At 41.8% G+C, this 72,089-nt stretch overlaps 2 protein-coding genes and 1 pseudogene across 4 annotated transcripts in view; 1 reads left to right on the top strand and 2 right to left on the bottom strand.

The window, feature by feature from the left end:
- Positions 1-17,325: 17,325 nt before the first annotated feature.
- YTHDF2 (YTH N6-methyladenosine RNA binding protein F2) lies at positions 17,326-48,520 on the bottom strand (the record flags this gene model as incomplete). Its single annotated transcript, XM_079698516.1, has 5 exons — positions 17,326-18,175; positions 42,791-44,377; positions 47,323-47,402; positions 47,974-47,998; positions 48,494-48,520. The coding sequence occupies 5 exons, from the start codon at positions 48,518-48,520 to the stop codon at positions 18,152-18,154; spliced, it is 1,743 nt and encodes a 580-aa protein (XP_079554642.1). The 3' UTR covers positions 17,326-18,151.
- On the top strand, positions 37,572-38,447 carry LOC307048153 (large ribosomal subunit protein eL6-like; annotated as a pseudogene). Its single transcript has one exon. The product of its transcript is annotated as a large ribosomal subunit protein eL6-like (transcript).
- A 13,851-nt stretch (positions 48,521-62,371) lies between the features above and the next one.
- Positions 62,372-72,089, bottom strand: part of GMEB1 (glucocorticoid modulatory element binding protein 1) — a gene marked incomplete at its 5' end in the record, with an annotated part of 22,017 nt that continues 12,299 nt past the window's right edge. For both annotated transcript variants that reach the window (XM_079727792.1, XM_079727793.1), the window contains 4 exons: positions 62,372-63,141; positions 66,057-66,179; positions 69,480-69,617; positions 70,972-71,103. In XM_079727792.1, coding sequence (XP_079583918.1) covers positions 62,441-63,141; positions 66,057-66,179; positions 69,480-69,617; positions 70,972-71,103 — 1,094 coding nt within the window. In that variant the 3' untranslated portion in view covers positions 62,372-62,440. The remainder of the gene's footprint in view (positions 63,142-66,056; positions 66,180-69,479; positions 69,618-70,971; positions 71,104-72,089) is intronic.

The following is a 72,089-nucleotide window of genomic DNA, read 5'->3' as shown; positions in this document are numbered from 1 at the left end:
ATAAATGAATAAATAAATAAGGCAGTCTTCCACCAAGAAGAAATGAAATCTGGCAGCTTTTTTTTTTTCTCGTTGAATATACATAGGATAAAATTTACCATTTCAGGCAGGTTTTTAATAATAGCAATTTTCCCCATCCCTGCTATGTTATGAATAAAATGGGCAAAGTCTGAGGAGAACGTGAGTGACAGAGGGTGGGAAGGGGGCATCGTTTTGCCAGGCAAGTGGCCCCAAGTGCCCAGCCACAAGTGGCAGGCACTTTTCCCTGGTGCCCCCTGAGTTACTGCTCTGCCTGCCTGGTGGCCTCTCTGCTGGGAGTAACAGGGGATGAGACTGTGAAGGTGGGTTGAGGCCCTGCTATCGAGGCCTGAAATGCTACTTAGTTAATGATGTGTAACATTTCTAATCCATGGGGAGCCACTGAAGGTTTTTGAGCATGATCAGAGCCACGCTTTACTAAGATTCATTCAGGGCGAAGTTGAAGAATAGCAGGGGAAGATTCCCAGGGTAGGGTGACTTCCCTGGTGGTCCAGTGGTTAAGACTGCACATTCCCAGTGCAGGGGGCCCAGGTTTGATCCCTGGTCAGGGAACTAGATCCCGCATGCTGCAACTAAAGGAGCATGCATGCCGCAATGAAGATCCTGCGTGCCACAACTAAGACCTGGAGCAGCCAAATAAATATTAGGAAAAAATAAAAAAAGATTCCCAGGGTGGGGAAATGAGTTAAGAGGTAGCAAGGGATAGCTGGGTCCAGGTTCTAATGATACAGGATAAGGAGGACCCTCCAAGGACTACGCCCTCGGTGGAAGAGGAGATGAGGAAAAATCTCTCCTCTGGCACAGGAAAACAGGGAAATGTGTATGTCTTGGCCTGCGTTAGAGTGGGAAGGTGGGTATTTCCCTTGGAATTTATAATTCAAGCTCAGGTTTGTTTGTTTGGTTTTTGGTTTTTGGTTTTTTTGGACGCACCACGCGACTTGTGGGATCTTAGTTCCCCAAAGAGGGATTGAACCTGGGCCCTCGGCAGTGAAAGCGCAGAGTCCTAATCACTAGACCGCCAGGGAATTCCCCAAACTCATGTTTATAGTTTGACTTTACACTACTCACATGATCTTGGAATCACAAGCTGAAGAATTAACATAAAATGTGTCCTGGGCCCCTAAGGATACTGGGGAGGGACACTCCTTCATCCCAGGCCTGTACAGCCTGGGGGCAGTGCTAGACTTCCCCTGGAGGGTGAAGGGGTCTCTAGAGGGACTTCCAAGGAGCAGCAGGATGGCTCAAGCCTTCCGTCAGGGCCTCCTGCTAGTTTAATGGTCTCACACTGGGCACTGTCTTTGGGGCTCAGACTGAGGGCTGCAGGGTCTGTGCTCAGCAATCTCCCCAGCTTGAGAGGCAGAGAAGGCCTCAACCCCAGGGCCCAGGAGCCCCTCATGAAGAGTCCTGGACTTGTTCTGGAGGAGATGCCAAGGACGAGGAAATAGGCCTCCATAGGGTCTCACTGGAAGACACACGAAATGAGGAGTTTTAAATCACCCACGGAACATGCAATGCAAACTGAATACATGCCACCACGAGGCTATGAAATAACCGAACGACAGGGCTCAGTCAGGGATGGCATCTCAGTAGAGACGGGTCTAGTCAGGGCCCTGCACAGGGCAGAGGGGATGGAGGTTCACTATCGGCTCTGCCTGTTCCTGGCCATGTCTTGGCTAGTCCCTTCTCTTCCCTTCCCCAAGCCTCTGCTTGTCCATCTAAGGTCTCTTCAGATGCTAAGATTCTCTGTCAAGCTGGGGGAACGAAGAGAAGAGCAAAATCCAGAAGGACTCAGCTCTGAGGCAGGGGAAGTTAGGAGGGGTGGGAAGCCCAGCGGAGCCGAGGGCAGTGGTGGGCTGGTACAGGTGGTAGAGAGCTTGGACTTGGGGCCTGTGTTCTCATCCGCCTGAAACCCCACATCCTCACGCTCACTCAGTCCCTAACACTGGCCTGACCACACTCCTGAAACTGCCTTCTCCGTGGTTCCCAGTGACCCAGGTACCAAAGCCCTCTCTGGGTCCTCATCCTCTGTCTCTTGGGAGGAGGTGACAGTGTTACTTACTATGTCAGCTGGCCTAGGTCCAGACTTCCTGCTTCACACGGTCCTCTTGTGGGTACTGGGTTATTCTTCCTAAAGTGAAAATAGAAACTCTTGTTCCCTTGCTCAAAAACCTCCAAGGATCCTTACTGTCCGCTGGTTCAAGTACCAGCTCATCTCCCAGACATGCAAGGCCCTCCACGGCACAGCTTCCACCTCCCTTCCCAGCTTTAACTCACTGCTCCCTTGCAACAAACTGTGTCCCCCAAGCACACCTTCACCCTTCTTTCCTAGTACCCTGCCTTTGCTCGTCCAGTGATTCCCTCCTGGAAACTCCCTTCTCTGCTGGTCAAATTACTTACCATGTCCACACTACCGCTTCCTTGAAAATCTGTCTCAATCATTCCCAAATGTAACTGTGATCGTTAAGCTGCTGAAACACAGACACCCTCAAATACACGGGCTTGAATGAGCTTCCCTTGATTCCCACCTGTTTTCTGACCCTCGTTCTCCAGTTTTCCTTTGATTCTGTGAGCTATTTGATAACCTTCCAATACACTGGTCCTCTGCTTAAGCTGCCCAGAATTGGTTTCTGGTGGTTGCAATCAATAACCGTGACTGATACCCTACCTCCCTCCTAGATTGCTGTCATCAAGTGAGACGCTGTGCACACACGTGCTTTGTGAACAGGGAAGACCAGCAGAGATGTGATTTATCATTCTCCTCCGTGTTCCCCTATCTGCTCCCTCCCATCCTCCAGCCGCCTCTGATAGAAGAGAACCAGCAAAACAACTCTCAATCACATTAGCCAAAGGGAATGAAGGGCCCGAAGAGCTAGCAACGAGGCCAAAAATAGATAGAACACTCATGTTACACTTGATAATGACCTCCCCGACCATGACTTTTGCAATATATAATCCCAAACTTTTCTTTTCAATGTAAACAGAGAGTAGATAATCTCCAAAACCACTTACTGACGATTCCTGACTCCATTTAAGTGCTTTGTTTAGATGCTCTGTTATTGAGCCACCGAAAGAGAAAGTGGCCGTTTCCCCCCTTGCAGTTCCTTCTCCAGGCCATGCAGCCTGCCTTGTCCACTTAGCTGGAAGAAATCGCTCCCTTCTCTAAACTCCTCTGGTGCAATTTTTTTAAAATATAATTTACATACAGTTTACTATATGTAAGATTTCCACAAATCTTGGGACTTCCCTGGTGGTCCAGTGGTTAAGACTCCATGCTCTCAGTGCAGCAGGCCCGGGTTCAATCCCTGGTCAGGGAACTAGATCCCGCATGCCACAGCTGAAGATCCCGTACACGGCAACGAAGAGCCCGCGTGCCTCAGCTAAGACCCGGGACAGCCAAATAAATAAATAAAATAAATAAAGTTTTTTTAAAAAAAGAGATTTCCACAAATCTTAAGTGTACTGTTGGATGAATTTTTACATATTTTGCATACGCCCAGGCATCCACTACCCAGATCAAGACCGAACATTTCCAGAAAGCTCCCTCCCAGCCAGTACCCCAGTGGGAATCATGCTTCTGCTCTCCATCACCAGTTCTAGAACTTCACAAAAATAGAATCATGTGGTATGGACTCTTTTGCTCCTAGCTTCTTTCATTCAACAAGTTTTTGAGTCTCGATTTTTTTTTAATAACTTTTATCACTTTGCACATGAAAGTTTTCCTTCATTTTTTAAGATTTTTTTGACACGGACCATTTTTAAAGTCTTTATTGAATTTGTTACAATAATGCTTCTGTTTTATGTTTTGGTTTTCTGGCCACGAGGCACGTGGGATCTTAGCTCCCCGACCAGAGATCAAACCTGCACCCTCTGCATTGGAAGGTGAAGTCTTTTTTTTTTTTTTTAGTATGTATGTATGTATGTATGCATTTATCTTATTTTTGGCTGCTTTGGGTCTTCGTTGCTGCACACGGGCTTTCTCTAGTTGCGGAGAGCAGAGGCTACACTTCATTGCAGTGCACGGGCTTCTCATTGCAGTGGCTTCTCTTGTTGGGGAGCATGGGCTCCAGAGCGCAGGCTCAGTAGTTGTGGCGCACAGGCTCTGCTTGTGGGATCTTCCCGGACCAGGGATCGAACCCATGTCCCCTACATTGGCAGGTGGATTTTTAACCACTGCGCCACCAGGGAAGTCCCTGGAAGGCAAAGTCTTAACCACTGGACCACCAGGGAAGTCCCATGAAAGCTTTCTTATTTATGTTTTCTGTCCTATTCTAGACTCGGGGTGGTGGGTCCATTTCAAATGGTTCCCCACACAGGACGCTCCACAAATTAGATGCTCGATAAATAGTTCCCAAATGACCTCACCAATGAGGATCAGAATTGTGGACCCACTTTCTCTGTCCCCTTGACCGTCTCCATCATGATGCTGTGCACATCTATTGAGCACCTATGACGTACCAGGCTGAGCCCTTTATACACACGAGCTTCACATAAGCACTTACAACAACCCTGGATGCAGGTACGACTTGTCCCCATTTTCCGCGTAAGCACACTGAGACTCAGAGATGTCACGTGACTTCCCCAATTCAGCTTACTAAGAAGTGACAAAGCCAGGACTCAGACTCTGGTCTATCTGACCCAGAACCCAGACTGCTAACCACTAACTTGCACTGCCTCACGGTTAGGAAGGAAGTTGACATTAATGGCCTGGAGGTCCTCTGTGACAGCTCATGAACTCCTCCCATCAGCCCAGAAGTGCACGTATGATTATGCCCATCTTTCCCGCAGGTGGGAAAGCTGAGGGGCAGAAACGCTGAATGACATGTTCACACAACTAGCAAGTGGCCAAGACTGGAAGCTAGAATCCCAATGGAAAGCCCTTGTTCTTTGTCTGACACCCCTGACCGCCTTTCTGTAGGACAAGCTGACTGCATGAAACGCTATAGCAGCAAATCTCTGTGCAGCCTGGGTGTTTGCTTTCTTGAACCAGGGTGATGTCGGGGTCAATGGCCTCTTTTAAAGTATAGCATTGCAGCCTGGTAGACTGGATTGTGCAAGCCTGCAACTAGGGTGGCCCGGTCTGTGAGCATTTAAGATGTCATCCTCAAATACTCTAAAAGAGCAGATCCAGGGCATTCCCTGGTGGTCCAGTGGTTAGGGCTCCGCACTCTCACTGCCGAGGGCTCAGGTGTGATCCCTGGTCGGGGAACTAAGATTCCACAAGCTGTGCAGCCAATAAATAAGTAAATAAATAAATAATAAAAGAGCAGATCCAAACGAAATGGCCGTGGCCTTTTCTTCATACGAGTTGAGATCATGACATGAGCCAGGCATAGAGCCAGGCATAGCGCCAGGCACTGGTGAACACAGCAGACCTGGTTTTTATTCTCATGGAGCCTCTGGTCTAGCAGGGGAAACAGGCATGCATAAAGAAGGCAAGGTCAGAACCCTGGGGTCTATTTACAGGGGTCCTAACTGAGCCTGGAAGCCCCAGGAGAGCTTCAGAGAGGAAATGATGTTTAATTTTGACCTGAATGATGAACCAGGGTTAGCAGTTGAAGGGAGCAGTGTGAGGGGAGAGTCGTGGCAGAGGGAGCAGCGTGTGAAAAGAGCCTGAAGCAGGAAGAGGAAGCTCGGGAGGAGTCATGAGGGTAGAGACATTCACCTTGTTCACACCCAGTCTCCTAGTACCACTCCTAGCACCAGTGAGACACTCTATAAATACCTGGTTGGTTGCCTGAATGAAGGATTGAATGAATGCTTAAATGAAATTCCTACTGGCTGAAGTAGAGTGGAGGAAAGTCCAGCAAAAGATGGAGCCTGAGAGGTGGGCATCAGCCAGAGCATGCAGGGTCTTGAAGGTCATGGTTAAAGGGCAAGGATTTTATATGAAGGAAATGGAGGAAAAACAACAACGATAAGGACAGCAAAGAAATCTGAGGGTTTGAAGAATGTTGAGTCGTGGCATGATCTATTTGCATTTTTTTTCTTTTTTTTTTTTTTGCGGTACGCGGGCCTCTCACTGTTGTGGCCTCTCCCGGAGGCGCAGACTCAGCGGTCATGGCTCACGGGCCCATCCACTCCGCGGCATGTGGGATCTTCCCGGACCGGGGCACAAACCCGTGTCCCCTGCATCAGCAGGCGGACTCTTAACCACTGCGCCACCAGGGAAGCCCTATTTGCATTTTTAAAATGTCACTTTGGCTACTGAGGAGAGAATGGCCTGCAGAGGGGGCAGCTGGAGGTGACGGTAGTGATGTGAATGGAAGGCAGTGGAAAGATTCAGGAGAGAGTGAGGGGGCGGAATGATCAGGACTTGAGTCAAGGATGACACACACACACACACACACACACACACACACACACAGGCTTCTGGCTGACTCGACAGGCTGGGTGATGCGGCCATTCACCATGATAGAGGAATAGGTGGGGAAGATGAGGAGTTTTTATACATGCTGAGATTAAGATGCCCAAGAAACATCCAAACGAAAAAGGCAAGTAGGCTGTTGGATGTGTGGGCTAGAGCTCAGAGGAGGGCTACGACGACAACTCTGAGGCCGGTTGACATCTAGATGGTAGTTTGAAACCACGGGGAAGAATGAGATCACCCAGGGAGAGGATGAAGCAAGAGGAGGCTAGGGCCTAGAACTCAACCTTAAATGGCCACAGAGAGGAATGGAAGAAGCTGGCAGAAGAAACCAAGAAGAGGTGAGAGGCATGTGGTAAACTGGAGAGGATGGGGTGGCACAAGTAGGAAGAAGACTGTTTCGAGAGAGAAGTCCTCTGAACTAAGAATGAGGACTGAAATTCAGTGGGTTTATCAATATGGATGTGATGGATGACATCAGCTGCTATAAAAATATAAGTGATGATTACTGTTTTCTCATCCCTAAGGAAGGAGACTATGTTCCAGGGACAAGACTTGGGAATCCTCTAATAAGGAAGGCTCTGGACACCAGGGACCTCACAGGTTAATTGCAATCCTTTCCCCTTTCGGGTCAGGCTTTTCTTGTCTTTGAGGGAAAGAAAAGCTGTCTGTGAAGAGCTTCAGACACAGGAGGAAAGAATCTTAGCAAACACAGTCTTAAAGCATCAGCAAGGACATGTGATTTAGCAAAGAAATCACCACAGTCCCATGATTCATTCATTCAACAACATATTTATTGAGCCTCTACTACTTACCTGACACATAAATCTCAATCCATTGACTATTTCTTGAGCTGCTATGCATTGCATTAACTCCATAAGTCTTTTTTCCTTTCACCAAAAATGTAAACTCTCAGAGCAGAATGTTTTCTTTACCCCTTTATCTCCCACCGAACTGGGATAACCCAGCCATTCTTGTCAATTCACCAGTCTCCCAATTTCCCATGAATCCATTCCCTCTACCTAGAATGTCCTCCAACTGCATAAATCCTCCTCATTCTCAAGGCCCAGTTCAGATGTCACTTCCTCCGTGAACTTTTCCTAAATGACTCAAACTTAATCTTCCCTTCTCAGGGCTCCTAAGAGCCAGAATAGCACTTGTCTTCCTGTACAGTGTTGATCTCTGTGTGAGGCTTCTGTCTCCCTGGCCCAGCTATATCTCTTCTTAAAACCCTTAGTGCCTAGTAGAGCTGCTTAGTAAATTTGTCAAAAATCAGCTACCCCCTCCCCTGGTCAAAATAGGGCTCTGCCCGCCAGACTGTAGACTTGGGCAGAACTAACATCTCAGAAAATGCTCCTTTGGTGCCACCTCCTGGCTAGATGGGGTATGACAGTGCCTGATTTCAGGCTTTCAACTCAAATTTTGTCTTTCAGTTCATTCTTTTGTCACTTCTATGCCAGGCTCTAAGTATACTGGTGAGCAAGACAGATGCAGTTCCTGGCCTCAAAAAATTTACAATCTAGTGAAGAAGACAATCTTAGAAATAGAATGTGGTAGGAGCTGTCATCCTGAACGTTTTGAGGACTCAGGAAAGGGGCCTTCTTTGCCTGTCCCTCAGGCTGCCATCCACAGAGGCCAAGATTGGGTCATGGTCTAAGCAGGACATTGTCCTCTTCTGGCACTTGGGCTCTCGCTTGGGAAGCATGTCTGTGGCAGGCAGGTCCTCCATATTTCACCCGCCACACACTACCCCTCACGTTTTTTTTTTTTAAAGCTTATTGATAACAACAAAGAAAAACAGTATACCACACTGCAAAACAATTCTCTTCTGGTGCCTCTAAATGGCCAGTCCTAGAATCTCTCTCTTTTTTTAAAATTTTATTTATTTTTTAAACATCTTTATTGGAGTATAATTGCTTTACAATGGTGTGTTAGTTTCTGCTTTATAACAAGGTGAATCAGCTATACATATACCTACATCCCCATATCATGTCTTATATTCTTGAGGCCCTAAGATTAGAATCACAGTGTTAGAGCAGGAAGAGGCCTTCATTCATTCATCCCATAATTACTTATTGAGCACTATTAGGTGCCAGGCATTGTGTTAAGTGCTGAGGACATAATAGGGAACAAGAAAGGACATGGTATACACTCTCATGATGTTTATGTTCTCTTTGAGGAGATAGGAAACAAAGCAAGTACACAACTTTTAATATTTACTTATTTATTTTTAATTGGTGGTACACTATATGATTCAAAATACAAAAAGGTGCACAGTGAAAAGCCCCCCACTCCTGCCCCTAGCCCCCTAGTCCCCTCCATAGAGGCCAGCAATGTTATCGGTTTCTTCTGTACCCATCCAGAGATAACATATGAATATACAAGCAAATATATTCTCCTGCCCACCCCCCAGCCTTATTATACAGATGGTGGTATTCTATACACTCTGCACTGCACCTTGGGATCTTTTTCACTTAACAATATATCTTAAGAAATCATTCTATATCAATACATAGATTTCTATCTTTTTTTTACAGTTGTATGGTATTCCATTGTGTGAATATTGCATGGTTTAAAATAATGTTATATTGTGATAAATGTTATGATGAAAACAGAAAATAAGTAGGGAGCTGAATTTTAAAATAACAAGGGAGAACTGGCTTTAGATAAGGTGACCAGGAAAGGAAGCTCACACTCAGGAAATGACACTGAAGCTGAGTCCTAAAAAAATGAGAGGAAATCCACCAGGAGAACACAGGAGGAAGAACGTGCAAGCAAAACAAAGGACTGCCAAGGCAGGAATGAGCTTGGCATATTTGAGGGGTTGGAAACCACTGTGGATGAAACCAGGTGAGGTGGAGGGAGCACAGAGCCCGATGGCGAGGGGCCCTGTAGACCAGGGTAAGGAGCACAGGGGTGGTTCTAAGTGCAGCAGGAAGCTGCTGGAGGGCTCAAGAGAGAAATGGGCATGCCCTGATTCATACTTGTACATTCACTTAGGCAGCTATGTGGAAGGTGGATTAAAGGACAAGAGTGAAAGGAGGAGATGAGAAAGGAGGCTGATGCAGTAGCCCAGGCAGGAAATAAAAACAGCATGGGGAGGAGGTGGTGGCAGTGGGGATGAGAAACACTGACAGTGTTGGGATGTATCTTGGAAGTAGGGTTGACAGGATTGGAGGGTCAACCTCATAGATCATTTAGTCCCAGTTCCCTCACTTCCTGGGCTGAGCAAGCCTAATGACTTGCTTGCCACAGGTCACAGAGCTCCTTAGTGACAGAGCCAGGCCTAGGATTGATCCAAGGCTTCTGACTCCCAGGTCAGTGTTCTATCACTCTAGGGAAGCAGGAGTTGGAATTGGAGAATAGAAACTATATCTTTAAAATTCTGTTAACCACGAATTGCCAATTCATTCAATTTTTAAAAATTGTGTGCCAGCTTTTTATTAGCTTTCTTGACTGCCCACCTCAGAGTAGAGAGAGACAGATGTGCGGTGAGTGGAATCTCAGGTCCACCGCTGCCTACTCCAAGAGCAAGGGAGGCAGGCAGCGCAGGAGATGGGAGAACGAATGGGAATAGGAGAGTCGGGGGAGACCACTGTTAAGGTAACCCCTGCTGAAACAGGTGTGAGCGGGCCTTGCAGACATATGAGGGAAGAGTGTTCCAGGTGGAAGAGCCAGCTAGGGTGCAGACCCTCTGACAGGAACCTGGCTCATTTGAAGGGTAGTAAGGAGGACAAGGTGAGTGGAGCAGATAAGAACAGTGAGATGAAAGTGGAAATGGGAGGGTCAGATGGCATAATGACTGGTGTGGCCTTTACTCTGAGTGAGATGGGAGCCAGGAGAAAGTCTGAGCTCAGAAATGACATGATCTGATGTACATTTTCACAGGATCCCTTTATTGCTGTGTGGAGGATTGACCGTAAGAAGCAAAAGTGCAAGTAGAGACCAGCTAAGAGATTGGTGCAGTCATCTAGGTGAGAAAGGATGGTGACTTGACCATAGATACGGTGAGAAGTGGTCAACCAGTAAGATTTGTTGCCAAATATGATATGAGATAGGGAATCAAACATTACTCTCAGGATTTGGCCTGAGAAATGGGAGAGATGAATTTATTACATGAGATGGGGCAGATGAGGAAGGAAGGAGTTTAGTTAGGTTTGTAAGTGTTGGGTTTGAGATGTTGGTGAGCCATTAGTGGAGAGGCTGAGCTGGCAACTGAATATACCAGAGTTCAGGAGACAGACCTGGACTGACTCTACACTTGGGAGTTGTTGGCACATGGATGGTGTTTAAAGCCACAGGACTGGATGAAATTTAGTGAGTGTAGAGGGTCGAGGACAAAGCCCTGGATCACTCTGGCATCAAGAGGACAAAAAGCGGAGGAGGAACCAACCAAGGAGACTAAGCAGGAACAACCAGTAAAATAGGAGGAAAATCAGGAGGTATGCTGTGCTTGAATCCAAGTGAAGAAAGTATATCAAGGAGATCACATGCCATTTATAGGTTAAATAAAGGCTGAGAATTAACAATGTGAGGTCACTAGTGACCTTGACAAGATCAGTTCCACCGGAATGCAGAGGATGAAAGCCTGATTGGAGTGGTTTAGAGAGAATGAAGAAATGGAGCCAGTGAGTAACAGCTTCCTCTTTGGGGTCTTGCTACAAAGAGGAATAGAGAAATGGGTGGTAACTGAAAGAAGAAATGGGAGAAACAGCAGCACATTTTTACGCTGATGGGAATGATCCAATAGAGGTAAAATTGGGATGTGGAAGAGGGAGATTTGATGGAGCCATGTTCCTGAGTTGCTGAGAGACGAAGGTCTGGTGCACAAATGAAGGGACTCTTTCTAGACAGAAACATGCATGGTCCCAAGGGCATTAGTTCGCAAACTAAGCTTCATCAGAATCACCTGGAGCACTTATTAAAGCACAGATTGCTGGGCCCCACCCTCAGAATTTGATTCAGTAGGTCTTAAGTGGGACCCAAGAATTTGCATTTCTGACAAGTTCTCCGGTGGTGCTGATACAGCTGGCCCAGAGACCAGGCTTTAAGGAACATCGATCTACAATTATGTGAGGTAAGTACATGTAATGTGGAAGGAGTAGGTGATGTCTCGTTCTGATTGCTTTATTTTTTCTCAGTCAAGTAAAGTCATTGAGAGTAAAGGTGGAATACAAGGTGCTGGAGGTTTGAGGAAAGAGGGTATGAAATGGTTGTCTTGTGAGGAGGAAAGTGAACAAATGGGGCAAATGTTGATGATCCCCCTCCTGAGGTTGCTGATCATGAATTTAAGACACTGGTTGAATGTTTTCTCCAACCACTCTAAACTGCAGAGGTGCGGGTAGGTGCGGAGTTATATGTAACCAGGATTGTGGTTTGTCAATTAAAATAGATGAAGAGAAAGGGGCGAGGGGATGATGGTGAAGACAAGGTGGGAGGGGGATTATGATGGACCATGGATTTAATCTGGGAAAGAAGACAGGTGCGGTAAGGTGAGGTAAAAAGAAAAGGTGATGATACACTTTTCTCAGAAGTGAGTGCTTCCCTCTCAAAGCCTTACCCAGCTTGTCTTCATCACTCACCTCTCTGAATTTGTTAGCGTGACTCTTCCAGCCTCATTTATCGTGTGTTACTTTTCTCTGTAATACTCATCACACCTGACAAATGTGTCTGTCTCTCCACGAGAATTCAAGTCCCATTGAAGGCAGGAGCTCTTAGCTTTCTGCTATGGCCGCAGTGCCTAGAATTCTGCCTGGCATTTAGCAGCGCTCCCTATCCACGCCTGGCCAACTTACTCTTCCCGCACGCCCAGGACATGTCCTATACTTCTGCAGCAAAATGCCTTGATTTGGAATGACATGCCTCGAAAAACAGAGTGCCTAACGCTTCACATCGAAAGGCTTTGGGGAAACAGAAGTCTGGAAAAGTTTGGGTCCCAGTGCTTAAGAAGAACAAGATGAAAAGGTCAGGGTTCTGCCAGGTAGCTGTTGATGACAGAGACCTAGGCCCTTGGGGCACTGCTCACTCCAGGATCCTAGAAGGCCAGCCATGTTAAGTTGTTAGAGAAGACCTGGGTCCTTCTCAAGCAGACCAAAATAGAAATTCACGGAATTGTGATGGGGGGAGGAGGGGACACTGTAGATGGTCTTGTATTATTCCATTTTTGTAAAATAACTTAAAATTATATGGGCTACATTCAGGAATACACACATGCTATATACTATATACTGAATTTACATGTATCATAAAGCAATTTTTTAAAAGGTTTAGAAGGATATATAGCAAAGTGTTATACCAAGATATATATATTGTTTTATTCTACATGTAACCGTTTGGACTGGTGGTTTTAATTAGAAAAGCACTAGTAGTTAAAGTGAATTTAAATCCCTGCAAAAATCATACGTCAAGTGGCTTCAGAGGTCATTTCCTCTTTCCAGTGAGGAAGTATGTGCACAGAGCAATTCCCTGACTTGCCCAATCAGACATCTCGGTGATGGAGCAGAGTACCTAGGAGGGAGAGCGGAAACTGCGAAGGAAGATAAAGAGGCAAAAGGAGCTCGTGGTGTCCACGGAGTAAGAAAAAGCTAGGAAGGAAGATCCAATAGTGAAATAGCAATCTGCTGGGGAGATGCCCCTCTTCTCTTCCTACCCTGTATTTCCCCAACTCTAAACCGTACTACAGTGTAATCCTTAAACTAAATTCTGAGGACAAGAATATTATTCAGTTCCCTTTCCCCCAGTGCCCAATAGCACCAACAGGGGCTCACAAAATACAGACTGAATGAATAGATGGGAAAAGCAGATGAATACACTACCACGAAAAACTGGACAAAGCAGCAAAATTGGGAGTTTCTTCAGGGAGCTTCCCCTTAAAAGGCAACTCCAAAGTAACTTTCTTTTTTGAGCACGTGAACGTTGCCTATGGCCAGCAGGTGGGGCCACAGTAACAGTTTTACAAACTTTAGCCAACCACGCGGTCGATCATTACTTTAAAAGGTAGAAGAAAGCAACAAGCCATGCATGGCACTAATGTCATCTTTGCCCTGCGAGCAGGATAGCGTGAAATTCCAGTCCTCGTCCCTTAGGAGACCTAGCTCACCTATGCAGGTAAAGGGTTTGGCACTGGGAGAGGCTTTTGCGCAGGTGCAAAGGCACTGGCGACACCGTCTTAAACCCACATTTCTCGCGGTAAAATAGGGCAGGGGAAAAGCACACAAAATGAACGGGTATACTGAGCGGCCCCCCCAAGCTACAGCGGGCTAGAGTTGGCGGGGTCGCGGGAGTATGGAATCAGGTTAGCAGGAGAGGTTTGCATCCCTGCGGGTCACGATGCAGTGGCCACCATGCATGGCCGCCGACGTGCTTGGGCCGTCCAGTCACCGAGCCCAGCTGCTGGACGGAGCAGGGCAGGCGGGGCCGCCCTAAACTCTCCAGTAGGCGGGGCTACGAGCCAGATCAGGAAACCTGGAAGCAGGTTTGTGGGACCTTCTCCAACCCACTTATTCTCGCTATGGATGGCTTACCCCACAGCCATGTCAGCTTTCCACGTGCAAAAAACCCTGCAGCTGAAATAAGTATTAGTTTCAAAGAATGGCTTCTCAGGGGTAAGGAGTTCCACCAGCTGCCCAGAAACCACTAGCAGTGAGTGATACAGTCGTAAGTAGCAATACTACCCAAGGCAAAAAACCAAAAATGATCGTAAACTGGCTTTATCATATCTGAATCCTAGGGACACTTTTAGTCTCACTTTCATTTTCAGAGGGAAGGGTCCTACATTCATGACACAAGATTACTTCTCCAAAAAAAAAATGTTTTTCAAATATAAGCGGCAATATTCAAGTGCTATCTGCTCCCTAATGAAAAACAGAAAACTTCAGTATATGACCATTTATTTTTTCACAGGTAGAAAAAGCTCTGAACCCCTAAAACAGTTTAGATGCGTTGGAAACCAGGACTTCCAACATTTTGGGTCTCTATTTACAAGGCTAAAGATAGAAATTATGGAAGGGTGCAAACCAACCTACATTCATTGGACCTCACTCTAGGTGAAGTATTATGCCAGGTGAAAAGCCCTCTCCACAACTCCAGAAGACTGGTATAAAAGCTCTACAAAAGTGGAGGAAGAGATGAAGTGGTTAGGTGTTTTGATTAGGCTAAATAATTCTTCACCTACAGGAGTAATAAAAACTCCACTTTAATAATCTGTTGCAATTTAAAATGTTGCTTTAAAAAAAATCAACGATTGGTTTCTAAATATTCTCCAATAAAAGGAACCTCTGTTCCTTTGGGAAAATGGGGCTGGGGCACTGAAAATACAAGACTAGCCAAGAACATCTTATAGAAGAAGGGCTCCAAAAAACATTGGGGGCATGTCAAAAAGACACAGGAGCCAACTTGAAGGAGGTCCCAATGGTCAAAGCTGGGACAATCTGAGCAAGAAATTAAATGACAGCATTGACCTATGGAATAAAATACAAAGTCCATACTGATATTACTGAATAAATAAAATGGGGAGAAGGGACAGCTCCTCCTTATAGCAGAATTCTAATTAGTATGAATGTAGAAGAAATAATAGACATAATGAATTAACACTAGGCAAACGCCACAGCAGTACTTGTTCCGGGGAATAACAATTCAAAGACATCAAAATTAGTGAACCAAAGATTGATAGTTTAAAATTATATCCCTCCACAAGTTACTTATTCATTACAAAGGGAAACAATAACTTTACAGTGGAGAAATACAGCAAATACTACCTTAATGTGATCAAAGTTAACATCACCAGTAATAATACATATGGACATCATGTACCCTGATATAATGCACTAAGAAGGCCATAAGATTTTTGCAGTATTCTTACAAAAAAATAATTTCAATCTAATAGTGAGAAAGTATTAGACAAATTCAACTCGAGGGGCACTCCATAAACAACTGGTCAGTACTCTCCAGAAGTGTCAAAATCATAAAAGATGAAGACTGAAGAACTTGCAGTTTACAGACTAGAGACAACTAACCATACTGTGGGATCCTGGACTGGATGCTGAGCTAGAAAAGAGACATTCCTTGAACAACTGGCACAATCCAAATATGGTCTATAGATTAGTTAATAGTACTGTATCAATATTTACTGTTTTTGAAAATCACTCCATGGTATGTAAAATGTTAACATTTGGGGGAAGCTGAGTGAATGGTGAGTGAGAACTCTTAACACCATTTCTGCAAAATAAGTTTTTTTTTAAATGGAACATGTTGGGGGAAGGTAGCCAATCAAGTGTAACTAAGATTAAATCTAGTGAATATGAGACTTATACATTTTGTTGATATTAAAGGTTTAAAAAATGCTTTGAATTTAACATTGATGGCACGTTGTGAGATTGTTCAGTTTCCCCTTATATTCAATAAAGGAGAACAGTAAACAAGCATGGCTGTCCAAAGTCTTACATTCACAAATGACAGAACAAAGCATTAAGGGCAAATAGTCAAAAGTCAACAATTTCCACTGGCAAAGTTGTTGTTAGCAAATAAGAGAAGTAGTTGAGTTGCATTTTGGGATCTTCACCAAACCAACTTCTGGACCAACTCTTTAAGAGTGAATATAATCTAATTTTTTGTACTACATTACAAGGCCAATATGGTTTTTAAAAAAATACACAAATTCAACACCCTGCCTCCCTCAACACTCACTCAGAGACAGCTGGGTGAGCAGCCTTGTTAAGGGCTCCAAATTCCTTTCAGCTTGTCCTCAAAGCCATACCAGTATTTTCTATGTGATGTAAAAATAAAGACTGGGAAGGACTGGCTTAAATACTGAGGCACTAACATTTCAAACTGTAAAAAAGCATATTGAGTAATCTCATATCCAACTTGAATACAAGGTAGGAAAATCTAGGTTAAAATTATTTTGAATTTGCTTCTCTCCGGATAGTTTTTTCTCTTTCAAAGATGAAATACTAAACCTCCATTAAGCCCATGGGAGTCCTGTAGAAATCACAGAAGTTTCAGCTAAAATTAAAAGCAATAAATGCTACATTTCCAATCCAAAATTGGGCATCTTCAAACCGATGAAAGCACAAAGGACTCCCCAATCTGGGGGGAATATACTTCAAAAAGCTTAGCAAATAGGAATATCTAGGTATATTGTGCGGTGCTTCAGATAGGCAGAGAAAAGTTCTCAACTCAGTGTCAACAATAATGCTAATTACAAAATCAACATATATTAATTTTATCGCACCCTTAATTTAGTAGCCTGGGCTGTGTAAAATAGGATGAATAAGTAATCTGTGGGCAAAACAGGGTCCAACAGTATTATAATCCATTTTCAGAACCCTTTCTTACTACAGAAGGTTTTACACATTTAACTAAATCTCCAAAATTGGGACATTTTAAGGGCTAAAAATCTTTAAGGCAGAGAAGCTCCAAACCTTAGGAAATAAACAAGGATGAATCAATTACCATTATGGTTATATGGTTCACAAAGATTCAAGCCCATTGGAATTTCTTGCTCTTGGACCACATGGAATCCTGCCTAAATAAGTCGTATTTCAGATTAAACACTTAAAACCTTGATACTGGGCTCTACCTACTCGGCACGTAAGATATGTGGCCAGGTTTCCTCAAGGTTACTAGCACAGTGCCTGGCACCTAATAAGCACTCACGATCAAGTATTTGTTGAACAATTTAGCATAGCAGTGGCTCCACCTTCTCAGGGAAATATCCAGAAATAAAGCATTATGAATATTGGCCCATCTTGCTTTGCAGAGGTCATGGTTATCCAACCCTGGGTACAAAAGCAAGCCTGAACTATTCCATCTCAGTGAACTTTCTAAAAATGGTTGCTGTCTCACCTCTTAAAACTCCTTATACTCCAAAGCTTTCATAAAATATAGCAGATTCAAATAATACTAATAAATGGTACTAGAAGTGATGCTCAACAGGATCTCACGTTTATTGAGAAGTGATTAATGGTAAAAAGAAAGGCAATGCCCTTTCCTCATTGGCTGAACAAGAAACTGAAGAAACATTCACTACACGTTTTACAATATTTTTCTCTTCCAAAATGCATTTCTGTAAACAAGTTTTTACCACTGTTCTTAGCTTTGAAATCAAATTAATCCTGACTTAATCAGTATAATGTACAAGAACAGAACATTTCTTAGGACTCCTAGTATTTTACTTTGAATAACAAAGGGTCAGAGAAAATGAACCACCCTTAAAGACACAACCTTGGGTAACACTGTTAAATTCTCCAAGACAAAAATTCTTCATAAAAATGTTCTTCCAGTTCGGAAGGGAAAAAACAAATTCCCACTTTCTGGGGTGGATGCCCAAAACCTTCAAAACTCAAGTGTTCTCCAAGTGCAAATGTCAAAATGGGGGGAGGAAAGGGTTTAAAAATTAGAGAAAACTGTATGCACTTACGGACTTTAAAATCCGGAAAACATAGTAAAAAGACAAAAAAACAAAGCATTATGCTCTGAAATCACAACCAAAGCCAAAATAAAAGGGACATTTTTCACCTAAACTACCTAGAGGGATTTTTTGTTTAGTTTTTTCTTTTTCTCTTTTTTTTTCATTTTCCAGTTAAGTCCTATGTCTTTTGTGAAATTCCAATACTTAAACTGCAAGTCTGCAATCGTCTCTGAAGTCAATGAAATTAAGAAAAAAGTCCTAATTCTCTTGAAGGTCAATTTTTTTCCTCTTAGGATATGCAGATGCAACCGTTGCTGCAGTCTGTGCAGAACTGCCTCTTATTTCCCACGACCTTGACGTTCCTATAAGTTAAAAAAAAAAAAAGAAATGGTTAGTTAAAACTTATCTGAACATGTTTAAGAATTACAACTTCATAGAATAACTCAACAGAAATTTATTTGTGCTAAATAGAATATTCCCCACAAATAAAAACTGACTTTTACTTCTTATATTTTAAACCGAAGTACTTGCACTCAAGCACCCCAATTAATACAAAATTATTTTTCTTTGACTTTAAAATTCTTAACTGACTAAACACATTTGTTTTCCTATTATAGTTGGTTTACGCTAATATGTGTCAGTCCCCCCAAAATATGGGCCTAGGTAACTCAGACATGTATCTATCAATGGCCTGCATCAGGGAAGCAGCATAAGCCCTAACAGTACTAGAGTCGTCCCATATTAGTCCCAAGGCCTTAAACATATTCATAGGCCTTAATTTCCTTTTTTTTAAATAAAGTGAGGATATGTATCTGGGCTGTGGGAGAATTAATGAGTCGACATATAGAAAGCTCTTAGTCCATAGCAGGCAAGAAAATCATCCTTTTCCCCTAGGGAGAGTTTAAAATCCACTCAGAAGTGGATTTTGAAAACTGAATGCAATACTTACATTTTCCCTGAAATAGATCTAAATGCTCCTTCCTTATTAAGAATCATTCTTTATGAGCGTTTCCTAAATGTACCCCAAACAGCATTCCATTTCACACACTACCTCACTTATTGGGATTTTTAAAAATATGACTCAATCCACATGCCTTTTAAAAGCAAAAGCAAAAACAAAAAAAGCAAAAACAAAAAAAGCAAAAGCATTAAGTGGTCAGGAGCAAGCACACAGACCTGAACTTAGACTCGATTCATCAAGCTACATGAGTAGAGTCATTTGCTCCCATTCACGTTATGGTAACTATAGTTCTGAAGTTAAACATGATTCCTATTTAAAAAGAACAGCAACTACTACTTATGGGCTTCCATGTTCCAGGCACTGTACATAATGATCTTCATAACCACCCTACAAGGACTATACTATTCCTGCTTTAGAGATAAGAAAACTAAAGCTCAAAAAAGTTACCTGACCAAGGTTACCTAAAAACCAAGATTCAAATCTATGGCTATATGGCTCTTTACCTACACCATGTCATTACAAATATTTACGTAAAAGTCAACAAAGTTAAGTGAGGCTTTGTGATGAACTGACTACCACCACTAAACTACTCCAAGGATAAAAACAGTAAATTATTCAGAAGGAACAGTTATCTTTTTGTGATGTCCCACTTCACATATCTGGAATTCAGAGATAAACTCACCAACATACAAGGATCTGGGATATTTTCAAAATAAGTCATTTTGAAACTTCAACCTTTATAAAATTAATTTAATAAAACAATTCACCCACACACTGTTTCTGGAAATCAAACTCAATTCAAGAATAAGAAAAAGAAATTCAATCCAACATAAAAGGGACCTCAAAAGTTTTGATGTTCCTGGGCTGCAGTACTGACCCTCCCTTTCTATAACTCTCCCAAAGTTTTGATAATTAATATAGTTTATAATAGGAAAATCACAACTAAAAAAAAACCCCAAAACCCTCTGGCATTGACCAAAATGAAACTTTCAAAAGCACCTAGATTCTCATATCAATCTTTTTTTTTAATTGAAGTATAGTTGATTTACAATGTTGTGTTAGTTTCAGGTATACAGCAAAGTGATTCAGTTATACATACATATACATATTCTTTTTCAGATTCCTTTCCGTTATAGGTTATTACAAGATACTGAATATACAGTTCCCCCTGTGCTGTGATAGGAGTAGGTTCTCCTATCAATCATAAACTCATCTACCTCATTCAGTCTTTCTTAATTTGGATGGATACTATTTATTTAACCTCTCTTCTACTGCTAATCAAAATCTACCTTTAGTTTCAGGAAATATGGACTCTTTTCTTCGTGTTTCTTGATTAAATCTCATTCCTATGCTTTTAAAAGCCAAGAATGCCTGGCCTTCTGGCCCTGGGGTACAGTTCAAAACCTCTTCCTTCTCTGAGACTTCCTCAACCACTGCCGTTTTCAATGTGCTTCTAAATCTGCATCCACAATTGAAAATCAAATTGTATTGACTTATTTCATATAAAATTAGTCCCAACTCAACCAAAAGCTCCTAGAAAGCAAAGAACAGTTCTTTAGCTAAGCTCACTCACAAACTTATTTATGAGTTTAGCAGTGGATAACAGGCTACAGTTGACTTTTATGTAAAATTCTGGTTCTCATCACAAGAAAAAAAATGGTGATGGATGTTAACTAAACTTATTGTGGTAATAAGCATTTCTCAATAAACACATATATCAAATCATTATGTTTTAGTACACCTTTAACAATGTTGTATGCCAATTATATCTCAATAAAAATGGGAGAAGTCCCTAGAGGCAACTTCTGTTACCAGTTTCTTACGTCCTTCTTGAGTTATTTTAAGCATATAAAAGCTTATTACATCTTTTGTTTTTTCTTTTCATAAGTAGCATACAAAACACACTTCACTTTGCTTTTTTTCCCCCTCACTTAATACGTCTTGCAGATTATTAAATTCTAGCACATACAGATCTGGTTTTTTCATGGGTCTGGGAGAACCCTCCTTGCTCTGAATTCAAGAATTGAAGATCTAGGGCTTCCCTGGTGGCTCAGTGGTTAAGAATCCGCCTGTCAATGCAGGGGACGCAGGTTCGAGCCCTGGTCCGGGAAGATCCCACATGCCGTGGAGCAACTAAGCCCGTGCGCCACAACTACTGAAGCTCGTGAGCCTAGAGCCCATGCTCCGCAACAAGAGAAGCCACCGAAATGAGAAGCCCACGCACCGCAATGAAGAGTAGCCCCCGCTTGCCAGACTAGAGAAAGCCCATGTGGGGCTTCCCTGGTGGCGCAGTGGTTGAGAGTCTGCCTGCCGATGCAGGGGACATGGGTTCATGCCCCGGTCTGGGAAGATCCCACATGCCACAGAGCGGCTGGGCCTGTGAGCCATGGCCGCTGAGCCTGCGCGTCCGGAGCCTGTGCTCCGCAAAGGGAGAGGCCACAACAGTGAGAGGCCCGTGTACCGCAAAAAAAAAAAAAAGAAAGCCCAGGTGCAGCAACAAAGACGGACGGACAGAAGGAAGGAAGGAAGGAAGGAATTGAAGATCTAAAAGAGAAGCAGTTCTCAAAGACATTATGATGAATGAAAGAAGCCTTAGACAAAAGAATACACACTGTATGATTCCAATTATGTGAAGTCTTATAACAGGGAAAATGAATCTACGGTGGGGACAAAATTAGAACAGTAGTTGTCTGTGGTGGGGTGGGGTGGGGGTGGAAATTTCTAGGATGGTAATGTTCTATATCTTCATTGGGGTTTGGGTTACACAGATGGGTACATTCGTCAGCACTCAGCAAATATACACTTAAAATTTGTGCATTTTATTTAACTCAAAAAATATGTAAAACAAATACTAAGCTCTAGTTAATGATACGCATGCTGAAGTGTTTAGGGGTGAAGTATACTGATAATGACAATTTCTTTGAAATATATCAAAAAAAAAAAACAGACTGGCAGAAAAACAAAAAACAAAAAAATGGAGAAAAAATTCTGCCTATTATCTCATTTTAATGTAATGTAACCCCAGGAATACAAGTAAACTTACATGCTCCAAACTGTACCATTAAATTAGAAAATCTAGACTTTGCCAAATCCATTTTTCCCTAAGAAACACACTTAAGGGAATTCCCTGGCGGTCCGGTGGTTAGGACTCCACGCTTCCACTGCAGGGGGGCACTGGTTCTATTCCTGATCAGGGGACCTTAGTTCCCCACATGCCGCGCAGCTCGTCAAAACAAACAAACAGAAATACACACTTGTAAGTTCATCACAATGCTTAATAACAGCATTTAAAATATTTAGTCAAAAGAAATTCAAAACAGCACTGTGAAATTGCACTTAAGTCATCTCATTTTTTAAACACAAAGTTTGTTCCTCTATAATGTGATACTAAATCCACCTGTGTTCAATTTTGCCTCAAACGTAACATAAAACTATTCCTGGGGCTTCCCTGGTGGCGAGTGGTTAAGAATCCACCTGCCAGTGCAGGGGACACAGGTTTGGGCCCTGGTCTGGGAAGATCCCACATGCCGCGGAGCAACTAAGCTGGTGCATCACGGCTACTGAGCCTGCGCTCTAGAGCTCCCGAGCCACAACTACCGAAGCCCACGCGCCTAGAGCCTGTGCTCCGCAACAAGAGAAGCCACCGCAATGAGAAGCCCGTGCACCACAACGAAGAGTAGCCCCCGCTCGCCGCAACTAGAGAAAGCCCTCGCGCAGCAGCGAAGACCCAATGCAGCCAAAATTTAAATAAATGAATAAATTCATAAAAAAAAACTATTCCTGAATCTTAACTACACAATTATACCAAGAGGGCAAGTACCACCTGTGCCCTAATGTAAACCTGTGTGACAGAAGCTTAATTTATGGAAATTACATGCAAACAACAAATGGCATTAGCTGCCTTAATCTCCTGATCAACATCAAGAAAATACCACATTGATACAATTCAGCAAGCTGATTAAATTGCTCTTCTAACTAGAGAATGGACTTGAGGATATGGGGAGGGGGAAAGGGTAAGCTGTGGCAAAGGGAGAGAGAGGCATGGACATATATACACTACCAAACGTAAGGTAGATAGCTAGTGGGAAGCAGCCGCATAGCACAGGGAGATCAGCTCGGTGCTTTGTGACCACCTGGAGGGGTGGGATAGGGAGGGAGATGCAAGAGGGAAGAGATATGGGAACATATGTATATGTATAACTGATTCACCTTGTTATAAAGCAGAAACTAACACACCATTGTAAAGCAATTATACTCCAATAAAGATGTAAAAGTAAATAAATAAACAATAAAAAATAAACTGCTCTTCTATTTCCAGATACAATTTTGATGTGTACACAAAAAATAAGTTTATATATTTATAAATAATAACGATAATATCCATCTTCTCAGAGATTATAAAGATACTTAAGCATTCACATCATACCATCTTGAAAAGTAAAATGAATTTGGCACCAATAATAAAACTGTAAACGATTCACAAGATTTTAAATACTAGCTATTTTAAACATTTTTTTTAAAAAAGGAAAAAAAAAAAAAAAAAAGGGACTTCCCTGGTGATGCAGTAGATAAGACTCCACGCTCCCAATGCAGGGGGCCCAGGTTCGATCCCTGGTCAAGAACTAAATCCCACATGCATGCCACAACTAAGGAACCCACAAGCCTCAACTAAGGAGCCCACGTGCCAAAACTAAGACCCGGCACAACCAAATAAATAAATATTAAAAAAAAATAAAAACCAAACAAAAAAAACACTTGGGGGAATTCTCCAGAGGTCCAGTGGTTATGACTCTGAGCTTCCACTGCAGGGGGCGCAAGTTCAACCCCTGGTCAGGGAACTAAGATCCCAAAAGCCACGCAGCACAGCCAAAAAAAAAAAAAAAAAAAAAAAAAATTGGTTGAAAATGGGAATGAATCAGAGGATCCTGATTGAAAGGCCTGCCATTGCCCAATTTGAGCATTACACAGCCTTAATGATAAGTAAACAACTATCGCAGTAATATCTTAATTGCGCAAGAACTGGCAATGGATGCTAAATCTAAAGGGTGAAAATTTGATGAGGATAACTGATTCACTTTGTTAAAAAGGAGAAACTAACACACCATTGTAAAGCAATTATACTGCAATAAAGATGTTTAAAAAATATGATAAGGAACAAGATATTTATATAGAGTCTCAAACTATTTTCCCACTTATTAAAAGGAAAATAGTACCTTTAAGCGGAGAAGCAGGATACCTTAAATAAGTGATCAAAGTAAACATTACTAGTAACAGCATAAACAGACCATCTTATACTTCCTACTGTGATGCACTGAGGACACAAAGTCACTTATGTAGTATTCCTGCCAGAAAGGCATCATCTGAATGTACACAACGAGGAAAGGAAACCTCAAACAGCGACATCTACAAAAATAAATAGCATATACTCTTCAGAAATGTCATATCATAAACAAACAAAACGGGTGAATGGGTGGGATGTTGGTGCATGAGTATGTGTGTATAACTGCAGATTAAGAGACTAAAAAGACATAAAACTGAAAGATCCTGGAGTGGACCCTGGACCCCCCCGCCCCCCAAAAATTGCTACCAAGGACATTAAGACAACTGGCATAAATATGAATAATATCTGTAGATTAGATAATCGTATTGTGTCAATGTTAAATTTCCTGATTTTGAAAACTGCATCGTGCTCATAAATGCATGTTCTTGTTCTTAGGAACTACACAGCAAAATATTTAGGAGAAAAGGTCATGATGTCTTGGAACTTACTCTCAAATGGTTCAGAAAAAAATTTCACACACATCTCCGAAGAGAAGATACAGCAAATGTAGCAAAATATTACACTGGTAAATCTGGGTGAAGAGTATGTGGGAGTCCTTTGCACTATTCTTTAAATTTCTCCAAGTTTGAAATTATTTCAAAGTAAAAAGTTAATAAATTGGGGGATAATTCATTTAATTCTTCTGCAAAAATTGGCTGCATTATATTTGGGACTTCCCTGGTGGCGCAATGGTTAAGAATCCACCTGCCAATGCAGAAGACACAGGTTCGATCCCTGGTTCGGGAAGATCCCACATGCCGTGGAGCAACTAGGCCCATGTGCCACAACTACTGAGCCTGCGCTCTAGAACTCACAAGCCAGAACTACTGAGCCCGCACACCACAACTACTGAAGCCCAAGCGCTCTAAGGCCCGTGTGCTGTAACTACTAAGCCCGCATGCTGCAACCACCGAAGCCTGCGTGCCTAGAGCCCATGCTCCGCAAGAAGAGAAGCCACCGCAATGAGAAGCCCGCACACCACAACAAAGAGTAGCCCCTGCTTGCCACAACTAGAGAAAGCCCGCTTGCAGCAACGAAGACCCAACGCAGCCAAAAATAAAAATAAAAAGTTATGTTTAACAACTCATGAAACTTTGAAATGTGTTTAATTTCCTCATACCTACACTAAAATCATCAAACATGAGGGTATTCTAGCAAAAGAAAAAATCTGCCTATCAGCTTTTTACAAGTCTTTTAAAATGAGAAAAAAAAATGACACAGAGAAAAAAAAATGACACAGAGAAGATTCTAACACAAGGACCGTTATTTTAACCACTTTGGGACATTAAAACCTTTTAAGTTTCCATAAAAGACTTCTCTTACAGCAGGTCTTTTCTTTCACTTTTGTGACTATTTCCTATTACCACTGGGAATTCCACTAAACTGCTTTGACAATTTATGGTCGAAAGACTTCACTTGTCAGATGTATTTATTAACATTTCTAATTAACCAGTCCTACCTTGGTAATATTTAATTTTAAAAAAGCTGGGGTTGGGAGGGTGGGGGACAGAAGAATGATGACAAGATAAACAATAAAAGGAAAGAGCAGCAGAACGCATAAAAGCAAGCTGGGACCTCCAATGGGTCCAAGTCCCAGCTGGAACTGCCATAAACACAACATGCATTTGTGTCTTGTTGGACACTCCAGCTTTTATACACGAAGATGCTACTAACCCCCCGTAGCAGGGGAAGTGGTACAGCATACTGGCTTTCCCCGTGGTGGTGGTGTCATGTTGCAGCCTACCTACTACCTTTTTTAACCTAGTGCCATGTGCAAGGCAGCTACACTGAGATCTGTGGTAGGAACAGGCTGGACTGGCTAGTCTAGGTTAAGCTCCTGCATAAGATCCTCAAGCACAAACACACAGTTAATCATAAAGTCCCAGTTAACCAAAAAACAGACCAAATGCTAAAAGGAAGGGAAGAAGGATTCCTAAAGCTTGAGGATACTGTGATGGTAATAAAGAAAAAAAGGAAAATAGCAGAGCAAGATTTTACTGAATTCATACCTCATCACAAAATTCTCACTAGGACATTCATCCTAATCTTTAAATCAGTTCACAATCTCATTGTTCATTGTTCAATTAAGAGACTAAAAAAAATTTTTACAAAATAAAAATAAATTTAAAGATATAAACTAAGAATGTATAAACCAGGGGAAGAAGTTTCTAGGCCCCAATATCTGGTCTGTCACTTAAACAACTGGAGGTTAATACTCACACCATTCACCCATCACATCTTAGTCCCTCCTCACCTTACATCTATGCAAAAGTTCATCTCTAGAGGAAATATTCTAAAAGCCACAAGGTGGCAATGTTACTTAAAGTCTGCACATTTGAAATCTCTTCCTACGATATTATAAATCTGCTTAATTTTTCCTCTATTTAGCTTAATATCCTTTCTCATTTCTACTACCACCCCTCTCCCCACTTTGAAGTGGGCCATAAAACACAAGAGGCACACATATATTTATTTGTCGGATATATATTAACTTTAAAATCTGATGTCTACCCCTCAAATAAAATTCACTTAATAATAGCCCTCAAAGAAAGTTTTCTTATATCCCCATGGTCCCTGATAGAAAAGAACACAAATTTCAGGGTCCCTGGCTGAAAATAAGACAATGCTTACATAGGTTAACATAAAAAAATAGGATTATACTAATATGACTTTCAATGCTTTATATGGCTTATGAAATCAATCTTTTTTTGGGGGGGGGGGCTGTGCTGCGAGGCCTGTGAGATCTTAGTTCCCTGACCAAGGACTGAACCCGGAGCCACGTCAGTGAAAGCGCGGAGTCCTAATCACTGAACTGCCAGGGAACTCCCGGATCAATCATAATAGTCTCTGATGCTATGAATATATGAGTTATACACACACACACACACACACACACACACACATTCCCTCCCTTTTAAGATTTTCTAGGTGCAGAAATGGACATTTACTTGAAATAAATTTCTGAGAACTGGCATAGGAGCACCAGGATGAAGTAAATGCATTTAACTAATAACCTTTCCTAACATCAAATTCTTTTCCAAGATTGTTAGTTAGTAGCTGAACTCCTATATACATTTCACTAACAAGGTCAGAAGTAAAAGCCTGGATAATCTACTGTTTTCAGGCCCTGAATCGTAAGTCTTAACTAGTAACAGAGCAAACGGTAAGACAGATACATTAAAATTTTTTCAGTTATTTTTTCAGTTATTCTTTGAATCACTCCTTGGCTCTCCAGGAAGAACTACATTTGAACAAAAACTGATTTCACAATAAAATCAATTTCTGAAAACACTTCAGAATACAATTAAACAAATAAGGTTTTTTAATAGCTTATCAGTCAAATCCCCCCCACTCCCAGCATTTGACAGTAAGTTCAGAAAGAATGAAGCAATCACTGAATATGCTTTCCAGCTATCTGATAAATGATACAACCTCCAGTTCCACCTTCAAAAATTTCCAGTCGAACCATCCTCAACACCTCCATTAATACCTCTCTAGTCCAAGCTACTGTACCCTCTCAATAGGACTTTGCCACAGATTCCTTTTAACTGATCTCCCTTTCAGTCTTGTGCCCTCCTCAGTCTATTCCAAGGCTGGGACCCCAAAATGGAAACTCAGTAGCATTATTAAGTACCATGCCAAAAGTTACTGAAGAATGTGATGACTGATCCAAAATAAACGAAGGTGTATTTATGTGCATATATACATTTATATGCCTGAGATTATGGATCACAATAATCATAAAATACTGAGGCTCAGAGTTTACTTGCTCAAATCACTGATAGTGGCAGATATGACACCATCTTCTGAGCTCCTAGCCTTTTCAATACTATGCTAACAAGAAAACAGAATCTAGGATTCATGCTTAATAATAATATCTACCTAATGTATATATACCTAAATTTTTTTAAAGGCCCATCATACGTAATATACTTAATAGAATAATAGAATCTCTTCCCACATGCCAAAAAAACTGATTACCTTTAAAAATCAGTTAACAGGCTTCCCTGGTGGCACAGTGGTTAAAAATCCACGTGCCAATGCAGGGGACACGGGTTCGAGCCCTAATCCCAGAAGATCCCACATGCCACGGAGCAACTAAGCCCGTGAGCCGCAACTACTGAGCCTGCACTCTAGAGCTCGCACGCCACAACAACTGAAGTCCACGCGCCTAGAGCCTGTGCTCCACAAGAGAAGCCACTGCAATGAGAGGCCCGCGCACCGCAACGAAGAGTAGCCCCCACTCGCCACAACTAGAGAAAACCCGCACACCGCAACAGAGATCCAATGCAGCCAAAAATAAATAAAATAAAATATATAAATTCTTTTAAAAACTCAGTTAACATCTTCAGGCAACTTCAGGATGGATAGTGGCCACTAAATCTTATTGCTTAAAATTATCTAACAACTCTAAACAATTAATGTGCTCACAAAAAGGAAGATACAATAAAATAATGTAAAACTTAAAACATTAAAGCCTCTTAGAAGTAGCCATAATGTCTCTGAGGAGCAGATTATAACAAGTAACACGGAGGATATTCAGCCAAAGACATCTGCACCTTTTAATGAACAAACAATACAGGCAATTCACTAGAGGCTCATAATATTGATAGCTGATGAAAAATACTACTCAAAAGACCCTTTCAGCCTTAAGGTAGGCCACAGTATAAAAAGGTACAGCCAGACTTATCAGACACATGTGAATTCTAACATTGCTTCTAAAGATGAAGTCTTTTTTGACCCAGAAATATGGCAGTTTCATATGGTTCTGATTAATATTTAATAAAAATGAACTCAACATCTCAAAAAAAAAAAAAGATGAAGTCTTGAGACTAGCAGGCAGAGACTGGAAGGACTACAGAGCAAAGGAAGAAACTTACACAAAAAATAAGCATGAGGAATTTGAGGTGGGGGACATACAAAACACTACCTAATGACATTTATAATTTAAATACAAGAGAATCACCTACAGGGCTGATAAAATGCAGATTCCAAAGCCTCAATTCCAAAGGTGCCCACTCAGTAGGTGAGGAAGCACAAGAATCTGCAATGTAAGTAACTCTCAGATGGTAACCTGTACAAACTGGAAAACTTCTCTTCAACTGCTTCTAATCCTTTTAAGAAATACCTAGGGAGCTTACTAAATAAAATTTCAGTTTAGTAAATCTGGGGTAAACCCAGTTATCAGTATTTTTGTAAATACTTTCCAGGTGACTCAAAGTTTGCTTTAAATTGTTGTTACCATTTTTTTGGAATTTATACTCTGAAGCTCTCACACAACGTCCACCCTGCTCCCCTCGCCACCCCTTTGCAGGCTTATGGACTGCAAGTAAGGTAACATTTGTCATAAATGATTTTGAATTACCCAAGAACTTGTCTAGGGTTCTAGTTCTGCCACTAAAATGAGGTAATCTTGCAGTCTGTGTACAAGAAGAGGTAGCCTAAAACCTTCCCATTCAATTTTATAACCTTAACCTTCCAGAGTAATTATTCAGAACCATTTGTGTTCTCCCTTACTCTTGCTGCCTGTCATTAGCAACAACTCTCTCACAAGGTTAGGTAGAGTAGATCTAATCTGCTCCCTTTTGATGCTTGTGATGAGGGAGTTTTAAACCTAAGTGCTTAAATAAAGGTTTAAGTTTCAACCAATTATGCTCTCCTCATATAGCCAACGAAGAGTTGACTGACTACAGGCATTAGTAGATAATAGAACATTGCAGTTAGTTATTTTAAATGATAAATGTAAAGATGCAGCAAGGCCTAAGAACAGAAAAGCTTTGGGGCAAAACGAATTCCAGCTGTTCTACAACCTAGCTAGTGATCTTAACAAAATTATTCCTTTCTGAATCTCAGTTCCCTAACTGTAAAATGAAGATAATCTTGGGAACTCCCTGGCGGTCCCGTGGTTAGGACTTGGAAGCTTCCACTGCAGGGGGCCCGAGTTCGTCAGGGAACTAAGATCCCGCAAGCCAAGCAGCGGGGACAAAAAAAAAAAAAAAAAAGAAAAAAGAAGATAATCTTATTCTACAGGATTGTTACAAGGGATCAGAGATAAGATATGGAAAGTGCCTTATGTACAAATGCAAAAAATGGCTAAATATGGGTAAATACCTGAAGTATTAAGGGGGAAAAGCAGGATAAAATACTACATAGACTATGATTATAACTGTATAAACCACTAACTTGTGTTGGAAAATAAGCCAAAAAATGATGAGCGGTTTTGTCAGGATAGAGGGACTATGAGTGAGTTTTCTTTTATTTTCTACACATTTTATAATTTGGTTATTACAATGAAAAACAAATGCACACGGAAAATTTGCAAATGCTAATATAAAATTTGCACGTTGCAAATTTTTTTAACATGCAAACAGTTTAAAAGCTCTATATGCTATCTATACCCTGAATGCGCAAAAGGTCCATATGAAGTCAAAAGCTTACATATAAGTCTACCTTTCTAAATGGCTTCACATATTACACAAGTGATCTGTCCACATTTTTATCTTTGACACATGTAGCAGAGTATTAAATACCTCATAAGAACCACCAGGTATTACAACAGCAGTAAATGCAAATGAGTTGGAAAGAGCAACTGCCTGCCTCTTCCTGCTCCCCACATACCCAACAGCTTAAACTTGAAGGTTTAGCCATTTTCTTCCTTCATCTTTCTTTCCACAATCTTTTCCTATATACATCCTTCTAGACCCAACTCAAAGCGAGTCTTCCATAAAAATGACTCAACTCTGGTCTTGTTATTCTTTTCTTCTGTACTTGGTCTCATCCTGTAAAATGAGCACTTTAATACCCACTATACTATACTGTTTCACTTACATCTCCTCCCTATGGCTAACTGGAGTTACATCAGTTCAATTAGGAATCGCTCATTCAGCCAGGGATGAAAAGCATTAGGGCGCACTATTGAGCTAGTTGTTAGTCTATACAGTCTAGTTGTTATAACTAGAAAACTTTGCTCTGGAGGTGGTGGCAGCAGGATGCAAATTTAAGTTAAATTACCTGCTTCTGTGGAGAAAGGCAGAAAGGATGATCTGAGCCTACCACACTCTCCTTCCTCATTTGCAGACTTGCAGATTTCAATGGTGAAGAAAGAGATCTTTTGTTTTCCCTAATTCAGGGAACAGAGCTTTTCCTCCTCTACATGAAATTCCTATATAGTGCAGGTGTCAGTCCTTTATCATACAGTTCCTTAAACTAAGGCAGTCAAAGCCAATGCTGTAGCATCCCCAGCTGTTGTGAGATGTTTTTCTAATCCCTCCCTTCCTCCAAGACTAAATAACCAATACACCTAAATGACATGCTGAAGCTGCAGATTCCTTACATTTCTTCAATTTCAAAATAGATCCCCCCACCCCCAACTCCACCTCCATGCACCATTTTTTGAAAAATTCCTGTCATCCAGTGGATTCCAAATTATGCTTCATAGAGGAGATGCTCTGAAGATCACCCAGGGAAAAAAAGAGAGCTGAGCATGTGAAATTAGCCATTCATGGGGTTCTGAGTAAAGTTTTGTTTGGAGGAGAAAAAAAAAATTCCACTTTTAAAAAGTCTGAAAACTGTCATAGGACTAATCTTTACTTCTGGCAGGTAAGCAGAATGGTTCACATCTGAGTAATTCTTGATTTAAACTATTCAGAGTAAATACTAAATGATTCTAGAATCGCTAACTACCCCTTGTCCCAAAATGTTTAAGTTTGGAAAAACAGCAGTCCCCTCTGGATCGATCTTTAGCCATAGCAAAAACAGAATACTGACATTTTTAATACCCAACGGCATTTCAGACATTGTTATATGGTCTAATTCACCAAAACAGCCCGTACTAACTAAACAGAAGCCGGTCTTACTTCATTAAATCCCTTAAAGGCTTGGAACAGACAGCTTAGAAAACTTCACAGGTTGTGAAGGGCTGGAACACTATAGAAACAACAAATGCACAGTCTGCTGAATGATGTATGGAGACCAAAACCTTCAAACCCCTAACAAAGCACTCTCATGTTACTTTTATTCAGATAGTTGTTGGCATTTGCAGTCAACTGCTACCTCTCTACAGTCTCTGAATAAGTTGATTATACCCCACTGCTTGAAATTCTACTCAAGATATAGCCCTTTCCTTGTTCTCTTTCTAAAGCTCCAACTACTCCCTCTCAAACCCTTTCACTTGGTCCCTCTTTAATCCATCCTTTAAATTGTGTTATTGCTGGGGGTTCTTTCTTTGGCCCTCTTCTCTCAATGCGTGTTGGCTCTGGAACCACACTGAAGTAGAACGTCAGCTCTGCTTTCATAGTTTGGGCAACTGTGCAAAAGAATGTACTCTCTTCTGTGCTTCAGTGCCTTCATCTGTAAAACTGAGATGGCTGTACATACCTCACAATGATAGAATTAAATGAAAACTTACATAAAAATATGTATTCAGGGACTTCCCTGGTAGCGCAGTGGTTGAGAGTCTGCCTGCCGATGCAGGGAACATGGGTTCGATCCCTGTCCCGCAAAGATCCCACATGCCGCAGAGCAACTAAAGCCCGTGTGCCACAACTACTGAGCCTGCGAGCCACAACTACTGAGCCCACGTGCCACAACTACTGAAGCCCGTGAGCCTAGAGCCCATGCTCCGCAACAAGAAAAGCCACCACAATGAGAAGCCCGCGCAGCACAACAAGGAGTAGCCCCGGCTCACCACAACTAGAGAAAGCCCACACGCAGCCAAAAACAAATAAAATAAATAAATTTATTTTTTTTAAATGTATTCAGGACAGGTGCATATTAGACACTACAGAATAAGCAATAATTTCAGCCATTATTTTTATTAACAATATTCTTGAAGAATCTTAAACTCGTCCATGCCTTTACCTATACTGAGCTGGAAACTCCCAAATTTCTATCAACAGATCTCTCCTGAGCTCCAGATCCTACTATCACCTTTCTGTCCTACAAGCACCCCAAATACTATTTCCAAAAGCCAACACATCTCCAAACCCTAACCTGCTGCTCATCCCATATTCTCTAAGTTTTTTTTAAATAACTAATCAGCAAATATTTCTACCACATTTTTCAACTGTAACTTCCCCATTCTCACTATCTTGATCCAGGCTCTCACTGTCTTTCTCCCAACTATTGTAAAAGACTCTCATTTGGTATTTGAGTCACCTACCCTTCTCTCTCCTCATTTAATAGATGACTTTAGGTAAGTTGCTAACCTGAGTTTCCATTTTCCTACCTATAAATATGGGATACTGCCTCCCGGAGTTGGTGTGGGGATTAAAGTAAAACTATGAAAGTACCTAACAAAGTCAGTGCTCAGTAAGTATTTCATCCTTCCCATCCTCTAAACTGTCACTCTACACTGACTATCCTCCCTTACAATCTAAAAACATAAGTACACGATAAAAATCCAAAGCCCTTCTTATACTAGGCCCAACCAACCTCTCCAGATTTGTCACTTTTTCTTTCCATATTAAACTCATTTCACAAGACCCAGTTTTCTATCTGGCAAACTCCATATATCACACAGTGGTCCATGGGCTTTGGGAGTAGAGAGAGACTGTGCTTTGGGTGGAGTTCCAACATATTTTCATTTATTGATACTAATGACTTAAAGACAAAAGTGAAATAACAAAGACATATGTCAGAACTTCACTGGCTTGTCAATTTGAGCAACTTCCTTGCTAAACTGGATAATAATTTTCAAATTCTGGAAGACTAATTCCTCAAATTTTGTTTTATTCAAAATATGTCAGGGATAGAGACATGACACACTTAAGTTTAATCTGCATTAAGGGAATTCCCTGAGTGGTTAGAACTCCGCTCTACCACTGCAGGGGACATGGGTTCAATCCCTGGCCGGGGAACTAAGATCCCACATGCCTTGTGGCAAATCTGTATTAATATTTTCTCCATCCTTTTAAGTCTAGACAATCAACAAAAATCAAGTCCTGATTTGTATATAGCATTTGTCAATTTCCATGGTGTCAATGACATGGCTGACCTCAAACTACCAATGGAATACAGGAATACAGTGGGGCTGAGAAGACATGTGCAAAAGCACATTATATACTGATACAGACATAGTAACTTTAAGAGTGATGCATTTAAATATTACGGTTTAATGGTAATCATAATGGTATTCTAAGTTTATGCAGTTTAACTGTAACATATTACTAACTGTAGTTTACAATGTAATTCAATGTAAATAGAAAGGCATTTAAAACACCTTTTAATACAATGTATTTATTTTTTTTTTATTTTTATTTTTTTTGCACTACACGGGCCTCTCACTGCTGTGGCCTCTCCCGTTGCGGAGCACAGGCTCTGGACGCGCAGGCTCAGTGGCCATGGCTCACGGGCCTAGCCGCTCAGCGGCATGTGGGATCTTCCCGGACCGGGGCGCGAACCCGTGTCCCCTGCATCAGTAGGCAGACTCTCAACCACTGCGCCACCAGGGAAGCCCGTATTTAATTTTTAAGTTTATGCAATTTGTTTAATAATGACTGTGTTTAACAACTAGCTTGCTAAAATTCTTGAAAGCTGAACAACTGGCTCACAATTAGCTAGCTCTAGCACATTATTGGACTTGGACATTGAAGTACCAACTCCACCACTTGTTAGCTATGAGACCTTGTACAAATAACCTCTTTGAGCCTGCTTCCTCATCTAAAATATGAGAATGATACATTAGATGAGATAGCTAAACTTTTATGTATACCATGTGCCAAGCACTGTGCTATCATTTAAGTGCTGACTACCCAATTACTCATTCTATTTGCTATATATCAAATGTTGTTTCCCCCATGAAGACTTTAATTTCCCCAAATTTATCACTTCTCCAGAAAGCCAAAATATTTCTTCATCCCTCTATTACAGCTCTTCATATTTTATCTATTTTGTTGTCCGCCTAACAACACTGTCTGGTCCTAAGCCAAAGATGGTGTGATGGTGCCTTGTTTATCTGTTCTATCCTAGCAATTAACACAAACATTTGGGGGCTTCCCTGGTGGTCCGCCTGCCAATGCAGGAGACACGGGTGCAAGCCCTGGTCCGGGAAGATCCCACACGCTGCACAGCAACTAAAGCCTGTGGGCCACAACTACTAAGCCTGTGCTCTAGAGCCCACGAGCCACAACTACTGAAGCCCGTGCTCTAGAGCCTGCGAGCCACAACTACTGAGCCCGTAGGCCACAACTACTGAAGCCTGCATGCCTAGAGCATGGGCTCCCAACAAGAGAAGCCACCACAATGAGAAGCCTTCGCACCACAATGAAGAGTAGCCCCCGCTCGCCACAACCAGAGAAAAGTCCGCGTGCAGCAACGAAGACCCAATGCAGCCAAAAATAAAATAAAATGAATTTTTTTAAAAAACCACAAAACATTTGTTGAAAGATGGATACAAACAAAGGGCATGCTTCAAAGAGATCCAAATTCAGTATCACCTATTCTCTTTTGGTCCTCCTTTAACAAGGCTACAGAAAAGCATTTTATCCACAAGACAAGGAAGGTGGTGAGTAATACAAATAGAATTCCCTCAACCCCTCAACCCTACTGGCAGAAAAACAAGTAAATTTATCTGCAAGACAGAAGAAGACACAGACAGCCTTAGAATTTTACAAAACGTTCAGGTTTGCCATCCTGATTAAAACAGGATGCCCACTCACTAGCTCTGAAGAAGCAATTTACAACAGTGGTGGAGTGGAGTACTGTTAAATGGAAAGAACAATACTGCATGGTCATTTATTTCCTAAAGATTTAATAGTAAGAAAACAATATATTTGGCTAAAGTGATGTTTCTTTCTTTTCTGATTTTTGTATCACTAAAACTTGGATATTTTAAATTTTTTTCTAAAGTTGAAAATGGAGCCAAGATGATTACCTCAAACATTTGTAAACAAGGGACTAAATGCCCAAGTTAAAGGGTTAGGAGGAAAAAGATGGCTGTAAGGAAAAAAAAAAAACTTCCTTATATAAAGAGAAATATTACTTGTGCCAACACTACAGGAAAACTAGATTTTTTTTTTTTGAAGGAAACATTTCTCAAGTAATCACTTCTATGTTCCTTTGCTAAGTCTTTATTACATTTTAGGTAATAATTTTTTTCATTATTACACAGTAAATATATTAATGAATAACTACCCAAACACCTAATCTATACTAAGATTCAATGAGAATCCACAAATCCTATCTGTCATCTATCTCCTTCTGTTCTCAAGTCCTTTCTTATGTTTTATATGTAATTAGTATTTAGGTCAGAAATTATAGAACACAAACAAAAATAAGGTCTTACTAAAAAGACCTGTTTTGTACCATCAATTCCTCTCCATGAACCTCAAATGTTATCTTGGGCCACCTAATCCTCTTCTACTCCTCGGTTTCTCTGATCTAAACTACCCCATGTGTGAATCTTCTCTACAGTTTACCTAATAAAAGTTCTTTTAGTCTCTTCTTGAAACCCTCCTGTGACTAAGACTCCATTTTTAGAAAGTTCCCCCTTTATTTACAAAAATCTCCCTCCCTTTAACCTTTACCTATTGGTTCCAGTGCTGTCACTAGCATGAAGGATCATTTGATAACAGCTATCATATTCCCCTTATAAATCATCTCTACTAAGCTAAACACTACGATGAGAAATAAGATAACATGTATAAAGCACATTGAAGGAAGAAGTGAGCTATATATATACAGTAATGATACATATTATTACGAAGTACAGGTTCACCTTTACTTCTCCAAGTTTCCCAATGCCTTTCACTGAAGCTTACTTACATCAAGGACCTCTGCCATCCTAACTCAAATTAGACCTTACTCCTCATTCTCTTAAACTCTAGTACTTTTTTTTAAGCCAACTTTGTATCTCTCTCAGTAGATTCCTTCTATATCCAACTAACTGCATAAACATTTCATTTAACTCCCTTTTCCTAATCTCATCTCCAAACTTCCCTTCCTGGAAACCCATTCCACAAACTCCAATTAGACTTGTTCTTGAACTGTACAGGAATTCCTATTCCAACTTATTATCTCTACAGTGTTATTATCTATACAGATTTGGGCTGTTCTGAACCATGTTCACTCTTCTCAAAACACCTTTGGCTATCTTCTATACATCTTCCGAGGCTCAGCTCAGAGATCACTTCTTGCAAGATCCTTCTATGATCAATCAACCCACACCCCAAGCTGGGTTAGGCAATCTTCAAGCTTCCAAACTGGCACCTTGTGCATACCTTGAGAAAACACTTTTCATTTTGTATTGTTTCTTGTCACTAATATAAGGCTCCGTGACAATACATACGTGGTTTCTCTGTAGTGTCTAGCACACAGTAAAGTTGTTCGAAGAAAAGATAAATAGCTTCAACTCAATTCTTAAACACCATAATAATTTTCAGTATGTCCAAACACACTCCAAGTCACCATTTTTAGGTCTTCTGCTTGAAAATCAGAGTAACCCTAAAGGTAAAGAAATCCTGAGTTCTCATCTTGCAAGATGGCGGGTGAAAAGGCTGAGAAGCCAGATACTAAGGAGAAAAAAACCTGAAGCCAAGAAGGCTGATGCTGGTGGCAAGGTTAAAAAGGTGAAGCAGGTTAAGAAGGGGAAGCCCCATCGCAGCCAAAACCCTGTCCTGGTCAGAGGAATTGGCAGATATTCCCGATCGGCTATGTATTCCAGAAAGGCCCTGTACAAGAGGAAGTATTCAGCAGCTAAATCCAAGGTTGAAAAGAAAAAGAAGATGAAGGTTTTTGCTACTGTCACAAAACCAGTTGGTGATGACAAGAATGGTGGTACCTGGGTGGTTACACTTCACAAAATGCCTAGGTATTATTCTACTGAAGATGTGCCTCTAAAGCTGTTGAGTCACAGCAAAAAACCCTTCAGTAAGCATGTGAGAAAACTGCACGCTAGCATCACTCCTGGGACCGTTCCGATTATCCTCACTGGGCGCCACAGAAGCAAAAGGGTCATTTTCCTGAAGCAGTTGAGCAGTGGCTTGCTACTTATGTCTGGGCCTCTGTCCCTCAATCGAGTTCCTCTGTGGAGAACACACCAGAAATGTGTCATTGCCACTTCCACCAAAATTGATGTCAGTGGTGTGAAAATCCCAGAACATCTCACTGATGCTTACTTCAAGAAGAAGAAACTGCGTAAGCCCAGGCACCAGGAAGGTGAGATCTTCGACACAGAGAGAAATACGAGATTACAGAGCAGCGGAAGGTTGATCAGAAAGCTGTGGACTCACAAATTCTGCGAAGAATCAAAGCTGTTCCTCAACTCCAGGGTTACCTCCGCTCTGTGTTCGCTCTTACAAATGGAATTTATCCTCACAAAGTAGTGTTTTAAACTTCTTACAAAGAACCTAATTAAATAATTCGGTCCAAAAAAAAAAATCCTGCTATTCTCACTTAATAGCAATGAAATTTTTAAAAATATACACCTTAAGCTGTTGTCACTATAGTAATATTTACTCTAGATCTGTCTCTCCTAAATCTCCCCTTAGCTTTCCAGTTATTCAGAAAAATCTTTACCCAAGTGCCTGACTGAGTCTAATGTTGGGCTAGACTTTAAGAGAATTACACAGCCCTTAGTCTCCCCTACTAGACTATCTTATTTTTAACTAAAGTTAAAAAGCTAGAAAGATAAGACAAAACTAAACCAACTAGGGACTTCCCTGGTGGCACAGTGGATAGGACTCCACACTCCTAATGCGGGGGCCCGGGTTCAATCGCTGGTCAGGGAACTAGACCCACAGGCGTGCTGCAACTAAGAGTTCGCATGCCACAAATGAGGAGCCCGCGTGTGGCAAACTAAGGAGCCCTGGAGCCACAACTAAGGAGCCTGCTTGCTGCAACTAAGACCGGGTACAACCAAATAAATAAATATTGGGGGGGGGGGAAAAAAAACTAAACCAACTATTTTATGAGGTTTCTTTAAAAAAAAAAAAAATCACTATTGCAGGGAGTACCTCTCCCTTTATGCCCCACTATTCCAAAGTTGAGACAGAGAAAAAGATTAACTGACTGCCATCATCTTCTGAATAGCTGACAGTAATACTCAACAACAACAACAAAATTTTAAGAGAAAAGCTCATATGGCAATATATAGCACAGGCAAGACCTTCAAAAAGCATATATCCTTTGACACAGCACTTAAGGATAGGTATGAATCAATATTTATATCTTAGGATGTTTACAAGTGTTATTTTAGCTGGAAAAAAATTATAAAGAAGCTGACATATTCAGTAATGGGGACTGGTAAATTACAATAAATTTTTGATAGAATACTATGAAGCCATCAAAAGTGATGTCACAGCTATATACACTGATATGTATAAAATAGATAATAAAAACCTGCTGTATAAAAGAATAAATTAAATAAAATTCAAAAATTAAAAAAAAAAGTGATGTCACAGGGCTTCCCTGGTGGCTCACTGGTTAAGAATCCACCTGCCAATGCAGGGGACACGGGTTTCAGCCCTGGTCTGGGAAGATCCCACATGCCACAGAGCAACTAAGTCCGTGCACCACAACTACTGAGGCTGCGCTCTAGAGCCCGTGAGCCACAACTACTGAAGCCCACGCACCTAGAGCCCATGCTCCTCAACAAGAGAAGCCACTGCAACGAGAAGCCTGCGCACCGCGAGGAAGAGCAGCCCCCGCTCGCCGCAACCAGAGAAAAGCCCACACGCAGCAACGCAGACCCAACGCAAACAAAAATAAAATAAATTTTTAAAAAGTGATGTCACAGAAGAAATAACAATTAGAGGAAAGTTCTAAATAAATGCAGAAAGCAGTTTACAAAATAGTATCTGAAGTACACAACAAAGTAAACGAAGTCACTAAAATTTGCTGGAAGTGTCACGCCAGACAGATCCAAAATATCCAAGCCAGACAGATCTTGAAGGTTCTATGGTATTGAATTAGATCATGTGACAGAACAAGGCAAAAATGGCTGTAGTTCTGCTTCAGTGTGTTCTGCCAAGAAACATGCCCAATCACGGAACTTTAGAACAGCTGTGACATCATTTTCAGGATGAAGTTTTAAGTATTTCCCTACTGAGTTTCCATTTGGCTGGAAGATTTTTTTCAGTCTTGTAAATAATACCAAGGCACACATACAAACACCCCACTTAAGGGAGTCAATGCCTCAATGAGCTATCAGTCCCATTATCATGAAACTTGTTTTGTCTTGGAAGCCTAATAAAAACGGGAAGAACAGTTTACAGTCAGTTATGTAAGGATGTTAAAGGGTAACAGTGGGCAACACAGGAGTAAGGCAATACTGACTGAAAAGGTAGCTGGGTTTGGAAGCAATCACAGGGACCTTCCTGAAACCCCAGCAAGCTCTTCTTAAAGAAAGTAAACTAAAAAGTAATCTGACACAAGTATAATTGAAGCTTTTAAGTTTTTACTTTTGGTGGTTTGTTCACCAGCCTCAGAACAATTAGGATACTCATTCATCAAAAGTCTTTACAGAACGGTTTTAAGAACCATTAGTTAGCTTAACAAAGACCCTAAACCTTGATTATTATTACACTCACTGAAAACACAAGGCTAGCCAATGAATCTTACACCTACTTATGAAGTTTTATCATTCACTGAACCACTCAAGTGAATTTAATACAGATGTATACTTGATTAAAAGTGCACACAAATTAACAATCCTCAGACTTGCTACTTCACTTTTAAACACAAGCTTTCCCACTAGTTCTAACAAATACAAATTTATTTTAGCGGCTATGCTGCACATTCCAAAAAATATTCCTATCTTTGCCTTCTTGCTTTTAAATTACAAGATGTAGGACAGAACTTTGCAGATGAAAGTAAGCAGATTCTTAATATGTGACAAATACTATGCATATTTCAAGTAGTTAAACCAAGTACCTGGATGCCCCCACACACGTTCATAATCTGCTATGCCACTACATGATGCCTAGAAGGCCACAGCCTCCTTCCTTGTTCCTCTAGAAACAGAAGCCTGTTAAGACATCTTTAGAGCCTTTCAGATGTTTGGCAAAAATAATCAAATATCTCTTTTCTATAGATTCTGGAGGATTTTAAGTTAAACTGTTAAACTCTAGGAAAGGGGAAGAGTTTAAAGAACTAAAAAGTACCAAGTTTTTTCTGACAGCCAACTTTCCAGTAACCTGGCTCTATCTCCCCAATACTTTCAGCATCACTGACAAGTATACCTCTATTTCTTATTTGTCTGTACACACTGGAAGACAAAGAGTCAACCATCCTGGGCTTCCCTGGTGGCTCAGGGGTTAAGAGAATCCACCTGCCAATGGAAGGGACACGGGTTCGAGCCCTTGTCCGGGAAGATTCCACATGCCGCAGAGCAACTAAGCCCGTGTGCCACAACTACTGAGCCTGTGCCCTAGAGCCCGCACGCCTAGAGCCCATGCTCCACAACAAGAGAAGCCAGTGCAATGAGAAGCCCGCTCACCGCAACTAGAGGAAGCCCGCAAGCAGCAACGAAGACCCAATGCAGCCAAAAATAAAACAGTCAACCATCCTGCTTTTAGTTAGACAACTATGGACCTCTGATTCTGTGTTATGGAGGTCAAGAATCTACCAGAGCAAACTTACTTCTTTGAGCAGTCCTCCTCCCACTGCTCAAAGGAATAAGTCTTTATAGAGACATAACAAGTGCCTCAGGTCCTAGATCAATTACATAAGATCCCTATGAATTAATGACAAATTCAAGGAAAATGTATTTACATTAAGTCTGTTAGGTTTTGTTTATTTTACATCTGAAGCTAACCACTCAGGATTCTATCATTAATATATACATATGTTTTTAAAACATTTTCTCCTTGCCATTATCTTTTCACCTACTTCCTATACTTCAACATGTCTAACTTCTGGATAATATGATCTGCCCCAACCAGTATTTTATCATTTTCTTATGGTCCTAGAGTTTACACTCAATACTTGGGATCAAGCATTACCAACCCTTTCAAATAAATTCAACTCTTTACTTTGGAACTACTCCCTATCTCTCTGTCCAAGATTCCCACTTGTTACAGAGGAAAAGAGAAAGTGAATCTTTAGGGATACAACCAAATGTTAAGAGCAAGAGGCCAGCTTTTTCGGATGATCTGCTTTCCAAGTTTTATATAATTACCCTTTCTAATGGGAAAAAGATTTTCAAAAAAAAGTGATTAAGCAGAACACTACAAAAGACAGAAGGAAGAAAGGTCTGAAAAACATCCTCTTAACGCTGCCAGTTGTCAGCAGGCAGGCAGAAATGTCAGGGCTTGGTGACACACCAACTCTTGAAAATAACCACAGTACCCCAGCAAGGCCAAAAGTTAATTCCGACAGAATTATCTTTTTCTCTGCCACATTACAGCCTCTATCTTCTCCTACTTTCATTTCTACGTTTCTATCACTTCAATTATTCCCTTTGTGTTTTTTTCAGACTCATTCTTCACCTCTTTCTGCATCATGTAAAGCCAGTTTCTCTATGGTTGTTTCTGCTTTCCGTTAACTTAAGCCCACATTTCTGTCCTCCATTAATGTTCCCATATTCTTTCACACTAAGGTTCAAATAATAAGACCAATTATTCTCCATTAAGGCTTGAACTGTTAAGTGATACTTGTGTTATTTACAAAGCTTTTATTAATGGTTCGGTGTAATACCTCTCCTGTTCTCTCTAGTTCCTTCTCCTTCCTTTAACGTCTTAAGAAGGGTAAGCTGGTTACCTTTTTAACACTTTCTTCTTCCTCTTGGCGTTTCTCATAGTGTGAGAAGTCATCAAAAATGGAAGTGGTGTGCTTGTAGCTGGCTATGATTTTCAACACCTGCTTAGCCTTTTCCAGAGGCACTTCCTGAGTGTCCCTGGAGTTGGTCACTGGTTTATTCTCGTTGTTCTCTAGGCGAATGTGTCGCAACTGGCTATTGGGAACGTCCTTCACAAAAATCCACCTGACATCAAAACGACCCTTCCATTTGTCCTGGGACCACACACCTGCACATGTGTTGTAGTCCACAGCAGATTTCATTTCTGCAACGCCACAGAAGTGTCCACTGCCGTTGACACTGAAAAGTAAGTAAACGGGGCCCTTCCCGTTCATGGAGCGATAAGCAGCATCCAGTCTCTTGTTACCATGCTCTGTGCTGCACCAGATGTTATACTTAATGGAACGGTGGATATCGTCCTCAGAGTAGCTCTTAATGATGAAAACCCGGCCATGTTTCAGATTCCAGTCAAAATCCTTGGGGTTATAGTTATTAATGGACCGCAGCTTCTCCAACACTGGGTGAGGTTCTGAAGGAGTAGATCCAGATCCAGCCTGAGACTGTCCTACTCCATTACCATCCACCCCATTATGACCGAACCCACTGCCACGGTTCCGAGGTGCTACCCAGCGGGTTGGCTGAGCTGCCTGTTGCTGCACTGAGAGCTGGGCAGGCTGTGGTGGTGGTGGTGGCAATGGCTGTGTCTGTTGCCCTACTGATGCCTGAGCCACTGGTGGGCTACTGTTAGCCTGCTGACCTACAGGCTGGGGAGACCCCTGGGTTGGCTGCTGACCTATGTTCTGAACCAAGGCCTGTGAGGGGGTTTTTGCCACAGGACCCTTGTTATCCCAAGTTCCAATATCCATGTTATGTTTTATTGGAGGTGGTGGAAGACTTGACCCTGCAATGCCATTCTTGGTCTTCAACTTGGGTTGCTGTTTTGCAGGCTTGCTAGCAATATCAGCCCAAGATGCTGGTTTTGGAGGAGCAATGGTAGCTGGAGGCAAACTATTGGAAGTCACGATGTTACTAGTAATGGACCCGCTACCAACAGCAGAGCCTACAACTTTTGGAACATTGCTTGCAACTTCTGTGCTACCCAACTTCAGGGCTGCCATCCCCTGGTCTATAGTATTCATGCCAGGAGCCTTATTGAGGGTCTCACTGGCAAAAGCTGACTGTCCATCAATCATGGCTCCACCTAAGGAGCTAGGTGCATAAGCATAATTGCTACTATATCCAGAGCTCTGAGTAGACTGTCCCTGAGAACTGTTATTTCCCCAAGCTGAGAAGTCAATCCCACTGGGAAAGAAATTAAAACCATGCTGACCAAGAAATGGAGTGCTACCCAGGGCTCCTGGTTGTCCGAACATTGCATCTGGTAGGAAGTGAGGCTCTCCGTTGCTCAGCTGTCCATAAGAAGTTAGATAGGGCATGGCTGTGTCACCCCCAGTAGACCAAGCAGCTTCACCCAAAGAATAGGAGAAGCCAATGGAGGGACTGTAGTAACTGGGTAAGTAGGAATCTGACATGGCAGTATATGCATTATTCTGTGGAAGAAGAAAAAAGGGTTAATTAAAACTAAACACAAAAATACATAAAACGACCAGGACACTTCCTCTCCCAATTAGTCACACAATTCAAATATTTCAGTCGTCACCATAAAAAAGGAAAGTGACCTTTTCAGATGGTCTCTTCCCATAAAATTGCTGCTATTTTTATAGACTTAGATAATACTTTGATTTAATAACTGAACTGCTTAAACATTTAAAATTAAACTGACATACACTAAATACCAGCCTTACCTTTTAGTGCTACAATTCAGAAAAAGGAAAACCTGTCATCTCACTAAGTTTAAGTCTTCCTCTATAGATGTACTGAGATGATGCCTTCATTAAAACCACTATCTCTGGACTGAAAGAGTGGGAATATTGGCAGAAAAAAAATATTCACAAGAGTTTCCTATTAAAACGCACCATATAATAGATAAAACAAAAATAACTGGAAATTTCAAGTTCTATCCCAAAAATCTGTGCAGCCATTCCTCAACCATAAACCAAAAATCAAGGTTCAGTACACCTACTCTATAGTAAAGCCTCCCGGCAAACCATCTGGGAACATCAAGAGATGCCACTATTTAATTATAACCTGGAAAGAAAATGCACACTGGCTTCCAGAGGATTCAAAACCAAAAAAATGCTGCTACCTGTTTTGCTTCACCTATAAAAGTTAAGGCTGTAAGCTAAAATGCACACCTAACTTTTTCATTAAAAACAGGAATATAATTCTAAAGACACAGTACAGTCCACGTCTTTAAAAAAGGAATCATCCTTCAGAATGACAACCAGAAATAAAGTTATACGCAACTAGTCTTCACGTTAGAAGATAGATTACATTGCAGAAACATTCTTACTTTCATTTATACTGACAGTTCTTTTTTATAAATCCTGTAACTCACAAAGTACTCCCTTAAATGAGAAGCCAGAGATACACAGAATTGGTTTCTATAGATATAGACTCAGCTCAACTCAAAAATAGGCTACTTTAACTTCAAAACGGCTCTGGTATCTAAGAATCCACTAACTAGTCAATAGGGAGTTTTGTTCTTAAGAGACCCGGATGACCATAACTATGTCAGGCCTTAAGTGTGTATTACCAAAGCCAATAGTACTTCTTCCTAGCCACTAAAACACATCTCCTGAAGATTAAATATTTCAACTAATATAGCTTGATAAAATGGTGGTGCTTTTCTCTGCCAATTCAAACACATCTCCTGAAGATTAAATATTTCAACTAATATAGTTTGATAAAATGGTGGTGCTTCTCTCTGCCAATTCTAAATTTTCTTTTAAAAGCCTAAGTCTCTCACATATACCCTCAAGTTTAAGAGAAGTCTATTTCTCGAAGACAGTGTTATAATTTTAACAGCCCCAAATCCATTATGAATAAGAAATTCAGTCCACCCTTAATAGATTAAGGCTGAAGAATTATTCCAATATAAGGTGATGAAAAACTGGTTAAACTAATAAGAACCTGCTGAATAAAAAAGTAAATAAAATCCAAAAATTAAAAAAAAAAAAACTGGTTAAAAAGTAGATGAAATAGCCTTGACAGACTACAGTCTCAGATTATGTCTATTCAACCAAAATTTATATTTTCCCCCCTAAATTTTTCAAAAATATTTAAGCTTTAGCTTACTTAACAAATAAAAAACAAACACACTTAATATCACAGGTTATGCCACTATAGAGCTGAATGCCTACACCTGAACTGGCAGGTTCCCACATGCCCCTGAGCTCAAAAATCTGAATTACACAATGTTTCACAAGAACTACCTAGAATTATGTTTCCAAATGCTCCCACTCTCCTTGTTATAATGATTATGTAAGCAAACTACCTCAAGAGCAAGAACCCATTAATAGTTCATTCCTCTACTTCCTTCCCTACTTTTCTTGATTAACTAGTTGTCTTCTGCAAAAACTTTTTTCTAATCACTTGCTTAAGCGGTTTCTACACTTTCAATTCAGAAAATTCTACACAAGGCATCAAAAAGTTTTATGTAAGCATTAGGCCCAAACATGCGCACGCACTAACGTCAAGTTATTCAAGACTGTTACGCGTATCATACACCATCTGTTCAGAATTTATATAAATGTTCCACAAACTTTTTCATCTTTTAGGATATTCTGAATGTGTTGTCAATTTTCCTTTTGGTTTATTAGTCTGGTGAGTTACAACTTTGTGACTGTCTTTGGGATCCAAGATAGTAACACAAAAGAACTGCTAAATCAAAGAAGTCTCTGTACACAGTTCATGTTCATATATGGACCTACATGCAACTAACCTTCATATCAGAAGACAGATTACATTGCAAAAACTGGAATTCCATCATTCTTGATCTCTGTTCTCAACAGTATTTTATTTTCCTTCAACTCCATTTTGTAAATACTACAGCTCCCCTAAGAAGCCAGATATATACAAAATTGCTCTTTACAGATGTAGATGGAGCTCAACTTGAAAGAGTACCCAGCTCCAAAATCCTAAGAACCCACTAACTAGTGACTAGACAAAACGAAGATACTCAGTTCTGCAGCACTGAATAAAGTTCAGGTGATTTTATGTTAGTTTTTCCCATCACGTATGAATCCAATTTTCCTAACAGAAAAATGTCTGGGGGGTGAAAACATTTAACACCGGAAAGTATTCTTAAGTTTTGCACTGTTACATTCTTGCTAAGGAGGAAGAACTACTCAAACAAGTGTTGCTGTTAGTACACTGTAAAATGTTATCAGTACTAGCCTCAGAGAATGGTATGTTTGCTCACAACAGAGATAAGAACCTTAACAGCCTATGACATTTGTAGCAACTGGTTTTATAACATATTGACTGATATTAAGAAAGTCATCCCCTGAAAATGAGATTTATTGATAGAGCAGAGAAAGAATAATGGTATACTGCATCCTCTGATCAAGCATGAAAATGGTTAACTACTCACGGGCCTTGCCTGTGGACTCAAGTAAGGTTCAAAATCATCATCATTTAATCCATCCTTCTGATGTACAGATCCATTTTGTACTAAAAGAGAAAAAACTCAAATTAGGAGTGTCTCAATCGTACAATCCACCTCCCAAATTAATCAAATACCTCCTAACCAGAGAAAAACCATACTACAGAGAGCAAATAAGTTTGGGTTTCGAAAGGATAAAGATGAGAGTGAATGCTGAGGAACGTTCGTCAGTAAAAATGTCTCCCTCCACCCAGAGCAAGTTGATCTAAAAAGGTCATTTTATTGGCTCCTCTAGATTTCTATTCCCTCCCGCTTCCCCTCCCCCATCACATGTGAGCACTTCCAGAGTGCGATCCACGAGGATGAAAAACAAAGGCCTTCTAAGACCTACAGGAAACTAAGGACCTGGGACATTTCAAAACCGAATCCACCCCCACCCCTACTGAATTACTCCTTGTTCACTACAAAGCTGTTCGCCAGCTGCAGGAACACACCGAAAGGGTCAAATACTTAACTGTGAGGCACCTGCAAACTAAGCGGCTTCCGAAAGGTCCTCTCCCCGGGGCGCTTCCCGGAGACCCCGCCCCCCCCACGCGGGGTCCCCCGCCCGCCAGGGGCCACCGGCGGAGCTGGGCTCACCTTTGTTTCCTTGACCTTTTGGTCTCTGCGGGGGAAGGAAACGTCGCCGAGCAGCACATCGTCCGAAGAAAAAACGGAAAAGGAGAGACAAATTAAAGCCGGGACCGATACGGGAATAAAGGCGCAGGCCTAAGGAGAGGCGTCAGGAATGGGGTGAGGGGGAGGCTGAAGATGGGAGGCGGGGGAAGCGCGACGCTGGCGGGGCCCAGGGGGAGGAGGGGGGCCGCGCCACAAACAACGCGAGGGGACCAGGGCTTCAAAGAAGGGGAAGGAAACAAGAGAAAAACGAGGCCCGCTGAGAGGAGGGGACGCGGCGCGGCCGGCGGTCTCCGAGGCCCAGTGAGGAGCGGGGAGAGCGGGCCGAGGGCGAGGCGCTGGGCGCGGCCGGCCTGAGAGCCTCAAAATGAGGCCCGCTAAAGGCGCCGCCTCGGCTCGGCCCGACCGGGGGCGGCGGGCCCGGGCCTAGTCGGGCTCCCTCTCGCCACACACAATGGCCGAGGCATGCGGGCCGGGCCTGTACCTGCTCCAAGAGGCTGCTGGCCGACATGGCTCTCGGATCCTCACGGGTGGCGACGGCGGCGGACTCTCCTCAGGGTGGCGGCGGCAGCGGATGAGCCCCGGCGACGGGAGCAGGCGGCGCAGCGGCGGCTTTTGTCCCTGACACTCGGGGGCCTTGGCGGACGCAGCGGAGACACAGCGCGCGGCTCGGGCTCCGGCTCCGACTCGGCGACGCTCTAGCCCGACAGCTCAACGCCCGTCTCTATGCCTTTACGCGCGCGCCCGCCCCTCGCAGCCGAAATAAGGGCGCCGAGCAGCGGAGGCGGGCGGCGCGCACGGCGCGACGCTGACTCTCACATTCGCTCACCCACGCTGAAGGGGCCCGGCGCGAAGCACTCCGGGAAGGCAGAGGTGGGGCCGCAGCGCCCTCTGGTGGGCTGGAGGAGCGGAAGCGGCGCGCGCGGCTTCCCCGCCCCCACCGCTTCGGGATTGGGGCCTAGGAGGGTGGGGGCGGCCAGGGTCGCTCCACGAGGTTTTGACTAACAGCTGGAGGGAAGGGAGTAGCTCTAGCTTGGGGGAACCCACAAAAGCTGGGTTTTCACTGAAGAAGCGAACCCCGAAGGCTGAGAGGCCTTAAAATAAACCTGCTTCCCAGTTGCAGATGGCACCCCACCCCCATATGAGGGGGAACACGAACAGGAGTCACAGAGCCCTCAGGGAAAGTTCAAGGGGGCCCTGCCCTGAGAAAGACACCCCCTCACCTGGTTATCCTCTGTTAGCAGGCTACAGAAAGAGGGCCCAGAGAACAAAAATATCCAGAAAACATCCGGTCCCCTGAGAAAGAGATTCACCCTTTGGCGTTGCAGGGAGGAGAATCCACAATTCTTTTTTAGGGGTGTCGCTGGCCCCCATGATAATCTGTGAAACTGTGGACTTCATTTCCAAGAAAAACACACTTCACACATCCACACAAAATTTTACATGTTCCTTCAACGAGTCCTTACCTGGGGAAGAAAGGAAGTAAATGCTATTTGAATACCTGCTGTAGACTAGGCTTTGTTGTTAGGTGCTTTCAAACATATTAAAGGCTTTCAGCATCTTCAAAGTAGCTGTCAGGCAATCCCTTTTATAACTGAGGAAACAGAGAGGTTAAGTCATGTGCCCAAGGTCACAAAGCTATTAAATAGTAAGGTTTGCCTGACACTGAGAGGAACATAATGGTGTCCCTCCACCCCCAAGAGAAATCCTGTATTCAGGAACCAGAATCCTGAGGCGATCTAAAAGATGGATGGGCAGAAGCATTTTTAATCAGAGGCAAACCTGACTCCTGCAGGGATATTTGATCCCAGGACAGTCCATCTCCTAATAGCTTTTGTTATTGCAAATAGTAGTAAACAGATAAATAATGCACTCAAGTGTCAACCTGATACCATCCCCTCCCTGGATACAGGGTGGACTCAGTAGTAAAATAAATGATAACACAGCATCTTGGATTTTGCATCATAATTTTGCTTAAAGTGCTCAACGCATTTTTTCTGCCCATAATCACATTTATGGTTGGAATGAATAAGGTCAGGCACCAAATGTGATAGACTTCTGGCAGAGTCCAGGTTCAGAGCATAGATCCCACCAAGGGAAGAGAAGAAACATAGTAATCCTTTTTTTTTTTTTTAATATAAGTTAACCAGTTAACCCCATGGCCCAGATTTATGTGTAAACTGTAAGCACTTGCCTACACTTACCCTTGAAGGCAGCAGTGGTATGGTGAAAAGAGGATTAGACCGGGAGTCATAATCGAGGAGGGGGAGTGACTAAACACTGGCCTCCCCAACAGATTGGCGACATTAGGTAAATTACTAAACCTTTCAGAGATTCCCTCATTTGATAAAGGGGATAATAAAATCTACCTAACAGGTTTGCTACAAAGATAAAGTTCAAAAAAATTAAAAAACACAAACATTAAAGTTAATCTGGTACATTGTAAACTTCTTTCCTATAATCCCATTAAGGGATGATAGTGAAAATTCCCTCCTTCCAATAATATTTTTATAGTGCCTGAAATTTTGATCAGTCCCTTTGGGATTACTTTCTGTCCTCCAGGATTTCCCAGTTAAAACACAGACATCCTGGGGGAAGGGTAGTCTCTAAACCTGGATTAGTTCACCAGATTGGCTTTAATAGGCCCCTGAACAGAACACACAAGACTGATACATTTAATCACTGGGAAGAGGGAGAGGAAGTCTGGAGTGTGGGATATCATCTTAGGGGGCAAACTGCTCATGGTTTGAGAAAAGAATACTGTATCAGAAATGAGTTTAGATTCTAGTTTCACCTCTGCCACTAGGTGCATAAAGCACTCAATCCCTCTTCTAACAAGTGTTTATTGAAGGCCATGCAATGTGCTGGAGAGAAAGTCTTTTTTTTTTTTTTTTTTTCCCCGGTACGTGGGCCTCTCACTGCTGTGGCCTCTCCCGTTGCGGAGTATAGGCTCCAATGCGCAGGCTCAGCGGCCATGGCTCATGGGCCCAGCCGCTCTGCGGCATGTGGGATCTTCCCGGACCGGGGCACGAACCCACGCCCCCTGCATCGGCAGGCGGACTCTCAACCACTACGCCACCAGGGAAGCCCAAATGTACTGCCTGGTACTAAACAATGTTTTTTTGTTTTGTTTTGTTTTGTTTTTGAGAAAGTCTTAAGAGTTCACTTCTGGGCTTCCCTGGTGGTGCAATGGTTAAGAATATGCCTGCCAATGCAGGGGACACGGGTTCGAGCCCTGGTCCAGGAAGATCCCACATGCCATGGAGTAACTAAGCCCATGTGCCACAACTACTGAGCCCACATGCCACAACTACTGAAGCCTGTGCACCTAGAGCCCATGCTCCATCCACAACAAGAGAATCCACTGCAATAAGTCCGCACACTGCAATGAAGAGTAGCCACCGCTCGCTGCAACTAGAGAAAGCTGGCACACAGCAATGAAGACCCAATGCAGCCAAAAATTTATTTATTTATTTATTATTTTTTTTTTTTAAAGTTGCTCACTCACAGTTGTTAGAGTGCAATGAGAAAGCACAGACGGACCTCACTTAGTCAGAGGACCAAGAAGTTTTCCCTGAAGTCCTGAGCTTCAGCTAGAACCTGAAAGATGACCAGAAATTGACCAGACAAGGAGGGAAGGGATGTGAGAGACAATATGTGCAAAGGCCTCAGGCGGGGAAGAATCTTGGTACTGGTGAAGAACTGAAAAAAAGGCCAACGTGACTGGTGCATAATGAGAGAGAGTGTGGCACCACCAGATGAGACTCAAGAAATGGGCAGAAAAGAGAAAAATAGGGCCTTTAGTTGTTAGCTACAAACGATGATCAGTTAGTAAAGGGTTAATAGAGGCATAGCATTCTCAGATTTATGGTTTACGTTCACTCTGATTGCAGTGTGGGAAGTAGATTCAGGGAGAAAAGAGTAGACTAGGAGTTAGAAGAATATTGCAGCGAGTCCAGGCAAAAGATAATGGTCTAATATAGTGATGATAAAGACAGAGTGAAGTGGACAAAATGGACATTTTAGGAGGCAAAATGAGAGGTCTTAGTGATTGATTGGATTGTGGGGAGGGCATTAAAGGAGGAGATATCAACATAATATCTAGTAGTTTGATTTGAGCAATTTGGTGGGTGAAGTGCCATTTTCTAATGTGGGGACTCCTAGAGGAGATCTTGTGATCATCAATTTATCTTTGGACATGTTGGGTTTCAGAAGAACATAAAACATCAGATAGGAATGTTCTGTAGACAATTAAAAGGTTTGGGCTTAGAGAGTAAAATCAAGCTGGAAATACAAACCTTGGAGTCTCTGGTATGGGGATGTTAGTTGAAGCCAAAGGAGTCCCTGGGATTTCCTCAGAAGAGAAGGAAGATGGGACTTCCCTGGCGGTCCAGTGGTTAAGACTCCACGCTTCCATTCCACTGTGGGGGGGCACAGGTTTGATCACTGGTTAGTGACGCAGCCAAGCAAAAAAAAACAAAACAAAAAGAAGAGAAGGAGGAGAGCAACAGGCCCAGCACCAAACCAGAGATGGAAGGGGAGACAAGGAGGGTAAATCACTTCCTACCCAGAGTCTATTTCCAAGACTGTAAAATAGGGAAGTTGGACTAAAATAACTTCTGAGATTCCTTCTAGTTAAACCATTTGAGACCTCTGGAAGGTAGAAACCAAGGAGATCCTTCTGGGTATATGAAGGGGGCAGTGGGGATAAGAGAGTGAAAAGAAGCAGGAAAGGAGGACAGATTTCACATACTCTTCAGAGTTTTGCTATGGCTGGGCCCTAGAGCTCTGGTTCTCAAACTTTTCCAGCCTTCAGGAACAGCAGACCTCGCTGCCCAAGTCACTCCCTTAGTAAGGCAGGAGTAGAAGGGACCTCCTTTGAGAGATGTTTATATACTTCACACAACTGACAGTGTAAAAACCTATTTTTAAAGATTTCTGCTGGTTCTCCGTAGTCCACACAGTTTTCAAAGCTTGTCACTCCCTAGCCCTGTATATTTCTCACCATGCACTCCATGCTCCAGCCACATTGCATTTTTCTCAAATACACATTTTGTTCTGGAACCCATGACTTTGCACATGCAGTTCTTTCTGCCTCAGATGTCCTTGCCATCTCCCCTCCCCAATTCCTATCTGTCCTTCGAGACCCTGATCAATGAAACCATATTTTTTTCCCTCGAGCAGAAAGAAGGTGTTGTATTCTTTGTTCACCCGTAATACTGGTCACATTTCCTTATGGTAACTTAGTGTATTAAAACTATCTGTTTGGGGCTTCCCTGGTGGCACAGTGGTTGAGAGTCCGCCTGCCGATGCAGGGGACATGGGTTCGAGCCCTGGTGTGGGAAGATCCCACATGCCACAGAGCAACTAAACTAGACCCATGTGCCACAACTACTGAAAGCCACGTGCCTAGAGACCGTGCTCCGCAACAAGAGAAGCCACCGGAGTGAGAAGCCTGCGCACCACAACGAAGAGTAGCACCTGCTTGCTGCAACTAGAGAAAGCCCGCATGCAGCAACGAAGACCCAACACAGCCAAAAATAAATTTATATTAAAAAAACTATCTGTTTACATCAATATTTTCCTTTTAGAAGTCTTGGACTCAGTTGAAAATCTAATGAGAATAATGAAACTTCTCAGAAAAAGGAACATACACCCAAATTTTTGCCTACAATCTCATTAAGCACTCCCTTCCCCAAGCCCATCCATCCCATGGACCCCAGATTAAGAGAACCAACTCTCAGCTTATATATTGCCTCTTTAATAAATCTATGACTGCTTAGAGGACAAAGAACTTTTTTATTATTAATCTTTATAATCCAACTCTAAGTAAATGTTTGTTGAATTAATTTATCTCATTCATTTTCAAAATTCTCCCTAGTAATGTCAATCCCTATTTTATTAATGAAAACCTGGTGGGGTTAAAAAGTCAAATGTGCAGATTTAACTAGCTTAATTGAACGTTAAAGGAAAGGCACTGTGGAAATCCCAAGATAAACTGATGGTTGGCTTTTAACTTGCAGGTGTGTTTTATGACTTGCTGAATGGAGTTTTGAAAAGAGCAACGTGAGAACAAAGCTAAAGGAAGAAAAGACCTACAGCTGGGCCCGGTGGCCTAAGGACACTAGGAATCCGCAGCTGTGTATATACAAGGGACCCTGTTGGAGATGTCGTTAAGGGCAGAAAAGAACAAGAACCAAGAAAGAGCCAGCAGGAAAGGAGCCTTGAAGTTTCAACTCAGAGCCTAGAGGTGAAAGCTGAAATTTTCACCAGTCCCCTAAGAAATAAGAAAGGTAATGATAATGTAATGAGCTTTTCATAAAGCTAAATTTACTCAATGCAGAAGACTATTCTTTATTCTGAGATTATTTCCCTCCTAACATTTTGCTGTGAAAATGCCCTTTCTTCCCAAATGATGCCAGTAAAAATTAGCCATTTAAAAAAATATCCTTATTTGGTAAAATATAATGTAGAGAACCCCATGTTGGTTCCTAAGACCTTTTTTTTTTTTTTATCTCTTTTATTGATCCATGGTATCTAAAAGTCTGAGCAGCACTGTGCTAGGAAACAGCTTACAGTCTCAATCTAAGACAATAGGCCAGAGAGAAAAATGGAGTGTAAACAAGATTTCTGGAGATAGTGCCAAGGGGAAATGAAGCCAGGGAGCCCCAGAAAGCACTGGTTCAATTTTAAGTCTGTGCCAAGAAAAAATAGTTAAACCAGTGAATGTGCATCTAAACTATTTGTGACAATGTTTTATAGATAAATCCTTCCCTTTCGGTCCTTGGGTGGCAGCTACAGAATATGAGAGGCAAGAATATGAGAAGCCCTGTCCATTTTGCCCAGAAAGGCTAACCAGAATGTCTCAGTCATGGAAATGTTAACTTAGCATTTCTGAGGCATGGTGGTTCCATTTTTGTTCCTGGAGCAGGGGAATATCTTTTTGCTCAGTGGGCAAAGGTTTTACAATATTATCAATGTTCTATGGAATAGGTTCCCTGTGTAACAAAGCACATGGGGTTGGGCTCTACACGGTAGGAGCCTAGCAAACAAATGAAGGAGTTCTAACCAGGGACCCTGACCTCAACATCATCTCAAACAAGACAAGACCACTTTTAACAAAGTGATAAATCAGTACTTCCTGTGACTGATGGACAGGACAGATGGTCTGGGTTCTAAAATCCTTTCTCGGGTAACTGGAAGTTCCCTCCCTCCACCACTCCCTCTGCAGTACTGTGGAGAGATGGTGAACTGGACTGTAAAAAAAACAACCTAAGTAGCGACTAAACATGTTATCAGCAAAACATCATCATAATAAAATGGTTTGTTGAAAGTTTCCTTTTAGGTATTAAGCTTCTCTAGTACATTTAAAGACTCTGTCTAATAAATTTGATCCGTATACAACGTTTCAAATGTATCTATTGTTTAGAGTAGAATATAAGTGTTAGTTTCCTCACTGTAAAATGAAGTAAATAATGCTCTTCACCACATAGGATTGTCCTGAGGATCAAATGGATTAACATATGTAAAGTGTTTAGAAAAATGCTTGGTACATAGTTACCCTTCAATAAATATTGGTCATTGTTATTGTTCTTATTATTATTCATGCATCAAATATCTATCCAGTTTCCGCTACATGCCAGGCACTGTTCCAGGGACTGTAGAAACAGCAGTGACTAAGAGACGAGAATGGTCCCTGCTCTCACAGAGCTTCGATTCTACTTGGGGGAGAAAAAAATACATGTATGTCAGGTGATAAGTAAAAGAAAGAAAAATAAAGCAGGGTAAAGGAAAATAGGAAGCATAGTGCAGGAGGAAGTTGCCACTTTTCATAGGGTGGGTGGTCAGGGAGGTCCTCTCTGATAAGGTAACATGTAGATAGAGACTTGAAGGAAATGAGGTAATAAGCTTTGCAGTTATCTGGGGGGAAGAGTGTGCTTGAGATTACTGAATGAAAAAAAAATAAGCTACCAAAAATAAGTAGATCTGGGTTTGTAATAGGGAGTGACAGTACATGAAGAAGCCACGGCCCACCTAAGACAGGCCTCAGTTCCAGTCAGGTGTTGCTGTGAGGAAATGTGGACCCAGTGTTGTCAGATCTTCTGGGCTTTGTGGGTTTTTTTTTTGTTGTTGCTGTTTTAAGAAAAACTTTATCTTGAATTTTTCATGTGAACTGTCGTAGGCATAATGCATATATATGTTCATCAAAAGACATGTACAAGAATGTTCAGAGGTAGGGGCTTCCCTGGTGGCGCAGCGGTTGAGAGTCTGCCTGCCGATGCAGGGGACACGGGTTCGTGCCCCGGTCTGGGAAGATCCCGCATGCCGCGGAGCAACTGGGCCCGTGAGCCAAAATTACTGAGCCTGCGCGTCTGGAGCCTGTGCTCCGCAACGAGAGGCCGCGATAGTGAGAGGCCCTCGCACCGCGATGAAGAGTGGCCCCCGCTCGCCACAACTAGAGAAAGCCCTCGCAGAGAAATGAAGACCCAACACAGCCAAAAATAAATAAATAAAGCAAACTGTCAACAAGTAAAAATAAACAAACAAACAAAAAACAAAACAAAAAAAATAAAACAAAAAAAAAACAACAAAAAAAAGAATGTTCAGAGGTGGGCATTCCCTGGCGGTCCAGTGGTTAGGGTTTGTTGTTTTCACTGCCAAGGGCCCAGGTTCAACCCCTGGTCGGGGAACTAAGATCCTGCAAGCTGCACGGCGTGGCCCAAAAAAAAAAAAAAAGAAAGTTCAGAGGCATTATTTATAATAGCCCCAAACTGTAAGCTACCCAAGTGCCCATTATTAGAATGGATCAGCTGTGGCATAGTAAATAATAAAAGTCTCTACACAGCAATGGGAAGCAATCAACTACACTTCACACATTATGGGTGAATCTTACAACGTAATGTTGAGAGGAAAAAAGCCAGTCCCTAAAGAGTTCAAAATAGGTAAAACTAAGATATGATGTTAGAGAGCTAGATAGAGGTTACCCTGTCTGGGTGAGGTGCTGGTGACTTTTTTTTTTTTTCCCCTTGATCTGAAAGCTGATTTCATGGGTATGTTCAGTTTATCGAATTGTACAGTGATTTGTGCACTTTCCTGTATGCATTTATACTTCAATAAAAAGTTAAAATAAAACTAAAATGTGAGGGCTTCCCTGGTGGCGCAGTGGTTGAGAGTCCACCTGCCGATGCAGGGGACGCAGGTTCGTACCCCGGTCCCGGAAGATCCCACATGCTGCGGAGCGGCTGGGCCCGTGAGCCATGGACGCTGAGCCTGCGCGTCCGGAGCCTGTGCTCCGCAACAGGAGAGGCCACAGCAGTGAGAGGTCCGCGTACCGCAAAAAAAAAAAAAAAAAAAACTAAAATGTGGGCCAAAGTAAATCTTAAGGCTGAATCAGAGCTGTGGGCTTCCAATTTGCTCTACAATACATAGATTTCTTTAGAGGAAAACAGCAAAGAAGTTTTTTTTAAAATAAAACTTATACTTTGAGGGGACTACCCTGGTGGTCCAGTGGTTAAGACTCCATGCTCCCAATGCAGTGGGCCCGGGTTTGACCCCTGGTCGGGGAACTAAGATCCCACGTACCACAACTAGAAGCCCACGTGCCGCATCAAAGACCTAGTGCAGCCTAAATTAATTAATTAATTTTTTAAAAAAACCTTATACTTTGAAATGCAGGTAACATCCCCCACACCCCCTCTTACAGAAGCTCCTACAAAGCCCAATGAGGAACCCATCTTTCCTTCTGGGTCATTACCCAGCTTCACATTTTCCTTTATATGTGATCCAATACTAATGTCCAATCTTTTTCTCAAACTAGAAAAATCAACCCATATATACCATATTATAAGCCAACTACTAGTAAAGGTACAGAATTGGAAACTATAGATGCAGGAAGAGAACCCAGAGGCAATTTCAAAGTAGGGTGTGGCCTACTTTAGGTTGAGAGAACACCAGGAGTCTTCAGGTTGGGAGGCTCATGAGACATAACAGAAGAGGTAGTAGGAATCATACTGGGCTGAAATAATTTATCCAGGAAACAGGCATGTCTTAGCCTGGGCCATGGACCATAGGTAGAGAATCAGGTGTAAAAGATAGGTTTTAGAATCTGTGTGTTCTGGGGAACTTACAAGCACATCTCAAAGGTACTTCAATTCAGGCGATGGATGAAGTTAAGAAGGCTGTTCTAGGCAGTGAAGACTGCAGTCTATGGATGTATGCTGAGGTTTGGGTCTTGGGGGTTTCTTGGGAAGAAATGATTGTCTCAAGAGTTGAGTTACTGACATAGCAGAAAGGCAGTTACTAACATGGCAGAATTTGGGAACTAAGTCACATTTGGTTCCCCAAAGCAAGCGCTAGAGAAGCAGGAGTACGATAAGAATGTTCAAGGAAAGTAGAACCTTCTAGGGGAAGTGAAATTGCATAGCTCAGGACTAAGAAAGGTGTTCCAGGATTGGGAAGAAAACCTAGAAATGACTGAATAAAGGCTAAGAAGAGAAATTCCAGGGGCAGAGAGTTCCAATCTAGCAGAACTGATCCCTTGTTTAGTTCAACAACCTTGGTTGTTATTGTAGTACATTACAGATTACACAAGAATGTCCCAGGGTGGAGGCATCCAAGGTGTGAGGGATCTGTGATCAATGGTACTAGGTTAAGTTGACTGAAAATGCAGGGGCTGGCCTAGAATCTGATTTTTTGTCTCAGAGAGGACTATTTCCTCAGGAGTATTACCCAAAGTGAATCACAACCTCGTACGTATTTTGAGAATTCTACCTTTTCTTTGTCCTTGCTACCTCCTTGATAGTGGTGGACCAGTTATAACTCAATGAACTAGTAGTTCCATATTTCATGCTTGATTTTACTATCTTTATCATCAAGTATTACCAGTACTTCCCACCATACAGACTTACCTTTAATGCTTTCATGAAATGGATTAAAATGCCACCACTAAAGGGTGTCTCAGACCACCTAAACTGAATATTAATTTCCAAGGTATTTGGATTAACTCTGGTTCTCCTTCCCAAATATGGACAGAAGCATGAAAGAAACTTCACATGAAGTAGCTTTAAATCTTAACTATTCAAATCTATTGTCCCTTTTTTACTTCGGAACGCCAGGGAGTTTTTGTTTTGTTTTAATTTGGGGAGGGGGGCAGGGATGGAACCTGGAAATTGAAAAGGGGAAGAGAACAGGAAGGCGGGGGTCAGACAGGGACATGGCGAAGGCAAGAGTTGACTCTGAGGCCTTTGTGGAAACCACATGACAGGAAGGTTTCGGGCATTTACCTTCTACCAGCTAAACTCCAGTCCTGCCCTGGGTTCATCTGATGGAAGCTCAGGGAAACTGACACATGACTGGGCTTTCACCAGTGCGGTGCTCTCAGAAGAGACTGCCTGAGCTGATGACGACTCTGCCTAGCTCTGGAGACAGAAGCAACAAGAGACTTAGGATTTTTCTTCCCCTCTTGTATAAATAAGTCCAACTACTTGTAAATGGAATGCAAAAAAAGTAGCCAAAAATGGTCTCTCCTAAATCAGGTTAGGTATATATACATCTTCTCCAGGAAGTACTCCCATATTTGCTGACCCCTGCCTCCAAGCTGGGTTAGATGCTTGACCCCTTGTTCTCTCTTCTCCCAGCCAACAGCTCTATCACAGCACTTACCCCAATATGATGATTTGTTTCAGTGTCTCACTAGAGAAAGGCTTAACCATTTTGTAACTTTAGTAGCCTTCTGAAACCTACAGACCAACTCTCCGAACAATGTTTATCAATGCATGAAATAAAATACATAGCATTACAAAGGAAACCAATTATTATATAGAAATATAGTTCTTAACTCTAGGCCTCTGGAGAATGAATCCCTTGAGTGCATGGACTGAGCCTTCATCTCTGTACTGCCAGTGCCTAGCACAAAGCCTGGCACATAGATGGTACTTATAAATGTTTATTTAATGAATGAACAGAAAAATTAGATGGCTACTGCCAGCTCAGCCTGAGGAATGATTCATTGCAACTGCTTGTGTACATACCAGTGTCTTGCATGTGCCTCACCCCGTCTGAGATCTAGACCAGGGCTGTGAGGAAACCCACACTCAAGAATGGGTGCATAGCATCTAGCAATAATGACAGGCTACTGGAAGACCAGGAAAACAACAAAGCTCATGTATTTCCACCAGCTGGAATATTCAGATAGTGAAAGTAAACAGGCTCTGTCTTTAGGAGGTGATCTCTTGACTTTGGAAGCATGACACTCACACTACTTTAAAACACTACCAACAGCTCTGACAGAGGAAAGAAAGGAACCTGAGCTAGCGGGTAGGTGTTCTCCAGGGCTCCTCCTCTGTCCTGATTTGAGCCTCTTGTCTCTGGGAAAGATAAAAGTGTCCCTAAAAACCGCAATAGGGATGACATGTGCCTTTCTAGGTTCAAGTAGTAGTTTTAGGCTTAGGCAGAAATTTTGTTTTTGTTTATGTACCAACAGACAACCTAAAGAAGCAAGAAATAAAAGCCACTTCCCTCACTAAAGATATATAAAGGGCCAAAGGTTTGTTCTAAACTGATTGCTAGGTCTATTAAATATTTTGAAAAGAAAAATAAAACCCCAATTTTAAAGCTGAAAACCACAACTGTATGGGGTTCAGAAATCTCACCCATAAGGCTTTTAAGATTGACCCTTTCAAGTTAGAGGGCTTCTCTAGCTATACACAGCTATCTGAGGGATGGCAGGACGCAGTTTTCACTTGCTTAACAGGGTTTCCAACATCTGTTGGAAGAAACATAGCTTCAGGTGGGTGCCTTCAAAAAAAAAAAGGAAACTACAAGTCAAAGTTTTGTATTTAATTAAAAAAAAAAGACTCTCCCACTCCTAAAGTGTATGCTTTCTTTTTTGACCTATTTTTCTTTTAAATTGTCTGCAGTTTCCCTATATTTTTCCTAGTGCAGTAAACAATGCAATCAAAGAAACAAAAAACAGACTCCACTCTTGCCCCCGACACTGAAGATGGTCAAAGAGAAGGAATCACAGCATGGAAAATGGGCCCATCTCCAAATATACAAAAACATTAAAAAAAAAAAAAAAGAAGAAAACAAAATAACGCCCCCAAAGATATTATTATTACATTCCTGGTACATTTCCTATAATATAATGTTGCGGACAATGCTTCTTTCCCAGGGAGTCCAGCTCGCTCAGGAGGAGACATCTACTCGGTGCCTCAGGATAGGGTGGGGTGTTGAGTCTTCCCTGCCAAACCTAAGTTCTTTTTATGAGCTCAATATCTCACAGAAACATCTGTGGTATAAATGGTATATATGAATCTAAAAGGGGATGAAGGCAGGCAGGCACCTGTCACTGTTCTCTGAATCAGCCAAAAATCTGAAGAGCGTGGGATCCAGGAGACAGATGCCATTAACCACTGAGGAACGGAGGGTAGAACAGAGGAAGCACCAAATGAGTGGCTGCTTTTGGTTCCAAAGCCAAAAAAGGGCCCCACAAAAAAGGGCAGCTGGTCTGGATGAGGAACTCTCCTGCTCCTGGAGTCATGCAATGAAAATGATGGCCTTGGAGCCCCACCCCGAGAACAGCCACAGTCCAAGAACCAGAGCAATTTACACCACATCACACAGTTTGCAAATGAATGGACTAGGAGGGTAAGTGTTTTGACAAAGTGTGGGGCAAGGTGAACCTGAACCCCAAAGCACAGCTGTGACGTCTCTGGATTTCTATTTCTGCCAAGCCACAGGCCTCTGACGCCACTTGCTCAGTGGAAATGTACCCTTCTTCCTAACACTGGCCTTGCCTCAAAATGGCAGCCATGGTAGTAACCCTCAGAGATATTAAGAGGCATCAGTTGCTCTTCTGGAAGTAAGATAATTTCCTTGCCCCATCCCGGCCAAAGCACTTCCCTTTTTAAGCCGCTGCTGGTATGCTCCCCTCCCCTCCAAGCAGAGTGCAACTTACTTTTGTTTCAGACTTTTGCATTGGCCTCTGAGGGCCCCTTCCAGGATACAAAGTAAAGTATCCTTCTGCATCCACGTGTGAGTGGGTTGCCTTCCAGGGTCAGATTTGTGTTCCCTGGTTTGGTCAATGCACCTTTATGAGAATAAAACCACATGCGTACACAGACAGACTAGCCTGGAAAGGGCTTTCTGGATAGGGTTTCCGGTTATCTTGATGCCTCCCCTAAAAGAAATAACTTTCTTGGTGTAAAAGGATTAGGACATTGAGTGACCTACTCTCAACTTCCGGAAGGGTAGCTTGTTTTGTCCATTTTTCAATGAGGGGGTGGAAGGGACCCAACCTGTTCAGTTACAACAACAAGATTTTGTTTTTAAAAAAAAGGATCCTATGTGGAAATGAGTGGGACAATGATAAAAATAAACAAATAATTAAAATTCCAAACCAAAACATATCTCCTGGCCCCAAGACCCCCAGTTAATCCTCTAAGACCACAATCTCCACATTGTGGACTTGATGCTGGTGTTCTTCCATCTCAGCCACGACTTTCTCCTCAGTCCTCAGTTCTGTCTCCAAAATGACTGCTTTGCCCTCAGTATCCTCAGCCTCTGGGTCTGGGGCTGGGTCAATCTCAATGATGGTCTGCCCATCCTCTGAGGTGCTTTCAACAGCCTGGATGGCTGAGGTCAGGCCAGACTCCATGGCCACCAACTCCACAGGGCTCACCATGGTGGTCATGTTGCCCAGGGTACTCCCATCCTGCATGGCGGTGGAGCTTAGCAGCGCCAGGCTAGATGAAGGGTGGATGGTCACTGTGTCTGGTGAGCTGCTCTTGGCAGATGAGACCACTGTGGCATAACGGAAGAGCTGAGGGCCAGAAGGCAGTGTGTGGACAGTCACAGGACTGGAGCCCTGGCTGAGGGTGGCCACTGGAATATTGCCCATGGAAAATGACTGACCCACAGGGGTGATGGTGATGGGTGAGATGACTGTGAACTGAGGCTGCTGGACAGGAGGAGAAGGGCTCAGGACGGTGGTAGAGGCTGGCCGCTGGAGCCGGGGCCTTTTGGGAGGCTTAGGAGTGCTCACAGGCATCAATACCACATTTTGAACCGTCTGGGATTTCAGCCTGTGATCCTGAGCTTGCTTCTTCTGCTCTTCCAACTGGCGTTCCAAGTCTATGGAAAAAAGACAGACTTTGTGTGGAGAGAAGTATAATCTTGGAAACAGTAAACAGGGAGTGAGAAGACCTGGGGTCTTGCCCTGGTTTTGCTACTATGTAGCCTCAGGCAAGTCATTTCATTGTTTTCAAGAAGAAACTAGACCGGATGGTCTTTAAAATCCCTCCAGTTACTACATGTCATTGTGTGATTATAGGCAGGTCAGTAATTCAGAATCTTTTCGTGCTGTGACCCTACTATAGCTCAACTCTAGAAGCTCCTGTGGCATTTTGTCACCTGTCACCAAAATGCAAACCAAAGGAGTCTCCAATTGGTCTACCAGCTTATATATGCCCTGCCTGGGTCTACAGATGAAAATAACATCTGCATAATCCCTTTGCAACTGCCATGGACCCACAAAGGAGCTACAATGGCCACTCTGAAAAGCAGTGATTCCCAAACTGTCCTTCAAGGCAGGATCACTTGCTGGTGACCCAGATGGCTTTAGTCTACCATTAGCCCCCAGGGATGTCTACAGAAAGTTATAGAGGAAGTCCCTAAGAATTACAGAACTGAAGGAGGTCTTAAGAGTTCTAACACATTCATTTTGACATAGATCCAGAGAGATAAAGTGACTTCCTTACGGTTACAGAGCATGGGCCAAAACAAAAGGCTTCTGATAGTTAACTTGGTGGCTTTTCCACCCCAATACACCTATCACTATCCCTCTCCCAAGGGTCCAATCCAACCTTGATGACCACTGGTGAGTCTGGTTCTACACCAGAACTTCTCTATTGCTTAGCACATGATAAGCATCCAATAAATAACCAGTCACACCTGTAGAGCACCTTGCTCACTGTGGAACACCCAGAGCAAGTCAACTCCTTGTTTGGAATAAAAGGAGTAGGGAGTGATAAAGAACACATTCAAAAATTTTAAAACATTGCCTTTTACGGTTGTAAGATAATGTATTTTTTCCAACTTTAGTAGTAATCAAAGAAATGTGAACCTAAACAAGATACCAAATCTATAATTCTTAAAAAGTTAAATCAGGGTGTATTATAAAAAACAACGCCCATTGTTGGTGAGCTCAAACTTGTGATGTAAATTGGTATAATCTTCTTGGAAATTTGACAATAGGTCACAAGACTCCATAAACAAATTATCAATACCATTTAACCTCAAGCTTAAATGGTATTGATATTGTGAAGTAGCTTAAAAGAACATAAGAAGAAAAGTTATATTCATACAAGTTCACTGCAACAAAATAAGCTACTGAAGAAAATTTTGAAAATTTAAATTCATCCCTAGAAGAATGTCTAGGTAAAATACTGTGTAGCAACTTGGAAAAATGTTAGTACATCACAGTGAAAAAAGCAGGAAACACAACTTTATGTATACTGTGGTTATAACTAAAATGATATGGACAAGGGACCAGAAGCCTATATTTCTAACAAAAACCATTTTTCAGATGGTGTAAAGTTTCAAGGTGGAAGACAGCATTGGACTATGAATAAGAAGACAGAGTTCTACTCTGGGCTTCACTGTCAAGAAGTGATGTGGTCCCAGGCAAATCATTTATCCTCTCTGTGCCTCTACTGGGTTATCTGTAAAATAAGGAAACAGCCTATAATATTCCTAGAAAGATCAAATGAAAAAGGGCATCTCTGAGAATACCTGGTTAACCGAATTTAAAATATAAACTGGGCATAAAAATAAGTTTAAAACAACCTAAATTGTTCTTCTATTACCAAATGAACTTTCTTGCCTCTTGTCTTCATGACCGACTATTATAATATATTTTACGTCATTTAAGACTGATAATCCATACCTCCAACTTGTTTTGCATCTTTCTTTTTTTTTTCTATAAAAGGAAGTAAACAAAACCAAAAAAAGTTTTTTCTGAGGGCCTGTTAGGCAGTTCTACATTTCCCCAACACCTCCAAGGCCTCCCCCTCCACACACACTCCCAAGCAGTTAGTCCTCCCCCACGTGGAACACCTTGTCACACCACCGATTGAAGCAAAACAACACAACATGCTGCCGCTTCACCCAAAAGCGGTGTTTTCACTCTGCCCTTTCTTGATGGCTCAGTGGGTCATTAGCAAAAGGCCCACTGAGTGCTTTTAAAAGGGGCTGTTTTGCATCTTTCACTGCCTTACCTCCTCCAAAAGCTTCTCTTGATTCTTTTCTGGGTATAAATGATAACTCCCTTTATTCCACCACTATACCTGCCATATGCCTCTGTTACAAAACTGACTACTTTTTGCACTTACTTCTAAGTCTGCTTTCCCTTGAGTTCCTTGAAAGCCCTCAAGAGACTGAGGCTACCTTATTCAACATTTTATTTCTAAAACCTAGCTTGGAGACCAGCACAAAGTACTTATTAAAAAGAGTTAAATTATCCATGTGCTCGTAATTTCTGATTACCAGAAATAATGAAAGCGCTAAATGTATATCAAAAGACTCAGTATTAATAATGTAAAAAAGACAAAGGCCAATTTTTTTCTTCTGCTATATTACTGGACTAATGGAGCGATCTACCAGACATCTTAATCCTCCAAAGATATAGAAGGAGGATCATGTTGCTGGCTTTCTTTTCTTTTCCTTTGTGCTTCCTCCGCTTCCCACCACTCCACCTCACCTAGGACTATGTACAAAGAAAAAGCCAAATCTGATACTATGTGAGTTGAAAGAAAGAAAGAGAGAGACAGAAAGAGACAGAGAGACAGAAAGAGAGACAGAGAGAGAAGGAAGAAAGGACAGAGGGAAGGAGGGAGGGAGGGAAGGGACGGAAGGAGGGAGGAAGGGAGGAAGGAAGGAAGGAAAGAAGAAGCAAGCCAATCCAGTCCCAACAGAAGTCAACAAAGAAATGGCAAGACTCAAGGATATTAGTATAGTATCACCTAAGAAAAGAGAGAAGTTATACATACCTGTCAGAGTATAGAGAAACTGCTCTTCTCCCTGCTCTATTTGGTTCCTTCTGTTGTCCAAAACCTTCTTGACTGTGTCCATTAGGCCAAATGTATGTGCTACATTGTTGAGAACAGCAGCATCTATTTAAAACAAAAGATATGTCTGTCCAGTTAAAACAGAAATGTTCCACCAACTCCCTATTATGCTGCTTATAAATATAAAACAATCCAGAAATTAGAATACTAATAGCATTTTCAAAATATTTTAACAAAGATTTATCACATGTGTAACTAATTATTATTTAATTGTTATATCTTTATACATGTTTCCATATAAATAAATACAAAAATAAGGAAAAAAATCTTGCATCTGGTTATAGGTTCTGACTTGGTTTAGAAAATATGGTCATTCTACTAGACAGAGCTAAGTTTGAACCTTGGTTTTGATGTTGCCTATCTGTGTGACCTTGGGTAAGTCATTTCCGTCCTCGGTTTTCTCATCTGAAACAAATGCGACTAATAATACTTACTCTGCAAGATAGATATGAATATTAGAAACATCATATTTTAAGTGCCAAACGTGGGAAATGACATGCAATATTATTAATAGTATTATCTCTGTTCCCCTTTATTATTATTATTTTTTTTTTTTTGGCCGTGCCGTGCGGCATGTAGGATCTTATTTCTCTGACCAGGGATTGAACCCGTGTGCCCTGCAGTGGAAGCACAGAGCCCTAACCCTTGGACCTCCAGGGGAAGTCCCTCTGTTCCCCTTTAAACAAAACTTCTTGAAAGAGCTGTCAGTAACTGGTCATTACTTCCTTAACTCAGACCACTTTTCCACCTACAACTCTCTTCCACAGTTGTCTCATCCAGTTCCATGGTTTTGAATATCATGGACATGCTAAGAATTTCCACATGTAGATCTCCAGCCCAGACCTCTTTCCTGCATTACAGATTAATACTTCTGTTGAGCCAAATGACTTCTCCATTTGAAGCCCTCATAAGCATCTCAATTAAACAAGTCAAAAACCAATTCTGATTTCTTCTTCCAGTGGTCTTCATCTCAGGAAATTTTACCACCGCTCACAGCTCAGACCACAAATATATGAGTCATCCTGGATTTCTTTCTTTTTCACCCTACATCCAATCCATCAGCAAGACTTGTCAGTTCCACATTCAAAATACAAGCCCAATATGATCCCTTCTTCCCAGGTAGGTCTACCACTACCCACTCTAATCCATGCTACCATCATCTCTTGCCTGGACTAATTCCTTCAAGAGTTTCCCAACTGGTCTTCTTGTTTCTACTCTTGCCCCATATAGTCTATTCTCCCCACAGCAACCACAGTGATCTTTTAAAAATATAAATAAATCTGAGGGACTTCCCTGGTGGTGCAGTGGGTTAAGAATCCGCCTGCCAATGCAGGGGACACAGGTTCGATTCCTGGTCTGGGAAGATCCCACACGCTGTGGAGCAACTAAGCCCGTGCACCTAGAGCCTGTGCTCCGCAACGAGAAGCCACCACAATGAGAAGCCGACACACTGCAACGAAGAGTAGCCCCTGCTCACCGCAACTAGAGAAACCCCGCGCGCAGCAATGAAGACCCAATGCAGCCAAAAATAAATAAATAAATAAAATGAAAATTTTAAAAATTAGTTAAGACTGTCATGGGGTCATTAGAAATTGTCAAACGTGATAATTCCCTCAATTACAAACAAGTGAAGAAATAATCTTGAAAATATTAATGAGTTTGCTTCCATTAAAGATATAAAAATTTTTAAACTATGTTAAAAAAATATAAATATATCTGATCACTTCACTCCCCTGCTCAAAATCACTATGATGGCTTACCATCACCTTAAAATAAAACCCAAAGCTCTGACCAAAGCTTATCTAAACTGTCCCCTCTGCTCCTGTCCAACCACATCACCTACCACTCTCTCCATTAATTAGTCCACTGGAGCCACGTCAGTGCTTCTCTAATTCTTTGAACCCACCAGGTTCATTGTAACTTCAAGATCTTTGTTCCCTCTGCCTGGAATGCAGACAATCGTTCTGGAGGCCTTAAACTAACAGAATATGAGAACTGTCTAAAACCAGGTGGATTTCTCCAATTTTCAGACTCTATATATCTACTTTGTATCTATATCAAGAGAGAGAGAGCGATTGCTTTCTGGCACCATTTACAAGGCAAAAATTACCTGTGGAAAAAGCAATGCCAGACCTGAGTTCAAAACCTAGTTATGCTAAAAATAGAGCTACCATATATGATCCAGTAATCCCACTCCTGGGCATATATCCAGAAAAGATGAAAACTCTAATTTGAAAAGATACACACACTCCAGTGTTCATAGCAGCAATTTACAATTTACAGTAACCAAGACATGGAAGCAACCTAAGTGTCCATCAACAGATGAATGCACAGAGAAGATGTGGTATACATATCCAAAGGAATATTACTTAGCTATAAAAACAGAATGAAATATTGCCATTTGCAGCAAGGTGGATGGACCTAGAGAATAACATACTAAGTAAGAGAAAGACAAATTACACTTACATGTGGAAGCAAAAAATAATACAAATGAATTTATTTACAAAACAGAAACAGACTCACAGACATAGAAAAAAAACTTATGGTTACCAAAGGGGAAGTGAGGAAGGGATAAATTAGGAGTATGGGATTAACAGAGACACACTACTATGTATAAAATACATAAGCGACAAGGATCTACTATATAGCACAGGGCACCATATTCAATATCTTCTAATAACCTATAATGGAAAATAATTTGAAAAAATACACATAGGGGCTTCCCTCGTGGCACAGTAGTTAAGAATCCGCCTGTCAATGCAGGCGACACAGGTTCAAGCCCTGGTCCGGGAAGATCCCACATGCTGCGGAGCAACTAAGCCCATGAGCCATGACTACTAAGCCTGCGCTCTAGAGCCCGCAAGCCACAACTACTGAAGCCCACGTGCCACAACTACTGAAGCCCACACGCCTACAGCCCGTGCTCCGCAACAAGAGAAGCCACCACAATGAGAAGCCCGCGCACCGCAACGAAGAGTAGCCCCCACTCGCCACAACTAGAGAACACCCGCGCGCAGCAACGAAGACCCAACACAGCCAAAAATAAAATAAATTAAATAAAAATAAATTTAAACACACACACACACACACATATATATAACTGTATCACTTCACTGTACACCTGAAACACACAATATTGTAAATCAACTATACCTCAATAAAAAAAATTTTTTTTACAATTCAAAAAAAAAAAAAGCCCTAGTTACGAACTTTGGATAGTAACTTTTTATGAGCCTTAGTTTCCTAATCTGTAAAATGAGGATAATAATACCTATACCTCAGTGTTTCATGAGGCTAACATGATCTGCCTACAATGACCGCTATTGTTAGGATTAGTGTGTTTACCTGTGACCTGGAAGGGAGCCTGGATAAGCCGCTGCTGAACTCCCCTGAGTAGCTCCTCTATTTCCTTCTGTATATTGCAGACAACCTCTTCCATCAGTCCTACATCAGCTATTCCTTTCCAGAACATCAAAGTGTCCTCTGGCAAAAGAGGGATAAGACAGAGGGTAAACAAGGGACGCTACATATACTTAGGCATATCTCTACAATGTTAAATTCAAAATTATTTCGATTCAAAGTGATTTTTTTTCCATGCTGTGCAGCTTGTAGGATCTCAGTTCCCTGACCAGAGATTGAAACCGGGCCACAGCAGTGAAAGCCCAGAATCCTAACCACTAGGCCACCAGGGAACCCCCCGCAAAATGATTTCTTATTGGGTTATTTCTGGGAAAAGAAAAGAAGCCTTTGGAACACTAGCTGCCTCCCTGAGTTGGTATCTAATTATTTGAACTCTGCAGCAAAATAGGGACTTGCGATAATTGCCTCAATTTGTCATGCCTCTGGCTACAGGGAACGGGTATCTCCCTCCAATAAAAATATTAAATTAAATATTTAATAAATACTAAAGCATTTATTTAAATAATTTAATTTAAAATTAAATAATACATAATATTTTAAATGTTAAGTAATAAAGAAATTAAATTAAGTTAAAGATACACTCCCTCTAATCCTATACTTAAAAAAAACAAAATAAAGGGACTTCCCTGGTGGTCCAGTGGGTAAGACTCCGTGCTCCCAATGCAGGGGAGCCTGGGTTTAATCCTGGTTGGGGAACTAGATCCCGTATGCATGCCGCAACTAAGAGTTCGCATGCTGCAACTAAGAAGTCCACATGCCGCAACGAAGATCCCACGTGCCGCAATTAAGACCCGGGACAGCCAAAATAAATAAATAAATAAATATTAAAACAAAAAACACAATAAAACAGTTGAATAGGTAGGGTTATAAGCTCCCTGAGGGCAGAAGCTATGTCTTTTCATCTATCTAGATCTAGCAACAGTACCAGCTAAAAACAGTCAGCAATAAATATTTGTTAAATAAATTAATGAATGAAGGATGATGTGAAGTTTCTCCTGTCTCCTCTAAGTGAATCATCATTAATCACCATCCTCTACACCACCTGCTACCTAATTTTTTCTTCTAACATCTTGCAGCTTGGTTTCTCTAACAAATGCGCCAAAGTTGGAGTCAGTGTGACAGGATAAAAAGCATGGACTTCAGAGTTAAACAGATGAATTCAGTTAAACAGCTGAATTACTAGTTGTGTGACTGGTCTTAGGCAGGGTGCTGACCCTTTCTGAGTCTCAATTTCTTCATAAAATCTGACTTTACAGGGCTATTGCTTGGATTAAAATAAGATGTTTGCAGCTGTAATTAGTATTAATATGCATAAGAAAAACCAGCACAAGTAATGAAGAGGCCTTCTGTGTCCATAGTCATAATGGTGATAAGAGTCACAAAACGTTACAAGAAATCTGAGCCCCATAGAAAGTACCTGAAATTTCCTCTGAGTCTTTCTTCACGCCCTCCTCTGTGGCCATGGTGACAGCAGCAGTGAGAGCCGAGTTCCATTCCAGCCCTGCCTCTTCCATGCTCTCTTCTGAGATGGCAATCTGTGTGATGTTACCTAAAAGCAGTCCATTAGAGGGAAGGCCCGTGAATTTTATGAAAAAGTCACAACTATCCTCTATCTCAGACAGCCAAAGAGATCCTGTTATTTAACTTTCTAACCTTTTGGCTGTATGTCCCTATATTAAAAACTAGAATCCTAGGTAATCCAGGATGAATATTGGATTTCCTAAATAAAACCTGCCTTGCAAAAGAAAATGCTTTCTTCTTACTCTGAATAGAAAGTGAAAGATAACTTACAAAATCACAAAAGAGCAATCTGCTTTCTGAGCAGTTATGTTTTCGAAAGAGACAGAGGTGGGCACGATTGCCAGGCTGCAGGCCCCAGACTTGCTGAGGATGAGGAGGACTTGAAATAATTTAAAAGAAAATTATAGTCAAGAGCCCTACTACAAGCATGTTTGATACTAACCATATAGAATACATGAAGTTGCTGTAACTTATTTATCAGGCTATGTAAGAGAAAGCAAGAGAAATGAGACCAAAATAAATCAGATAAGAGATCCATGAATAGCAGATTCACAGAGGAAAAAACTACTGCTATCAATTTTATATTAAGGTTTTAAACAAAGAGAATTGAGAAAAATCAAACTGATCCAGACAGAAATATAGACAAGTGTGGACTCTCCACACTGGAGGATATCGATAGTCAAGCAAACAAGTAATATAAATATGGATGATCAAGTAAAGAAGTTTCGGCAAAATGAAAAGGAAGTAGATAATTTCACAGCATTTTTCACTTTTCAAGTTTAAGTGTCACACCACCAAATATTTAAACTGCTAGATATTTTACACTTTCCTGAAAGGAACTTAGGTTCCAAGAAATTTGGCTTCTACTCACCCAGTGGTTACTCACAGAACATGACTGACCAAAAGAAACCCTGAGAAGTCATTTTTAAAGCACAATACTTCCCTTACATCCTTTAGCATTCTTGTGTCTCTGTCAGGCATATTTATAAGTCTCCTGGAAGTAGTTTAGACATA

Source organism: Hyperoodon ampullatus (genome assembly GCF_949752795.1).
Source record: "Hyperoodon ampullatus genome assembly, chromosome: 2".
In the NCBI taxonomy this organism is placed as follows: domain Eukaryota; kingdom Metazoa; phylum Chordata; class Mammalia; order Artiodactyla; family Ziphiidae; genus Hyperoodon; species Hyperoodon ampullatus.
The sequence above is the reverse complement of the archived record's forward strand: the minus strand, read 5'-3'. Positions and strand labels throughout refer to the sequence as shown.